A 60948-nucleotide genomic window follows, 5' to 3' on the forward strand; every position below is an offset into this window, starting at 1 on the left:
GTTTATTGTTCAACTCAGAAATGTATTCAATATTTATCACTTGTTTATTTTTATGACACTAAGATGTTTAGTATTTCTAACAGAGTCAGCACAGCAAGTGCACTAAGTGGAATTTATTCCCAGGTGAGGGTAGTGATGTTTTCTCTAGATATAGAAACAGGACTGTTATGTTACCACACAAGCTTAACTGGAGCTAGTTGCTTTTTCAAGCTTAAAGTGGGTGGCTTCCTAATGGCACATTGTGGGGTTACCTCAGCAGCTCTGCTCTGTTGTCAAAAGCAGAGTTTTTATGCTTCCTGCCTCAGGAACAATATCTCTGATGGCATTTCAGAAAAGCATGACAGAATGAGCAACCACAGGCGAAAAGAACAGGGCAATTTTTCAATCAAGTTAAAAAAGAAAGTGCTTAGGATCTGAGGCCATGCTACATAAAGCAAATGCAATGACACAACATACAACAAAGTGATTCTCCAGTGTTTTTCTGCTATTCACCAACTTTGTGGCCATAAGCTTCAAGTTCACTTAAGTTCAATAAGCATATCCAGGTAAGAATGTCTAGTTCATGTCCACCATATAGTCAGAATAATTCTTGTTTTTTTTTGTCTTATGCTTTGCATAAGTGTTACTGCTTGGAACAGGGTTCACTTCAGCTACAAACTGAAGCTCACATTCCAAAGGTAAATTAGGGTTTAATATCATGAAAATATTATGCAAGTAGGTTTACCTAAAGGTAATGAATGGCAAGGTTTTTCCTCAGAAGTTCTTTCTTTTATTCCTTTCGTTATTCAAAGGGATAGAATTGGTTTGAAACATAGAACATTTTGACTACACAAAACATTTTATCCATTTGAAGACCGACCAGATCAGAGGTTGGTTGGTTTGCATGGCCATAAGCTTGTCTGATTTTTTTCCCCTACTTTAGATTGGACTGATAAATGTAAATCTATGATTTCCATCTTCTTCCTGATAAGCTTTTGTTAATTCTAATGGGCTGGTCAAAATCCAGTGGGAACTAACATGTGCTCTTCACCTTGTTTTTCATTCTTTCTTCTGAAAACTTTTCATTTTTGTAAAGCAATCACCACTAAAAGCTAAATGAATAAATAAATAAAAGGGGAAGCTTTATTTAGAAATGGGATTATATGATTTCAATGTTCTGCAGTCTTACTTTTAGCTAATTAGTTCTTCAGTTTACTGAAATTGAGATTTACAGTGTTTCTCCCATGCAAGATTATACTTTCCCCCCACTGAATGGAAATGTATCTGTATATTTCAGTATGTAATCTCATGAAAGAAACAAAATCCTTAAAAATAGTATTTATTTGCTAATTGGCAGAGGACTTCCGTAGTAATCTGGCAGAAGACTGCCTCACTGTTGCATTTGGCTACACCTCTTTCTCTTTTTTAGCCTGTTCCTACTTTAGATTTTACTGGTCTGTACTACTTATTTGTAAAATTCACAGTGCATATGCCAAACATTATCACTCTATTTTCATTGAGTTGTTATTTTCCCCCTAACATTGCTGCCTAAGTAAAAACAGTTTTGTCTTTCCGGATTCTTGTCTCCAGTAAATTTTATTGGCAAATGTAGGCTACATTATGTTAATGTGAACTTAGATACATAATTTCCCTGGCTCTTTAAAGGGAATTTAACACCAAGTCTAAACATCCAGTTTCTGTTATTTAGTAGAGAATATATTTTCATCATTACCAGATTTTATCTTTATTTATTTATATTATGTATTTATTCTTTTTAGTCAGTATTTTATGATGGACATAATTTTCAAAAAGCATTTTAAGAGCAGTTAAAATTGGATGCTGTGGGACCATAAGAGTATTCAGTCAGTAGATACTGAGATGTATACATGAATAAAACCATAGGATTACATTTAAAAGTATGCTTGTATTCTTTCCTTTGCATGGTATTGCTGGCCTGAGCATATGAGATATCGATATACCTGGTTTAGGATTACATTATTCAGTAACACAAGGTGCAAGATCTTAGAGATTAATAGCTATCTTTTCTGTTAGATATGAGCTTATCTGTTGGAAATGATAGAACAAGCGGGCTGTTACAATCAATCAAAAGATGATTGTGAGAGATGGTGAGGAAAAAAAAAAAAAGTAGATCTATTATGTGTAAATCATGTTTTCTCAGTAGATCAAAAGAAATTAAAACTGTTGCTGGTGAAGCTTTTTTTCATCTGGTGTACTGTTCTGACAAACCATATTTTAGAAAGACAAATTCAAAACAAAAGAAGGTCTGGGCAGGCTAAAAAGATGGTAAATAATATTTAAGTTAGAAGCTGGAAGATGATTTCATACTTTCAAAACTTGAAAGTTCTGGTAGTGAATGCTTTAAAGAAGAGTTATGGGGCCAGTTCTTAAGTTATTGCTGTTAACTGGAGGATGTGCAGCTTGTGAGAAGGACAGTATGATGTAGAGGGCTTGTTGATTTCCCTGCCTGGGACTCAAAGATACTTTTCCAGCCTTGCCTTTCTTTTCCTACCAGTGGCTGTTTGGTACCTGTTGTTCAGAATGTCTACATATAAATAAAACACTTTTGCAATGTTAGAATGATATGTGTTGATTGGGTGCATGGCAAAAACATTTAAATATTCTGTTACATATGAACATTTTAGAAATATTAATGAGGGTGAGGGGGAGAGAGAAGGGTGGGAAAAAGGGAGAACAACAATAAAAAATAATATATGATTGTTTTACTTAAAGTTCCCCTGTAAGATACAGGCTTAGTTCTTCTGGATGTTAATTAGTAAACTGTGTCAGATATCCTTTTTTTTTTTTTTTTTTCCCCTTCTCATTCTGTTTCATTTCAGTTATTAGAGATGACATAAACATACTATGGGAGAAGTCTCATTACATGTTGTTTTGTTCATCTGTTATGGAGAACTACATAAAAACTTGAAGAGTTGTTGTATTCATTAATAAACATATTAGTCAAGGTAGCAATGGTCTAACAGATGGTGATGTAAACAAGGAGTTATATATAAAGCATATATATATGCATATAATACTCCCTGGGGAGAGAGTCTCAAAATCTAGTACAAGCCATCTACCTCACTGGCAAAATTCTAGCCTAGTTACAGCATTAAATAGAATTAACAACAAATTTGGAATGCACAGCTATGTGAAAGCACAACAGTCTTTGACCTACTTGATTCCATTGACAGACCACTACGGCAATTTTCCAGTATTAGAGGAATTTATTAAAAACGGGTTTGGTAAAACTACCATACTGCCCAGATGTACTGGGTCAGTTATAGAATAGTGGAAAATTAATTTTTTCCTCTTTTTTTTTTTTTTTTTTTTTGGTTTGTTTGTTTGTTTGTTTTTGGTTTTGTTTGTTTGTTTGTTTTCTCTCTTGGAGCCTGGTGGCTCCATGGCACTTCTGCCAGGCTCCATGGCACTTCTACCAAGCAAGCAGGCTGAAATCCTTGGGAACCTGTGATCTCTGGGCTGTGCCTGAGGACTAGGGAATGTATTAACCTGTCCTCCTCAAGGACCTTCCTGTCTTCTAGGATTTTGGCTCATGGGGCTGCAGTGAGCCATCTGGAAGTCCTGAATGGTCTTACAGGACAAGATGTATTGGGTTTCATAGTACAGGGCTTCCTTATTAGGGCATCTCCCTGGACAGGATTCTATAAAACATTTAAAATAAATTATTATTATTATTATTATTATTATTATTATTATTAATAACAATAATAACAATAATAACAATAATAACAATAATAACAATAATAACAATAATAATTTTTGTTCCAAACTGGATCATGTGAAATTGCAGAACACTGAAATAAACCCCGTGCAAACCAAAACCCATTTAATCCAATTCTAAGAATACTGTTTTTAAGTTTAGCAGGGTTACCCCACCTCTAGATTAAATTTAATTAAATTTATATTTTCCTACTGAGTTGTTAGAGGATGCAGATAGTGAAAGTAGTGCTCAGTTTAGCAGTGCTAGCCATTAACCCTGCAAAGTATCCTAAATCAGTTGTGAAAATTATATGCCAACACCACAGTCTGATTGGACAAAACTGAATTATGTAAATAATTCTGTAATTATTCTGATGACAGTAGTAGTATAGGTTTAAAATTATATAACATGAGGGCAAGATACACTGTTCTAAGAAAGCTTATGGAAACCAGCATTATTATAAAGGGAATAAACATATGTGCACTTAAATCTGATCTAGAAAAAATAATCTATATTTTCAGGCATTGGGCTGGGTTCCAAGTACAGTTTTAAAAAGTCTAAAAATGATTTTATTTTTTGTAAATGTTGTTCTCATCTCCATGGTGTGTCTTGCTCTGAATTCTGTGCTGAAAATAAACTATCCAACAGTCAAGAAGCATAAAAAGTAAAGCTTACAGGATGTGAGATCACTCTCCTTATGAAACCTCCACATGGATATATAAAAATAATGCACTCTTTTTAAGGGAAGTGGAGTGGCATAGGAAATGGAGATCAGAAAAACTATCAATGTGCTTTAATGAGGGCAAGATAGTGTATAATTTCCAGCATTGAATGGAGAAATTTTAAATTCAAAGCCCAAATAACCGCTTCTATGATTTATAGACTAAATCCAGGTTGTATGAGCCAGTCTGTGCAACTTGGAAGGGTACTGTTTCTACCTAAACCAAAGTAAGTACTCCATCTTAGACACCTAGGAGTATCAATCAAAGTTGTAACTGAACCTTCACTGCCCTGTTGTCTCAATCCTGCAGATGCCTTTGGGAGCACCATACTTCCTGGATGCTTGGTGAGCCAAGCTGTTGGGGTATCCTCAAAGCTTAGCTTAGTTGGCTTGCAAGAAGGAAATACTGAGATACCTGGATCTTAATGGTATACATCAGAGTATGCCTACAAGAAGCATAAAGCAATGCAAAATAATCCATATTTTCCAGAACAAGGCTGGAAAGAGCCAGCATGGGTTTATGAAGAGCACATTGTACCTGACCTATCCGACTGCCCTCCCTGATCAGTTAGTTAACTCCGTCAATGAATGGAGAGCAGCAAATGTTGTTTGACTTTAGCCGGTCTTTCAGCATAGTCTCTCATATCATTGGTCCTTGTAGCCAGGCTGGGGAGGTACAGATTGGACGAGTGGGCTACTAGGTGGGTTAAGAACTGGCTAGATTGTCATGCTCAGAGTGTGGTGCCAACAGTTGGAAGACAAGTGTTGGACAGTTACTCTAGCACTCATCGGGAATTGATTCATCAAGTTCATAAATGGCATTGAGTTGTGAGGAGCAGCTGATAAACCGGAAAGCAGTGCTGCCATTCAAAGGGAACTTAATAGTCTGAAGAAATGGGCTGATAAAAACCTCATGAAATTCAACAAGGCACATATAAACTCATGCCCATGGGATGGACAAAATCCATGCAGTACTGCGGGCTGGAAAGGACTACTAGAAAGGGGCTTTGCAGAAGTTGTGAGGGTCCTAGTGAACAATAAAATTAGTATGCGTCAACAATGTACCCTTGCAGTAACAAAGGTTAACTGCATACTGAGATGAACTGGCAAAGCGTAGGAAACAGGTTGAAGGAAGTTACTACTTTCTTCTATTCGACATTCATAAGCCCTCAGCTGGACTACTGTGCAGAGTTTCAGGCCCCTCAGTACAAAAACAAGTCATTAAAAACCTGGAAAATTGCCAGCAGAAGCTATGATGGCTGGGTAGCACAGGATAATTTCTGTGGTAGGAGGTGCTCAGCCTTAAGAAGAGAAAGGTGTTGGAAGGATATTATTAATATGTCCAACTACCATATGAGAGGGTGTAGAGCCACTCTTGCCCGGAGGTGTTGTTAGACAGGAACAGGTGAAAGGTTACAGATGAAACTACAGCAAGGGAATTTCCAATATACTAAGAAAAGAAATATATATCACAATATATGTCATTATCCACCGTGACAAGTGCCACTGGGGAACATCTACTATAAGAGAAATTAAGAATTTGACTGGGAAAGGTTCTGAGCAGCATCAGGCATCTTTGAATCTTTCCTTGTTTTGAACAGGTGTTGGGACTGGATAACCTTCAGAAGCCTCTTCCAACCTATATTTTCCATGTTTTTTCATTGCAGCACCTGTAAATCACACTCCTGCTGTTATAGTCAGTGGCTGCCTGGGTGGACCAAAATGTTAATATGTGAGATCACTAGCACAGTAGTTACATTACTTGGACAAATGCCCTTCCTCTGTTATAAATTTTCTGTGTTGTCTGGTTCTCCATCCTTCATCCTTCACTATCTGTGAGGAAGGGTAATACTACTCCTTTACTTTGTAGACATGCAGTAAAGAAAAATGTGGAAAACATTATGAGATAGATACTGTAGTAGCATGCAGCATGTATGCTTGATCACTACCTTTCTTGCTAAGAGATGTTTATTCAGATTGTGTTTTTTACAGCTGTACTGAGTTCTGTTTCAGCCTTTCCTGCAAAGTTCTTATTTTCTCTTCTCAGAATGGAATCAAAAACATATTTTTTTGTTTTGTTTTGTCTTGTTTTCCCACCACAGATTAATTCTCTGATCCCCTTTCTAGACAAAGTTAAAGATGACATACAACATGAGAAACATAAAAGAAAAAAAAAAATTAAACTCTCCCCCTCTTACCAGCAGCAACCACGACCCCATAAAACAGCAGTTTTAATCTGAAAAGGTTTGTGTTTCAAAATTCTTGTCTTACTTTATTATATTGCTAGCTTTTGTCTTAAATTGGTAACTTTAAAACAAAGCTTACCATCTCCTAGTGATTCAACACTAGAAGTCTACTTCTAATATTTTTACACACTTCCACATTCTATATCAAACTAATGGTTCTATATCATTCTATATCTTTACCTATGTTATCCGAAAAATCAACAGGATGAACAAGTTGTACTGTCACACATGCTAAAATATTTTAATCTCAAAGCCCTTTAAGAGGAAAAAATGAATCTGAAATATAAAAAAAAATGTGATTTTTAATATAAATGTAGCAGATATTTGATTTCAAAAATGAAACCTTACCATATAAACCTAAGCATATAAAAACAACTTATTTTGAAATATGACAAAAGTCTAACCTAAGCTGATTATTATGTGATTTTTTCACCATAGTGTTTACAATGTTTTTTTATAAAAGCACTCTGCAAAGTAAAGCAGTAAATCATCCATTTCATGTGTAAGAGTTTATTAGGTTGGCCATGGTACAATGGAAAAAGCAAAGCTTGTAAAATTAGAATCTTCTAAGGCTATCTTTCATAATCACTTTTTAGCCTATTTATCAGTATTACAGAATATTATTTTGAATAAGAAAATTATTCTCTAGTTTTCCTTTCACCTTCATTTTATGTAAACCTCTGCAGTCAGCAATCATCAGTAATCTGGGATTAGATCTTGTTGGATTATCCAACAAGAAACTAGGTATGGAAAATATTTTTTCTATTCAATTCTTACATCTCATTAAATGACATTGTTAATAAAAGCAGTTAGTATCACTGTGAGAATGGAAACTAAACTTGCCTTTAATTGAACAATAGCTTACATTTAAGGATTGAAAATTTAGAGTCAGATCCTTTAAAATAGCAAGAACACTGTACACCTGAGTAAATTTTTAATAAGTTGGCTCATTTTTAGATTGTAATACTCAAACATATCTGATTTTACTGCAAATAGATAGATTTTAACTAACTTCATTGTTATCTTGCTTTTGATTTCAAAGATTGGAATAAATAAAAAACATTAGCTGAGAAACAACAAACCAGTATAATATGTCTTTTGAAAACCAAATTGATCTTTTCTGTGGTAATCAAAATGTACTGTTGGCAGTTTTCAGACTTCTCAGATAACATGAACAAAATTAGGAAAATGAATGAAGATGCAACTCAGGTCCCCTCTCATCAGTGACATGATTTTTCAGACACCAAGTACAAGTGTTTCTAATATTTGTGTTCAATATTTTTTCTCCATACATGTGCTGAGGTTTCTACATATAATGTAATGTGTGAAGTTATTTTTGAAGTTAATCACAAAACTTTGTATCCCTGACAACCTGAATATGCAAGTACAATGAATGTAGAGTAAAAAATGCACCCATAATAACATATTAATATAACTTGAACAGTTATAAATTATATTTTACACTGTGTATCACCATGTTTTGTATTATTTTCTATCACCTTTATCTGTTTTAGTGTGCTTTTTATGTCAAAGGAAATATTTAAAGTGGCTGCTGTCTTTGCTACACACCAAACCTGAACAGCACAAACCACTGTGTGGCCTTGGAAATAGGAAACAAGGATGCAAATTAAATTGGCACTTTCATTGGTAATTGGTAAATTGTTGTTCCCTGTGATCACCTTAACCACCTAGAAACTGTTTCATGAAAATAAATCTATGAAATTAAACCTAGCTGTGTGGTAATAATTGTGTTCATATGGTTTACTTCCAAAGATGCTGGAATATTTAACTGGATGCCCTTAAGTGTTAATAATGGTATGTGTGTGTGTGTGTGTGTGTGTGTGATACAACAGATTTCAGATTTAGCTCATCTTCTTCCTGACATTTAGCATCATGCTTTGCTGACCACAACCTTCTGCAAATGTCATATATTGTCAGCTCTCCTCTTGATTTGATGGCATGTAATTGAATAGGACGTGACTTGAAGTGGTAGTATTTTTGAAGTGAAGTTATTATAAATATATGTAGTTATTTGTCAGTAACCAGGTTCTTAGAAAATAACTAGATGAAAATTTTTCATATAATGTGAATACCTTAAATCTGTCTTCTGAAGCAGCTTCCTCCCTTTGGCCTTTCCCCTTCTTTTCCTGAAGACATTATTATCCACAGCTCAGACTTGTGATAGTATCCCAGTTGAGAACCCCATAAAGCATCCTGTCTCGGTTACTTCCATACCATAGAAAGAACTTGCTGTCCTGGCAATTGCAGTAGACATCCCTCAACTTCTTGCCTTCCTCTGGCTGTGTTCTCAAGACCTCCTACATCCCATTAAAGACACCTGGATAGTAATTGGCTTATAGATTTTGCATTTTTGAAGAGCTGTGGTCTTTAATGTAAAAAGGAGAGGCACAGAATCATAGAATTATTCAGTGCATATTCTGTGACTGAGAATGACCCCATAGACTGTATTGCCTATTTTGGTTGTTTACCTCCCATAAAAGTGAAACGCATACATGGGGTGGGACATGTCAGCTATATACCATGCAAGACAGAAAGAAGAAACTAGATTTAAGGAAAAAAAAAAATAATTAAGGAAAACACAATTTTCCCAGCTATAATTCATCCCTAATAAATTCATTTTCTGTTAAGTATCATACTTGGTTTTGTTTTTTTGTTTCTGGCCTTTTTTTTTTTTTTTTTTTTTTTTTGTCTGTGTGTGTGTGGGGGGGGGGGGCTTGATTGCTCTTTTTTCCTGATTTTGTGAAAGATTTATTTTTGCATTTTATCTTGCATACAGCACTCAAGGCTACTGTGATGCACGAGAGCCAGTACATCAAACCCATAATAACTTAGGCAGAATATTACTACCTAAGCTTTCAGAATTGTTCTTGATTTTTAGTTAATGAATTTAACTAATGAAATATTTATAAAACAAACAAACAAACAAAAAACTCACATATTTTAAAAGATGTTACAGGTATTTTTATTTTCCTAAATGCTCAAAAATACTGCTTCTTGAAGAGTTGTATCTGGATATTGTATTACTCTGCAGTCTGAATCATTGACCAGAAAATCTGAATTAAATGGTAGGTTTGATTTTTGAAGATAACATCTCAAGCAGTAGTTATTTCAGCAAAATCAGATATTACCAAACCAGGGAAAAGCAATTTCCTTCTTCTCAGACACTCAAGTAGCAGTAAATAAGAAAGCAAGAACTTTTGAACTCTTTGAAACGGTTCTGCACATTCATCTTCCTGATCTTGAGTTCTGCAAATCTTTAAAGTTTGGAGGTTGTATACAAGTTTGGAGTATGATCGAACTACCTATCCTTTGGATAGGCAGAAAAGCCAACACGGTGGACGTTAGAAATCAGCTATAAATATTCCAAACAGAAGTCTTCATCTTTATGCAAAGAAATGAAATGAAAACTTAATGTAAATATTCTTCTGCCTCTATGAGTATTTAAAAATACACTGGCTAAATACGCAGGAGGTTGCCTGTGTTTCATGTATGTTGAGAGAATAATATACAACTTTAATTAAGTATTAAACAGTATGTTTAAATCTGACTATTACTATTTTATTAGAAATTAGCAATTAGTAATTAATTAGTAATTAGTAATTAATTAACTAATTACTAATAGTAATTAGTAATTACTATTTTATTAGAAATACATGTACTTCTTTGTCATGGTAAACTTACTTTTAAAGATGTTAGATAATTGCATTTAATAGCATGATAGTTAAATGTAGACCACAGAAAATTAATTTTAACAGGAATGGGTGACAAATTTATGTACTCAAGAATTTATCACTGTGCATAAAATAAAATAAAAATAATAATAATTAAAAAAAGGATTATAAAATTAACAGTCATTAATCTGAAATTAGTATGCTGCATTGTTAAAGTAGTCTCCAGTGGAGAAGTATACGTCTGAAAGTATCCCATTACATGTCTGAATGCACATGATAATAAAAACATTGATGACATGGTTAGTGCTGAACCAACACTGCATTTAAGACTTGCACTTTTCAAATCCCCCCCCCCCCCCCGCTTTTTTTTTCTTCTAGAAGATTACATCTTCTAGATAGACTGTCATTTTCTCTGCTTTTTTCTTTGTTTCGTTGTTAGTTTTAATAGATCTGTCATGATTAATCTCCCTTTGAGATTGCTTGCTATAGTAATCACATTGTCCATATGACTATGGTAATTTACAGAGTACTAAGTACTCAACGTTTCAGACTTCTCATAAAAAAAAAAAAAAAGAAAATTCCCAATCATTTTTGCTGGCAAACACTTTTGTGTTTCATAAAATTACCAAAGCCATCCTATTTTCCACATATCTAGAAATACAACAGTAAACAAAACAAAACAACAACAACAAAAAAAAAGATTAATAGAAACACACACACACAAAAAAAAATAAAATGCAATGAAACAAGGATCTCCCTGCCCACACTGCTGTCACCAGGGACGCTTTTCTTGACAAGTGGGTATTTTTCTCCTACATCATGTCTTCTGTCTATCTCCTACAGCATATCTTCTGTCTAAAGGGCAGAAGAATTCCTTAATCATTCTGAACTAGTATTTATTATGTGCTTTTAAAAAATAACTTTTTTTTTTTTTTTAAAGTACAACCCACAGAAAAGAATAATCAAACCCGAATATTGTATTGTTCAAATATTAATGTTTTGACTTTTTAGCACATGTTTTAATATCAAATTTAAATAAAAAGTGCAAAGATAAGCAATAATAAGCAATTGCTTACACTAATAATGATTGTAGTTTTTGTCATTGAACCAAATATGTTTAGCAGGATAAACTTAAGAAATTATACTTACAATGTTAGTCTTATTTCAGAAAACAAGCTTTTGATAACTCCTGTTGATTTCCTGAACAAGACAAAGGAATGTAGGATTTTTTCTAAATCAAAATCAAAAAGAAAAAATCAAACAGTTTAATTAAATTAGGAATTTGGAGTGTCTACAACTTGAGATAATGATAATTTTTTTCTGCCACTTCAAAATCAATAGTAACAGATGAATTATAAGAGCTAGAGATAGCAACCTTGTCTTTACTCATTTTTTCCCCAACACTTTTAGCCACAGGAATGACTGAACAAAGATTTAAAATAAATAAATAAATAAGTAAATACGAACTTCCCAGGTAAAATATGGTTTTCTTTTAAAATTAATGTAATCCAAAGAGCAAAATCTAAACAACATAAAAACAGGCGTAAGAGGAAAAAAAGCTTTTCTGTCTGTTTTGTCTTTAGCAGTGTCCAAATCCTACTGGATGAGAATGCCCTGACAGTTCAGACAGGCATTTTTTAAAGAATAAAAGAAGCTTATACCCAGTGTGCATCTCAAGCTCAATACTTAGATTGACTTTATTCCTCATAATGAATCAAAATAGTGTACATGATATATAAAGCCAATACCCATACCCTTTATTAAAAACAAACAAACAAAAACAAAAACAAAAACAAAAATAAACAAAAACATATCCTCAGAAACATTCTGAAACACAAACTCTGACTACAACACCTAGACACAACGTATCCTCCAGTCCTGGATCATACTGTTTGAACTGTTGAACTGTTTGAATACTGTTTGAAAGTCTGATAATCTTCCTGGTAGTGCCATTTGCTGTTTGATACACTTGCTAATCCTTTATGTTGTAACCACTTTCTACATAATGAATTACCATAGTATATGCATTCCAATGTGATCACTTTTCCTACTAGTCATAGTACTAGGAACAGTGTACTTATTGTAAAGCCATGCATTGGAGGGATGGAATTGTGCGTTCCAGGATGGCTATCATAGAATCATAGAATGGCTTGGGTTGGAAGGACTTTAAAGACCACCCAGTTCCAACCCCCTGCCATGGGCAGGGTCGCCATCCATTAGATCAGGTTGCCCAGGGCCTTGTCCAGCCTTCAGGGATGGGGCATCCACAGCCTCTATGGAGTGAAGAATTTCCTCCTAACCTCTAATCCTCCTAACCTACAATCTCACCTCTGTTAGTTTAAAGCCATTCCCCCTCATCATGACATTATCTGACAAAGCAATGAGTAGTTATCCATCTTTTTTATAAGTTCCCTTTAAGCACTGAAAGGTTGCAATAACGTCTCCCCAGAACAACTCCACCTCTCTTAGCCTTCCTGGAGAGGTGCTCCAGCCCCCTGATCATCTTTGTGGCCCTCCTCTGAAGCTGCTTTAACAGCTCCACATCCTTCTTGTGCTGGGGGCTCCAGAGCTTGATGCAGTACTCCAGGTGGGGCCACAGAAGGGAAGAGTAGAACAGGACAATCACCAGTGACTGTGATGGATCATAGAAGCAACAGAAAATGGTGACTTTCAGGCTCTGTCTGAGGTTATATATGCAATGTCATTATGTCATTAATAAGCATGTCTCTCCTGCCAGGAAATGTCTCCTCATGAGGACATTGCACACAATGGCACAGACGACCAGTTGCCCAGTTTGTCTCCTTGCTCAGTCTCCATTCTGGTGCTTCCATGCTCAGAGGACTGGGAAATTTGCAGCAGTGGATGTGGAGCAGACTTTACTCTCTTCTTCACTCACTAGTATAGATGAAGTCTACTACTGCTTTTACTACTTTTCTCTTCTCTGCTACCCCAACACTTTTTATTTATTTATTTATTTATTTATTTATTTATTTATTTATTTATTTATTTATTTATTTATTTATTTATTTATTTTCCAACTCTTCAGCATAGTTCAGGCTTCCTAGATGTCCTCTTGCTCCCTTTGATCTTCTCTAGACCTCTTCAACTCTTCTGCACGTTTCTTACTATGCACCCAAAGCTGAAGGTAATACTTTGAGGCTCTTCTAGGTGGTTGAACTCTCTTATATTGTTGTTTCCTCATCTACATTCCTATCACGTCACAGTCACTTTCACCCATACTGTCTTCTGCTAGCCTGCTCTCTATCATTTCTTCCCTATTGATTGACAATTACTACAGACTGGAATACACCTTTTGCTGTAGAAAAATCTCTACTTTCAGCATCTGAGAAGCAAGAAAATTTGCCACCACTCCTTTGTGAGACTTGCTGGACACATGTTTCTTGCTGAATTATTTTTCCAGCTACACTTTGGACTGCTAAGGTCTTCCACTTATCCTGTTTGTATAATAAGTATAATAATGCCAATTCCATTATTGTACTTTAGGTTCTAAAGACACTTTTCTCCTTACTCTTCTGTATCATTACCTGTCTGGGAAGGTCTAAATTCACTAAAATAATCTAAAAAGGGGTGTTGTTTTAATCCAATGTCTATTTAAAAATGCTCCCACATTTTTATTTTTTTACTATTCAGAGGTATCATTATAAACATGAAATTCACTCATACCAATTACAAAATTTTAGCATATGGAAAGAGGTTCAACAACACTGTTCAACACATTTCAGTTTGTGTGATAAATCTTTCAAGTATTGTTTGATTGGATTGAGTTTATGTGGCAAAGGCTTACTAACAGGATGTTGTAGGGTGGCCTCTGTGAGCAGAGCCCAGCAGTTGCCCCATGCCAGAGCAGAGCCAGCTCCAGTTGGCTCCAAAAGGGACCTGCTGCTGGCCAGAGCAGAGTCAGTGAGCAATGCTGATTGGGCCTCTGGGAGAGCAGATTGAAGAAATACTGTTGTGCAACAGCATCTGGGAGAGAGGAGTGAGAACCAACCCTACAGTCCCCAAGATCAATGCAGCAGGGGGGAGAGGAGGTGCACCAAGTGCCAGAGCTGAAGTACTCCTGTGGCGTGTGGTACCATGTGGGAGCAGTTCTTGAAGAGCTGCTACCTGTAGGCAGTCCCCGCAGGCTCAGTTCGGGAAGAATGGCATTCCATGGGAGGGACCCCACGTGAAGCAGGGGCAGGGAGTAACCGTGAAGGAGTGGTGGAGATGAAGCTTCTAGGTACTGACCACAGCCCCCATTCCAAGTTCCCTTTTGCCACTTGGGGGGAAGGAGGTGCAAGAGTTTGGATGGAGAGAAGGTGTTTTAAGTTTTAGTTTTCTGTGTTGTATTCTGTTATCAATAGGCAATAAATTATATTTATCTCCATAGGCTGTCTGTTTTGCCCATGATGATAATTGTTGAGTGATCTCCCTGTACTTATCTCAACCTATGAGCTTTTTCCATTGTATTTTCTCCCCTTCTTCCTTTTCAGGAGGGGGAATGAGAGAGCTGCATGGTTGTGCTGGTGTTACCTACTGGTACTGGAGCTACTCACAAGTGCTAAACCACCACATTGTTTTTGAAATAAAATATTCAGTTGCTAAGAGAACAGATTTCACAAGATATAAGTTGAAATTTTGTTCTATTTTTTTCTTTAACAGAATTTTTATTTTGCATCCCATCCTCAGACTATCCGAGAAATCCCTGATTATATACATATTTTTAAATTATTGTTACGGTAAAAAATAATAAACATGAGATAGATTATTATAAATAAACTCAATACCCCTGCATAAGCAGTATTTATTTTAAGAAGGATATAATTTCCTGGGATTTTCAAAAACTATGCTAAATGTTGAAGAGAATTAATAATATTAAAAAAGTCAGTGAAGATAACAGCTTTTGAAATATGGTCACCTTTTTGCTGTGAAATAGCACACTTCATCTCAGTCCATATAATCTGTTAAAAGTCAGTGGGTCTTAAGCAGCCATCAAATTCAGAGGACTTAAAAGTGAAGTTCCCCAAATTTACACCTGTTGTCCTTAACCAGCACTCAGTCATGCAAGATTAATTGCAAAATGTCGTATTCAGAAGATATCTATCTGTTTTAATTCATGATCCACAATTCAAATTCACAAAGTATTTCAATCTTTTTCCCATAATTCCATTAAATGTGAACAGTTTCACTTGACGCTAAATGCATTTCCACCTAAGAACTGTTACTTCTTCGGTCTCTAGTTTGCCCAAGTTTAACCTATGTAAATTCAGAATAGCGTCACTGATTTCAGCAAGAGATCATGACCTCATGACTTCTGCATCTCCCCTGTGTATGCCTCTAATGTGTTGTTAATCTCTGCGTGATTGTGTGTTTCCTGCCTGTGTAAAACATTTAATCACGCAATGCATTCTACCTTTATTTTACTGACATTTATTAAAGTATTCAAATATGCTGTTTCACAAAACCCTACCTCAAGGTGATATTCCTGGTTTGTGCACGTAATTCTTTTAACCTCGGGGAAATGAGCGTGGCTGAAAGCATTTGAGCTGGAACTGTGAGTGGTATGTTCCTTTCAGGCATTCATCAAATCCAAGCAAGCAGCAGTGGGTTCCAGAAACTCTCTTTGTTTGGTCAGGCAATTTGGAAAGACTGAAGGGCATTGTTTTCCTTTCACTCACTGCCAACCTTCCTTCTTTCTTATATAAGTAAATATTCTTTAAAATGAGTACATAAAAAGTAATTTACAAGAACTGGTTTCAAAAAAAAAAAAAAAAAAAAGCTACCACAAAACCACCAAAATCAAAAAACTATGCTGTTTAGGAAATTGAGCAGTGTAAATAAGGATTAAATAATATTTATCAGCTATCCCTGCAAGTTTACAAATTAAACATTTTTCTTTTTAACATGGAAATAATCACACATTAATGCAGTCTTCAGACCATCTCTGACTCCACTGCACAGAAAGCACTAGACTTGCAGTCATTAACTGAATTACGATTGTGATAGTTTACTAATTTGTAATGGTTAATCAAGGTTTTGTGTGAGATTTTGCCTGTGTGCCTAATACTGTTGTTTAACCCAGCAGACAACTAAACAGTACACAGCCATTTGCTCACTCTTCCTCTCAGTGGGATGGAGGAGAAAACTGAAAACAAAAGTATAAGAACTTGTGGATTGAGATAAGGACAGTTTAACAAGAAAAAAATAAAAATAAAGGACAGAAACTACAACAACAAATAAATAACAACAAATAAATGATACAAAATGTAGTTACTCACCACCAGCCAACCAATGTCCAGCCAGACTCGAAACACTGGCATTCCCCCAGCCAACTCCTCCAGTTTCATTGCTCAACATGACACCATACAGTATGGGGCATCCCTTAGGCCAGTTTGGGTCTGCTGTCCTGGTCTTGTCCCCCTCTTCTTGCACACCCCCAGCTGCATGGCAGCATAAGAAGCAGGAAAAGTCTTTGGCTCAGTGTAAGCACTGCTCTGCAACAACTAAAGTATCAGTGTGTAATTACCACTTTTTTCATCTTAAAGCTAAAACACAGCACCATACCACTCCTAGGAACAAAATTAACTCTGTCCTAGCCAAAATTTGGACTGCAGAATGGTACAAATTTTCTTGTTGGTCTTTTGATGTAAAGTGTAGTATAAAAGTATTATGCTATACTTTTATAATACTTTTATTATATATTATCTTTATTTATATATTTTATATAATATATGTTATATATCAATATATATCTATATTAATATATATTTATATTAATATATTAATATTATATTTATATATTTATTATATACTTTTATAATTATGCTTTCAATTATATCAACTATAAAAAGAAAATGTTTATATCTGATCCTGTTATTGCTTAAAAAAGTAGTAAATACCATGAAGAAGTTTTGAGTAGAACTCCCATGAAAGGTCATTGGTCATTCTTATTCTCAAGAACACCACCTATTCAGACTAATTCATTCTCTGTCTTTGAAAACTGTCCAAAAGTCTCAAACAGCACTGGAAATTTTCACAATAGATCTGGGAAATCCCACTTTTTCTAGTAGAAATATTGTATTCTAAGAATCAAACAATTTGAGCTGTCACCACCAAATTTAACAATTTCTGTTTCTAATACTGGTTGGTTACAGGAGCAATATTTATTAACTTATTGCAAAATAGCCAGCCTTCATAAAGGATCAGAAGTGTTACTTGTCACTCAGTATACACATCCAGTCAATGAACAAATCTAAGCCAAGGCCTACTGAACTTTACTGTTGTTGTTTTTCCCCCCTTCCCCCCATACAAAAATCTCTCATTGATTGAACATTCAAATATTGTAATGGAAATGCTGTCGCTTTTTCACACTATTGGAGATTAAAAGAAAAATCAATAGAACCACCACCATCCTCTGCAGATAACTTTTACTTTTCAGTTGGTTGCTCCACATCTTGCACCATGAGACAGTTAAGACCTTTTGTCACTTTAGCCTTACCCTCAGTAAACAAAACCATCTTGCTAGTCAAAGCAAAAGTCAATATTTTAATGTACTGAATTATTGCTTCTTTGGAGACTGAGACGAGGACTCAATTTACTTCACAGTAAAGTTGGCTTTAAAGGAATGCACAAGGATGCTGTCATCTAACAGGGTCTTTTCTCTTTAAATTTCAAAGATAAAACTAACCATTCAAGATGTTTTCTTTTAAAAAGAAAATCTCTTGTGAAGAAACATAAGTAATGTCGTATCTTACAGATTAAAAAACAAAAACAAACAAACAAACAAAAAACACTTGAAATCTTACGCAAGAAAACTTTTTATAATCTCTAGGTCTGTGTAGACTGCTAGAAAAGGTGATGAATCCCATTACCTTAGACCATTGAAAAGAAAGTTGTCTACAGCCTCCAAAACAGCATAAGGACTACAGAACGTGGTAGATGATACGGTGAAGACAACATCCAAAGGCATCTGCTAGCTGGAGTTGGAACATTCTCCATGCCAGCTCTGGTGCACGCAGCCTGAGAGCTGCCTACTAACTGCCTGTGCTTGTGCAGGAAGCCCAGCAAATATGACCTGCAAGCAACCAAGCTCAGAGGAACAGTGAAGGTACTGCAGGTTGCTTCTCAAGCAAATGCAGGGGCCTGGGAGTACAGTTCCTCCACACACAGCCTGCATCACTTCTGATTTCTCCATGGTGGTATCATCAGCGTGGTGGAGCAGCAGTCATTATCAACAGAAGGCGATCTTAGCAAGTGAAGCTGGAGGGAGAAAACTATGTTGTTTTCACTCTGGAATATTTTGAAATGAAAGCATGAGACTCAATAGGGTAAACTCTGAGCTGTCTACAAGGAAGAGATTTTTACATTGTGTTGTGAATTTAAAAAAGATGATAGGTTTTGAACAATTGTCAGATATATTACAAGACAGCATTGAAATCAAACAAACAAACAAAACAAAACAAAATGAAAACTAGAGAACTGAGATTTTCATATCATATGTTCCATAAGTATTCTTTGTTTTCCAGAAGAAAAAAAAAAGTTGTTATTCCATTTTTATACATAAGAAATTTGGTCACATAGATATTAGTCACTTTGCTAAAAGCCAACATTGGAGTTAGAAAAAGCAACAGAATTCCTAAATGTCCCTGTTTGTACCTTACGTACAAGTTTATCTTTAGTTTTTAAAGTCCGAAAACCTGTTGTATGTTACCATACCAAGTCCCAAATACAGCATCCTTAACAACAAGCTGGAAAATATGGAAACAAATTTATTCCTAACTAAACCAAGAAAGAATTTGGTCTCTGGCATTCAGAAGAAAAAAAAATAAAATAAATTGAACTTGCATGTACTTCCATTTATTTGAAAGTTAAAATACAAGAAGCTCAAGCTGTTCCTATTCAAGCTTCTGCTTTGTGTTCTAAAATACCCATTTTAGTGACATTTCAAACCATAAAACATATTTGTGTGGGAAATAGATGACTAATACTGTCTCTACAAATGACTGTTAAATTTTCTGTTGAACTTCAAAATCTAATTGCCATTGAATGCACTTTAAAAATCTCTGACTGAAAGTAATCCTAATATGGAAGTTTCTTTCCTAAACTAACTTAACTTACAAGACCAAGTCGAATAGCACTAATTTCAAGTTTCTAAAGAAACAAAGCTGGCAGACTAAAGACATCACAACAATAAAGGTAATACAGTTGTAGCTACTAGCTTACATTAAAAAATATGTAATCTTATACACCTGTATAGTGTAAAATAATGTGCTTTCTTGTCTGCAGTGCAACATTGATTTTGTAATCTAACTTGTATGAAAAGTTGATAGTGTTGTGTCACCTAAATGACCCAACAATGTAAACATAGCATAAATGCCATCTTAACTTGACAGGCAGAGCTATCTGAGAACATAGCCACTGGAGGCTGTGTGGTAAAGCTTAAGTGTGTGATATTCAGGTCACATCTTTTTTGAATTTCCTCACATCACCATAATAGCCAACAGTATATAAATATCAATTTATACTGCTAGAGTGAAATACCAATGTATTGGGTCTACATGACAAGGTTTTGGTAGCGGGGACTACAGAGACGGCTTCTGTGAGATGATTCCAGAAGCTGCCTCCTGTCAGATGAGAGCCAGTTTCAGCTAACTCCAAAGGGGACCCGCCGCTGGCCAGAGCCAAGCCACGAGCAACAGTGTTTCTGCCTCAGTGAGAGCATATTTAAGGAAAGGAGTATAAAATATTTTTTTCCTAAACTCTTAACTTCCAAGATTAAATAGAATAGCACAGCTGGCAGAGAGGTGTGAGAACCAGCCCTGCAGCCCCCAGCTGAGTGCAGCAGGAGGGCAGGAGGTGCTGCAGGCAGGCAGCAGCAGTTCCCCTGCGGGCTGTGCAGGGAGAGGCCCCTGGTGGAGCAGGCTGTCCCCCTGCAGCCCATGGGTCCCACATGGAGCAGATCTCCACGCTGCAGCCCCCCCATGGGTGGAGGAGCCCCCAGTGGAGCAGGTGGATGTGGCATGGAGGAGACTGCAGCCCATGGAGAGCTCACACAGGAGCAGGGGCTCTGGGGGGAGCTGCTGCCCGCCCGTGGGGGACCCGTGCTGGAGCAGTTTGCTCCTGGGGGATGGATGGATGGACCCCGTGGGATGGACGGAGCCGTGTGGGAGCAGTGTTTGGAGAGCTGCTGCCTGTGGGCAGCCCCCGCAGGCTCATTTTGGGAAGGACGGCATCCATGGGAGGGGCCCCACGGTGAGCAGGGGCAGAGAGGGACCCTGAGGGAGCGGCGGAGACAAAGTGCTATAGACTGACCGAAGCCCGCATTCCCTGTTCCCCTGCACGGCTTGGGGGGAGGAGGTAAGAAGAGTATGTATGGGGGAAAGGTCTTTTTTTTTGTTTGTTTTTTTGTTTTTAGCTTCTCATTTCTTTAGCTTGTTAGTAATCAGTTAAAAATGACATAAATCTCCCTGTGCTGAGTCTGTTTTGCCTGTGATGATAATTGTCGAGTGATCTGCCTGTCCATATCTCAATCCTTGAGCCCTTTGCATCATATTTTCCTCCCCCTCTCCCTTTGAGGAAGGGGAGTAAGAGCTGTTGTGGTGGAGCTCAGCTGCCGAGTTGAGTAAAACCACCACAATCTCTTTCACCATCCTCCTCCCTGCTGCTTTCTGCTCAGTTTAGGTAACTGCCTCTTCACTTTCCTGATTTTTGCAGATCCTTTCCATGGGCACCTACCTGCACTTCGTAGAAGGGGAGAAGGGCTGGATGCTGTTAGTGAACATCCACTAGAAGTCTCCGCTTCTGAAGAACTGAGACCCTTCCTGGACTCATACGCAGGTGGATAAATTAGCCATTCGATTGACCATTATTTTTATAATGAGTTATGGATTTGACTAGATCACTGAGTGAGCAGCAACTGTTCTCCATGGGCAACTAACAGTTGTAATGTCCATAACAGCAGTGCTCATTAGCACAACTCAGCATGATGACTGAATATTGATTTTTCCTTTGAAAATATACTTGGGAGTCTTGGGAGAATTTCCTGGAAAATAGAGAGATCCCGTAAAATCTTCAGCTACTTCTGACATTTCCATTGCTTTCCCCCAAATTATATTCCTCTGAACTATTTATTACAGTGATTCAGTTGTGCAGTGGACAGGTGGGCCACAGGTAATTCCCACAGGTAAAATCTGGAATTAAATTCATATGCCTAACAATACAGTGCCATTGTATTGTTATTTTAAGACTGTCTGACCTTGACTAAGTTATTAAGTAGGTCCATGATCTGTATGTTTTAAGGACCACACTGACCAGCACCAGGAACTGTACCAAATAAGGAAGGGAAGAACTGAAGATGAAGGATCTTTACAATATCACTGAGCAAAAGCCTCTGTAAAGTAAGTATGGATTAGAGTGATTGGCACCTTGGTGCTCTCCAGATCTCTGTCTAAAAATGAATGAAAATTATTTTTGTCCTCTTACACATTGAAAAAAAAAAATGATTTGCCATAAACTTCTTGGGGAAAAACACCTGCTGCTTTATTTCCTGCTTTTTCTACTGAAAGTAATAAAAATACAATGGCAGCTTCCACGTGACAGACACTATCATCCACAGCTTTCAGGGCATCAGGATAAAACTGCACATGTAGGATTCATTTTAGGCCATTTCTTAATATCTAAATGAGGTATAAGTACATCTGATTGAACAATAAATGCTCCTCTGTGCTTTAGTTCCATTATGACTTCTCAATAGGTCCACTATGACTCATTATAAAAAGCAGCACTCAACCAAAGAAAACTACATGAAACAGATGAGGCTTAATGTTTTCTATAAACCTTGTATTACTCTGGTTAAATTAGAGTGGAGTCTGTGTCCTTCCAAAGAGGTACCCAGGTCCATGCTTTCAAAGGTGCTAAATTTCTGCACTCTCATTCCAGCTTTAGTGGGGTTGGACTTTAGGTACCATTGACTAAATAAAATAAACATTTGGATTAATTAGAAAACATGCATAGAAGGTGAGTGGGACATAGCTAATAAGCCAGTGAACTACATGTGACTTAAGTTGTATTCATAACTTTGAATGAGGACATATGCTAACTAGGAATATATCTTTCACTGGGAAACAAGAGTTGTAACCAAAGGAAAAAAAAAAAAAAAAAAGAGACAAGCAAGTTTTGCAATGCTTGTAGTGTTTATGTGGACAAATACATGGACAATTACAGATGGAAAATAAAATAATTACTATGTTGTGCAAACCTCTGGACTGCAAATCCACTACTCCAGGACAGGTTGTGTCAGAATCAGGACAATGCATAGTAAATTAGGATGTATTAGAAGAAAAACAAGCTAACAAACAAACAAAAAACAGGTTCAGAGGAATTATAAGGAATTCCTTGTAAGGAATATAAATATAGGGGCACTGTTTTCAAAAAATGAAAAGCTTTGTTTACTGCTATTTCACATTACTTCACAGTTATATGAAATTTGCACTCAATACTCAATATTTCAGCATTTCAAATGCTCGCCAAAGTACCTAAGTATTCATGCTTGCTTTTTGATCCCTCCCTCTGAGGAGAAAAAAATTAAGGAATACTTACAGAAAATAATAATTTAAGGAAAAACTTCTGAATTACAAAATGTGTTAAATTATTATATTTTAATTTTTTTTCAGGTGCAATAATATACCATAGTAGGAAATTTTGTGAAAACATCAGGCATTTGGTAGGGAAGAGGAGGAATAGCAGGATCTGTACAATAAGTTTCAATTTTTGCACAAGCACTAAGTTCATATCTGTCATTATTTAAAACTAAATAATAGAATACCGACTTGCTTCCAAAAATATTTTGCTTTTGATAGATAAAATATACATCTACTGATAACCTGTGTTTTATGAAGAAGGTAATTTGTTTTGAAAGTGTAGGTGTTTGTCTCACTCTAATAAAGGAAAATGTTAAATAGAACAAACTCTTTCACCCCTCTGAGGTCTTTGCAGAAATCTGTTTGTATAGTCACAGATTTTAGGACACTGCCTCACGTCTGAATCTGTTTTGATCTAGGGAATCGCCTTCTCCACTATTAAAAATGATATGCTTAATATATTTAGGAAATAAACACAATGCAGGCACCAACAAGGCTTTTTGCCAAAACAAGTCTCCATTTAAAACTTTATTTTGTATGTTTGGAACACCACAGGAAACATAGAAACTTATAGGCACAAATGACTTAATATCCAATTTTTGAATAAAATATTTGCTAACGAAATCGCAATGACACATTTTTTGTGATATCTATATAACTTAATACATACGATATACATACAAAAGTCATGCGTTGTAAAGAGTCGTTTTCTCTATATGTTTGAGTGCTAAAGTTCACTGTAGATTTTATATGTTAAATATGTCATATTTTTTCCATACACTTTAAAGAGTTTATTAGACTAATATCACATCCCCAAAGAAAACACAAAATGTAATAAAGCTGTGTATTTTCTTTGTATTTTTTCCTGTATTAAAAGGATAAGTAATAGCAAAACAAATGTTTTAAAACAGCTGACATATATGTAAGATATGCATAAACTAGTAGTATAAACCAGAATGACAATGCAAGGGTATAAAATATGTTCTGTTTTGAATCTGTGGTCCATGAGTAATATTGCTTCTGTACCGGCCTTGCTTTGATACATGCAAGTCCATGAAATAATTCATGGCTCATTATGTAGCAGGAGAGGAATGAACTGGGAATTAAAGGAAATGGTTCTTAAGACTAACATTTGGCAGCTACTTGTTTAATTTCCAGCTTTGACACATAATTACTCTTTTCTTTCTATGAGGCACATTCAACAAAAGCCAGGGGCCAAATTTCAGCCCATAATGTCCTTGCCATCATAACCTTTTTGGTCTAATTCTGATCCCCTACTCTGTATTACCACAAGATTCTTCACCATGCAAATAATTCTTTCAGCTAAAATAATAATTCTAAAAGGATGATTTCTCTATATGGCCTTCTTTGTTTTGGTTTCTATTGTAATTCCATGCTGGTCTCCTAGAAGTGCACTATGCCTAATGACCTTTTGGCACCAGCCTGTTAGCATCAGTGGGACATCCCTGTCCTGCTGACCTCAGTATATGACTCATTGTTCCCCAAGTGTAGTCCTGCTTTGGATTTTGCAGTTCTGTTAGTGGAATCCAGTGCTGTAAAGATAAGTATCTTGAACCATTTGCTTACAAACAGAGTAAATGTATAAAAATGTAGAAAAGTCATACTAAACATAGTGCTTTTGAATGTTTTGCATCCCTGATCTGGAAATACGGTTTGACTTATTGACACACTGAGAAAGAAAAGATGCACTTAGCTGTGTAAACTATACCAGGCTTCTTTATATGTTTTAGGAAGTATGTAAGAGTCTGAAGAGTCAGTCTGACCAAAGGCAGACAGAGCACTGGATGGGGACCGGGGAGATCTGTTTTTCTACCTTGGTCTGTCACTAACCTGATGGGTACCCTTGTGCAGTTGCTTTCTCTCTTTGTGCCTCAGTTTCACCACCTGCAAAGTTAAGGTAATGATGCTATCCTTTGTGTAAAGCGTTTTGAGATTTATGGAGAAAAAACAATGCTTAAGAGTCAGGAAATTATTGCTAAGGAAGAGTCTTAGCTTTTTTTCCTGCTCTCTCCAGTTTTCTAGCATCATAAACACCAAAACTTTTTCTTCTTTAAAATCAGTAGGAGTTTGACACTTGATGTTAATGCTGCCAGGACTTCTTCTGAGTGAATGATATAAATTGTGCTCCTTTCTCGATAGTGCTAACAGCAGATTTTGCTCGAAGACATATACTATCACATGACCTATGAAATATCTGCACTTTTGTTTGGAAAGGTAGAAGGTAAACAAGCAATAGCTTTAAGAGCAACAAGGTAACAATTCTTAATACTGCATTTGAACATCTATTAGAAGACATTTATAATGCAACAGCATGCATACTACTAATAATAATACTTGATGGCATTTTCTCATAGTATGGTTTTGATGTAAAAGTTTCCCTAAAATATGATGTTGGTTTTATTATTTCAAAGCAGTTCTTAATGTGCAAACTGTAGCTTATACAATTTTGATGTGTCTTTAAAAAAAAAAAAAAAGTATGTGCTTCTTTTATCTTTGATGATCTTTGTTATGAGTCGGATACATACTTTATTCATTCATATATTTAAAAAAAAAAAAAAAAAGTTTTAAGAGAAATCCAGAAAAGCTCACATTTTTAGCATTTATCCCCTTTAGAAGATTTTGAGAATAACAGTTTCCCCTGACAGAGTGGTTCAAACCAGTTTTTTTTTATTATTATTATTATTATTTCTATTCTGAGCCTTGTATTGCTCTGTAACACAGTACTGATTGTAACTCTTAATATGCCAAATCCTGTAGTACTTACCCAGCAAGTCTTCTGTTAGAGACTCTTGTGGGTCCTAACAAGAGATGTAGGATTTGGCTATATAAATAGTCACAGCAGTTCAAATTGTGTGTTTAAACAGTGAATATAAAACCCTTTAGGCATTATAAAGGCAATAAACCTAGCAATGTATGAATGCAAAACCATTTTAACTGGAATACAGTGATGGAAAGAAGTTTTACTCAACTAACATGGTAATTTGAATGAAACCTTTCTGTACTACACTGACCTCTCTCCAACAGCATCAACAAGTTCAACAAACTTCCAGTCCGTTTGCAGATCACACTATCTGTTCATTCATCCATCAGCAGTTCTTAAACTGAATCTTTTCCATAGAGGTTTTGTACGGAACTCCGCAGCCAGTCCTCCGTGGAAAGTACACTGTTTGTACGTACACACAGTTTTTATGATCTGACATTCTCCAATGGCAAACATCTGTTCTTCTGAAATATCATGGGGTCAAAAGTACACGTCATTCCTGGAGTGATAGGTGCAGAAAAGATGATCTCCATCTCTGGCTTTTCCTCATCTTCCAGTTCAAACTTTGTGCCATACAAGAAAGACATCTCATGCTGGGGGTGGTAGAGAAAATCTCCATTCCTTCTAACTGTGCTAGCTCCATACTTCCCTTTAGTGAGAATTAGTTTATTTGACAGATCTGAGATTACTTTACGCACACTGCCCCAGCAGTCAGTACTGAAAATTGCACAGAACCATTTGTCCACAGCACTCTTAAAAGAGTAAGATAACTTCATCCAACATGCAGTTGTATGTCCTAGGCTTCTTTGTTGACATTGTTTTTTCTTTTAGCATTATACATTGCCTTCCAGTGCAGTTACGTGCAAATATAAATGATGTTATGATGCTGACTTCCCAAATCTTCCACAGTATGCTAAACATGAATTTTCTTGTGTAAATTATTAAATTAGGTATCCTAGCCAATCTTTTTTTTTTTTTTTTTTTCCAGTTTCTGATCTTTTTTTTCTCTGATATCTAGAACACACAATTTTTGACTTTTTTATAGTAACCACAATAACTCATTTTTTTCAAATAACAAATATTTCTTTCAAAACAGATACCAATCAATAAGGTCTTGTATAGTTGTTTGCTGTCTGTAGGTAATATCAGGCAGGTGAGACAGCATTACTCCTGGCAGTGCAATATCACATGACCACGCATTTGCCTTTCAGCTTCTCTTTCCTTTTCTGTTGCTTACTTTTTTTGCCATCAATTTGTAAACTCACAGTCCTGCGTTTCTCCAGGTTTAACAGCTCTTGGAATAACTCCTTCACATTGTGGTTCAGCTTGGCAGAGGTCTCCATGAAGGCACACTTCCACTTCTTGGCCATGGCTTCTCCTTCGCTGCTGTCCACTTCTCGATTTTGATTCTCGTCATTTTTGTTCCCCACCAGCATTATGGGAATGCTTTCTACATCTCCCTTAATCTGACATATTTGTTCATAGATTGGTTTGAGTTCCTCCAAAGACTGTCTGCTGGTGATAGAGTAAACCAAAATGAAAGCGTGTCCCTTAGAAATAGAAAGACGTTGCATGGCTGGAAATTGATGGCTTCCAGTAGTGTCAGTTATCTGCAAAGTGCATATACTTTTATCACAGCTGATCACCTGCCGATAGGTGTCTTCTATGGTAGGGATGTAGCTCTCTCTGAAAGTACCTTTCACAAATCTCAAGACCAGAGAACTTTTGCCAACTCCTCCTGCCCCAAACACAACAACCCTGTAATCATTGCTTTGCTCTGGCATGTTTCTTGGTGTGCCTGTTGCTCAGCTAGAGAGAAAAATCTAGGAAAGAAAATAAAAAGAAGAAGAACAACAATGACATTAATGCAGGTAAATTCAGGGGTTATACTTATCTTTTCCCAGAAGAGAAATGAATGTGGTGGAAGTGATGACATAATCTGCAATAGTTAAGAAGACTTGCAGTGGGTCATAGAATTATTTATTTCAGTAGTAGCTTTAGGACTTGCAGGCCAGCCTGGAATGGTAACAAAAGATCATCTTCATCACTTCATGACTTATTTGAAATGAACATTGTGATTCTACGTATTATTCTTACTGGACTAACATCACTAGAATAAAAAAGCTACATCCAGGAACTGATATTTTGGCAAGGCCAGGGCCTGATAAATTATATAAACTGAGCTACTCCTTTGTCTCTAAACAAAGTGTCTTCAAATCATCATTAAAACTGTGGAAGACACATGTACAACAGTCAATTACTCTAAATATCTTATCTCTTTATAGTTAGGGAATTTATCTGCAGTGCCACTAGACAACATGCATTCATGGCATGTTAAAAATATTTGAAGATTATTCAGCAATAGCACCAGATTCACTTTGTTTCTAACTCTTAGAGAGTGTGTAGCCCAGTTTTGTACATTTTTCCACTTTCATTTCATGACAAAGAGTACAACTTGATAAACCTAGATAGTTTATGTTCAGTTTGACTTTTCATTCTAATGTTTATTTCACAGCAGATGATATTTGATTGGAGATATGCTATACTTATCCAAAAGGTTGTGCAGGCATCTTCACAACATTTTTAAGTGGTCCATATTGCCAGGCTTGGCAAATTCATATGTTAGCTGTCACTCTGATCTCTGAAGTTAGTGACATTTGACAAAAAGTATCTGTAAACATTGTGACCACAAATATTGTCATCATTATTAAATAATAAAAATGGTAGAGCTCTCACAGAAGCTCTCACAGGATTGAAAGCTATGGTTGTTTTTGAATACATTGAAATAAAAATGAAGATGAATTGGTCCTCCTATCAGTAGCAGCTCATTAGGTACACAGCATGTACAAGTCTCATTTTTGTTTAGTGAGATTTAAGTAAATGAACACTAAACAACTGAACCCTAGGAGGTGAAGAGAGTCTAGGATATACTTGTTTTTCAGGCCAAAGAAAGATAAAGTGTAATATAAATACATGGGACAAACTGCAAAATGTGGTACACACTTATTTGTTCTGAGGAAATTGGGATGATTTAAGAGGGAATATTGTAAGTGAAATACCAGTCTCTTGTCCAAGTGCCCCAGTGGTGGTTGAAGTTGCCTGTTGCAATGTTGCCTAGGTAGCAGCTGATCCAGAACAACCCACAGGGCTTCCTTACTGAGTCAGGAAAGCCTTCAAGCTATTTCTTCACTACAGCTGAAAGAGAGGTTGTGTTGTGGAGCAGAATTTTAGGTTACCATTTATCTGTGCAGCATGGGGAGAATAGCAGTAATGTTGTAGAGGTACGAATATGAGTAGAGCCCCAATGGCCTTTCCCCAGTTTCCAGCCGACACTGAATTCTGTATTTCTCCGTCTTCAATGCTATTGCTGCCTGTGCCAGTTAGATCAAAATTGTGCCTGCCCATGCTGCACTAATGTTTTCATTTTGCTGTTCAAGCATACCCTGATTTTGTTATCCTTCATGTCCAGGGCATCCCTAGTCTTTCCTAATTCTTATGTCTGAGTAAGCTGAAAACATCTGTCTTTACATAATGTGTTGGATGAAGGAATTGTATTTCCTCATCTGCCACACTGTAGGCGGAATAACCAGTGCAACTGGGGATGCTGATCCTGAGGCATAACGCAGAGCTGTCACAGCTCTGCCTACCCAGCCTAGCTTCAGGCAGAAGGCAGCTTCACCCCCTTCCATCTCTCTATGCTGCAGTCACTGTCACTCTCGGAGACCTGTTTAAATATAGGAAGGAAAGACTGATAAATAAGGGTGTTTATCCTGAGGCACTGAAGCAAAATTGTTTCTCTCTGCCAGTAGAATTCAAGGAATTGAATAGTCACAGAAAACTCCGGTGTAAATGTTTATATAAGAGGAAAACCCTCTGAGGAACAAGAAAATTGTGCAAACAGCTCATGCTGTTGAGAAAACAAACAAAATCAAAGTAGGTAGCAAGAAATAAGAGATGAGGAAGCTAGCAGGAACCTATTCCACTGGGAATAAACCTATGCATAAGACAGTTGCAAAAAGGCAAACTGAGAAAAGTTGTAGAGCTTAGAGTTGTAGGTGTCTGCAGAGAATAAGCTACCATGAGAATTACAAGTTAATTTCTATGAGCAAGAAGGCAAGAGAGAAAAGCATGGCTACTTCACCTCTGAAGCAGCTTAAGTGTTGCACAATCAGATAATACGTAGCCTAGAAACAATAGGATAATGAGGAGGAAAAAAAAAGAAAAAAAAAAAAAAGAAGAAGAAAAAAAAAAAGCATTTGACTGTAAAAAACAGTGAAGCATTGTGAGTAAAAATTAAAATTAAAATTAAAAAGCTGCCTTGTGTATTCCTTTTGTATTAAACTGCTTGCTTTAAGTATACTCAGAAATCTCCAAGAAAGCTGGCACATACGATTGCCCAAAAGTTAGAACAAATTGAAATGTGACATTTATGGCATAAAGTATTAAGCATTTGAAAAGCTTCTAAGGGAACCTGAAATGACATGGTAACAGTATTCAAATACATAATAAGTTGTTGCAAAGAGGGAGAGTGTGTACCTGTAGTGCAGAAAATTAGATAGATAGATAGACAGACAGACAGATGAAACAGAATTAAAGGGATTAAAAGGTCTAAATTGCAGAAGAAAAGTTCATATTAGACAATAGACACTGATGGCCCATGCTTAGCCTGCTGCCTACTATGGTCCCAGGGCGTTTTGCTGCAGAGCCGCTCCCCACCTTTTGGGCAGCCCTCAACCTGGGCCATTGCAAAGAGTTAGTCTGTCCCACATACAGGTCTGTTAATCCTAAAGTCCATCATTTATACCAACATAACAAATAAAGATTAATATTTTTTTGTGCTGTTCAGGAGCTTGGAGCAAACAGCATAGAAGGCCTTTTAATAGCACAGCAGAAAGGCTTCCATGGATAATTATGACTATGTAGTTGTATCTCTTGTGTATCTCTGGTCAGAGATTCTCCTGCAGTGAAATTCATCCTGTGTGACTGCAGTGCACTTGCACCTGGTAGTGCATTTATTAATGTGTTTTATACTGCCCTATTAGGGTATTGACTTTTTTTCATCTTGAAGTACATTGATTAAAACACACAACAAGACAAAGTAAAGTCCACATTGTTTCACCAATTCTTTTTCACCAATGTGGGTATTAAAAAAATGAAGTTGAAAAAAGTTTCAATTTTCAGATGCACAATATCTTCTTCCTTTATCCATACTTCGCAAACCTGACCATTTCATATTTTGCATATACAAAGCAGCAGTTGTTTTTTACACTAAACGACTGACTTATCCATGAGTTTGTGTCTAATAGACTCGCTGCTTTTGCTATGTGTACAAATTTCATAATCAAATGTAGCATCCACTAAAGAGTCAGGTTTAATGAAACTATCCTCACTTAAGAAGACAAAACACTTTTCATCACATGTATTCATACCTTTCCTGTTTTAATTGGTCATTTGCAGAGTTCAGAAAGTTACTGCATCTCCATGTACCTTTGCTGACTTAGCTCTGTTGTCTTCAGTTATTCTGCTAGCACGAAGACTCAGCTGCTTATCTCAGTGGGCTGTTGAATGGGACAAGGTCTGCCTCCAGTTCAGGCTGAGCTATAGACCTTTACTAGCTGCACTGGAATGCATTCTTTTACTAGCTGTTTCTGACATGCCAGGTAAAAGAACCAAATCTTTATGAGAGTAAGATACAGTTTAGGGACTGAGTCTTTTGGATATAAAACTGACCAGCTAATTAGATAAAAAATATCAAAAATGTGCATTTAAATGTTTGAAGGTACCTCGCATTACAGATTATGCACTCAATAATTTAAACTCTTAATATTCTTTGGGTGACTAATTATATGTGGGTATGCTATCATCTACTGAATCAGTGCTGCCAATCCTGTATTTAGTCACTGTATCTTCATAGTTATCTTCTGCCTCTAAATAGTTTTTGTTGTTTTTGTTTAATCTCACTTGTCTATCCATTATATTTATGATATGCCTGTTATGTTTGTATTTGAGCCATTAATAATATCTTAATTCCCTTTCACAGAAAAAAAAATAATAAATAGGAGGGCTAAATTCCTACACATCAAATATTTGGGTTTAGAGTAGAGAATATTGTAGATTAGAATATTGTGTAGGTTTATGGTGCTAGTAAAACCTTTCTCCTTTGTAAGCAGGTAAGAAAAAAAGTGTTCATTCTCCAGCCACAGTTTTGGTTTTGTTGTAAAAGATTTTAACCATGTTGCATTGTCAGAATTCCATGAAATGTCACATGTTGCAAATTTCTATGAAATTGTTAGGCTAGATGGTATGTTTTAGGCTGGCATTCATTTTATGAAAACAAACGAACACAAGCAAACAAGAACTGATACTACATTTATTACCTGGAGTCAGAGGCTTTAATTTTGTCTTAGGTGATCCAGTTCTTGAGCTTTTATTGCATCCTCCTGAGAAGTCTGTCTGATATGCAATACAGCTATTGTTAGACACTATGTATTAATTTTTAAAACCTCTTTTTCCTAACGTTAAATCATCTCATGGTAGTCACTGATTATTAATTAATCAAATAAATAATTTATTAAGCCTAAGGACATGTCTTTGTTTGCATTCTCATTGTTCAGAAGAAAATCCAGTTAAGTATGAGCAATACATTTAGTTTAAAATCTTACATTGATATAAAATAGCAAACCATCTGACTATCTAGTCATGACATTACTATACAAAGATACGTGGTGCAAGGTGAAGAATAATAGAAAATGCAGGAATAAGATAAACTTCAGTGTGGTTGCAAGGATGGTGGCTGTTTCATCATGTTGAAGATGGAAAAAACTTACGCACTATATACAGAGGGTTTCCACACAATTTTTACTTGTCTGTAAAAAGGCATTTCTGTGGGAATACTTTCAATATATTTGCCAATGAACATAGACATAAATATAGACATAAAGAATGGGGATTTTTCTACTTCTGGTATTTCCATCTATTACAACTAGACTCTTTTATTCTTTCCCTTCCTTTTCTTTGCTTGCTTTGCTTTGTTCTTTTCTTCTCAATAGAAATTATGACATGTTTGAAGACAAAGCAGCTTCAAACATAAGGTTCTAACGTGTGTGGAAAGCACTTTTTTATTCTTATGCTGAACAAAATGTTCTCTGAAAGCCTGCTTCTTGATGATCAGCTAATGTAAACTGTGATTTCTTCTCTGCAGGAATGTTGTAACACTTAATTTATGTCAGCTCTAGCTTTTATGCAGGTGTTGTTCTTGCTATCTTTGTTAGCAGAGAATAATATTTTCATACTGTTAATGCCTGTGTCAGTGATATTTGAGAAAAGCCTTGGTCACAGATAAATATCTGTTGAAAACATCTCATCTTTTAACATGATATTTATGTAAAATCGGAGGACAGCTGGCCAAGTCACATCTACATAATCTGTCCATGCATGGATTAACGGTACTAATAAGGGTAATTAAAATCATTTGATGCATTCAGAGCAAAAATGCTTCCTGAGTTGGCTTTACCATGTCAAAATTTCAGTATATTTATACATTGATGAATTCCTTGCATTTGAATTTCAGTCTCTGATACAGTCTCTGTTAACAGCTACTATCTGGAGGTTGGTGAATATTAGATTAAATAAATAAATACAGGTTAAATGTTACTTATCCATACTTTTTGCAACTTTTTAGATACCTTCACAAGACAAAATTACAGGTGGGCATTTTGGACCATAGCTTCTTCCATACAAATTGAAATTGAAATGCAAAAATGTCAGATAGCAATTGACTACATTTTGCTTAAGGTATTTATGCAGTGCCAGAAACCTTTAATCCAACTGACCAAAGATTTCTCTGGGGTTTCTTGTCTCTAGTGCAATTTGAGCAAAGTGACTTGCTTTAGTCCAAAAAAAGTAATTTTTGCCTACAGCTGTTCCACCTAATGATAACTCTTGGAAGAGCAACTAATTCCTAGGAAAGGTAGTTTTGCTGCTGATGATGACTAATGACTTAAATTAGTTGCTTCCTGGGTCTCCAGCACCAGTTTTGTTGTTGTTTCACAGTAATAGTTTTTTGTTTGTTTTGGTTTGTTTTGGTTGCTAATTAGCCTAAAATATCATGACAGGAGTCCCTCCAAGACCAAAGTTTATGCAGTTCACTGACTCCTGATGAAAATAAACATTGATCTCAATCAGCTCTGCATGATGGTGAAAAATAATGCTTCAAAATAAAAGCCAGCTTCAAAAACAGTGAAGAATGATGTGCTTCAAGATTCCCAGCACTGAGTGGCCAAGAGCTAATGTACTGATTTACCAAAAGAAAGCTGCATAAATGTTATGTATAGTGTTGGCATCATGAAGAGGAAATGGATTCTGCTCATGTGGCCTGTAGGTCCCAGGATCCAATTGAACATCATTTCTAAAGTCTGCATATACAACATTCACGTAGTATAAGAGCTCTTGACAGTGAAAGGAACATTAAGAAGATCAGTAATTTTGGCAGTTCAGTAGATGTAGCAGTTACACTTGATGTGAAAATTTGCGGGTAAAAACAAGTCATAGTGAGCAAAGAGAATTCAACTTCTGGTCACTGAAAGCAGCTTAATAATCTAAGATCTGTGGAGAAATTACTGAGTGTGACCCACAAAAAGATCTCACTGAACGGGGCTTTTGGAATTCCTAATTTATTTTCAAAATCAATAAAAATATTGGGTGTTGTAACAGGCAGACAGTGACATCCAGATGTTCTCAAGTATAGTTTGAAAGAAAAGCAGTGACAATTTAGTAGTTTGTACCGTCAGCCAGAAGGAAGGAGACCAGACAGAGCTGCAGACAAAATAATGTCCTCTTTGAAAATAATAAACAAGGTTGCATGTCATAAACCTATGTTTTTTCTCTGACACACTGGCTTTGTTATAGTATTTGCTTGATATTACTTCTGAAAGTAAGAGGCTTAATCAGACATTCTTCTTATTCAACATACTCATAGGAAGCACAAATTCAATCTACAAATTCAGTTTGTTTGAATGAAAGCATACAGTTTTAGAGATGAACTCTCTACCATAATTGATTTTTTTGAATTTGAATAGAAAATTTAGAAATTTTATATATAATAGAAAATTTGATAATGAAAACATAAACATTTTATCATGAAGACATGATAATAGAAAATAGAAAATTTATTGTTAAAAATTTACTAATTGAAATGAAAACAGTGTCTCAGTCTGTACAATACTGGATGGGACTGAAAGGACTGAAAGAGCAGCAAAATAAAATTGCTCTGTACAATCAGAAAGGAATCAAACAAAGTGGGTGCTCTGGAGGAGTTTGGACTAAGTGATCATAGCATGTGCTTTCAAGTATCTAAAAAAGAGAAATGAAAGAAATGAAATATATATATATATATATATATATATATATATATATATATATATATATATAAGTATTTCAATGTTAGCTAAATTGTTCTTTGCGTTTGGGGCCAGATTGTCCATTACACTGCAAATGTGTGTGCATTTACAGTCTAGTTATTAAGCTAGTAACTAGAATTCACACAGAATCACAGAGGATGGCTGGGATGGTTGGGGACCTCTGGAGGTCGTCTGGTCCAGTGCCTCTTCCTAAGCAGGGATACCTAGGGCAGGCTGCCTAGGTTCATGTCCAGGTGTCTTTTGAAGATCTCCAAGGAGAGAGAGTCCACAGACTCTGGGCAACCTGTGCCAGTGCACTGCCACCTGCACAGTAAATAAGTGCTTCCTGATGTTCAGAGGGAACCTCTTGCATTTCAGTTTGTGCCCACTGCACCTTGTCCCTGGGCAGCACTGGAAAAAGCCTGCCTCTGACCTCTATTCACGTTCCCTATTCATTGTAAATGTATACTTCTTTCAGGGAGGTTCTCTTGAGAGCTTTAGTAGATTCTATATATACTGCTGCCTTAACATAGAGTATGTAGAGTAGTAGAAAAGATAACAGGCTTTCAGAATAATTTGTCAGTTTTTTCCTGTATTTCCAGAAGTGGCATATTGTCTTAAGAACACCTGTTTAATGACAAATGTGCATTTAAAGGAGGTAGAATCCTATTTACTGTTCTGTGGTCAGATATGTCATGTTCTCCTCTAGCAAATTGTCATGTTTTTATCATGCCCATGTTGAACTTCTTATTTCCCAAAACAATGCCTTTTCAAAACTGTTTGAGCCCCTATAAATTATATCCCCTATATTATAGCCTATATCCCCTATATTATAGACCCTATAAATTATATCAAATGGATCTAGATTTTTTTTCCCTTGCTAAAACAAAGAATCAAAACCTATAGTTGTAAGAAAATCTTCACAAGCTCTTTTGACTAATATGTGTCCAGCTGAAACTGTTGCAGTAGTTTCACTAGGCAAGAAAGAACTGGAAAGAGAAAGAGGAGAGAATTAGATACGTTTTCTGTATGGCCAATATAGAGCATTGATGTCTAAAACTGAAGTTTTAGAAGTATTGTTTCATGTTGAAGAAGGCAGGACTGAAGACAGAAAAAGAAATTATGTGGAAGTGTCTGTTGATTTCCTTTTCTGCTGTGGGTTTATTTGCACAAAATGCTGAAGATGCTAGGCCTCACCCAACATTGAGCTTTGGAGTCAAGAGTATACTTTTTTTGTCTGTTGTGGTCCAAGACCTTTCAGAAGAAGCCCTTTAGTAATGTATATATACTAATGAATTGGTACCATAAAAACAGATTTACCATATTTGAACCTACTTACCACATGAAAAATCTTTCCCACTTTCACAAACAGAAATGATATCAAATGCCAAGTTTACCCAGGGTGGACTTGTATCCTACTGGTTGTCACTTTCCAGTAAGTGGACTGGGTAATCTTAAAAAAAAAAAAAAAAAAAAAAAAAAAAAGAGAGAGAGAGAGAATTTGTTGACTCAGTTACTGTTTAAATTCAGCTTTACTTTAGACATGTTAGATACTTCATTGACTTAACTGGTACTGCTTTCAAATTTATAATTCCATGTATTGTGAGATTCATGATAAAAATCCCAGCATAGACAACAAGACAGTTGCATATAAATGTATGCATTTACACAGAAGAATGCACGTGTCCATGGAAAACCGGTTTCTGTTCAGTAGAGAAAACTGTACAAAACCAGTGGCCCTTTTGCCTTTGCTCCATAGTCCTCAATTCTTTAGAGTAAATTTGATAATATTTGTCTTGTATAGAAGGAGAATCATCAAGAATCAAGGCTTGCTGACTTGTTCAAATGAATATAGATCCCATTGTTGCCTTTCTTTGCCATACACATAGCGATTGCTATCTTGACCACTGAGATACTTCTGGTATTCTTACACAGCCCAAATAATACCCAATTCAAAACAATGTGGATTAGGTCTAACTGAGAATATCATTATCTGTCTTGCTGTCTGTGTCGTGCACGGCTAGTCCTCCAAAAACACTACCACACAATTTAATACACTTTGCAATTGCTTGTTAGGCAAGAACTTGTGAATTGGTTAATGCAGTTGGATTCAGGACCCAGGATGGTCTCTAGTGAGTGATTAAGCAATGTAGTTCCATTGTAAATAAGCTTCCAGGCACTTGGAAGAAGCCTGTGCTTCCACCAGAAATTGATGCAAATCAAAAAGGTCAAAAAACAGCAAATAAAGTATAACTCTGTGGTGTGATACAGGAATGACAGATCTCTGATATGTATTTCTAAATTTTCACAAGAAAATATTTGCTATTTAGGGGAAAAATATTTATTTTTTTCTGCTGAATTTTTCTTTAACAATTAATTTGCAAATCTGCATCTCAGAACTTTCACAAAAATGATTAATTTTCTTACTGAAATTTTGTCTATTCTGAAGAGAAAAGTAATTTCTCTTTTTTTAAAAAATAAATAAATAAATAAATAAATAGAGGGTTTGCAGCAATATTTTAGCTATTAGTGGTAGCCAAAATTTCATTATGTAAATTACTAACAATTTCAGAACAGATAAAAGCTGTTAGTCTATATTTTCAAGCAAGAATATAAAAATAAATAAAAGAGGGTGCTTCTCCTATTCTTAACTTCACATTAACTTTAAGGCTGAACTACTGAACACTTAAAAGGTAGGAAACACCTGGAGGCCAGGAATGGATTTGCTCTTTTCATATGACTGCTTTCCGAAACACAGATTTTAAGGAGTAAAGTTAAAAGACAGTTATGACTTCATTGACGCCTATCCTGATTTACCTGAAACCAATTCTATTACCTCCAATCAGGGTGAGGGAGATCGTATTTCACTGCCAACAGAGAAATCAGAGAATTGTTTTCATCTCCTATGCCAAAGTCTAACATTTAATTCAAATTGCTTGAGAAGAGGTGTTCCTGAACTCAGTGTCAGTGGAAAAGTGTCTGTGAGTGGCTGTCTGTCACAACCTTGATACCCCCTTTTTGACATTTTTCTTGTCTTCCTTTGTTACTCATCTCAAGGATACAATAATCATACTCATATTCATACAATTCATAAAATAATAAATATTTTTTGGCATTTTCTCAAAAAGGAAAAAAAAAAAGTATGTTCTGTTTCAATTTATGCATACAGTTGCATTGGCATTTAGTCTTTGATCACTGCTTTTGCAGCAATAAGATAATACAATTTTTTACATCTTTTCATTTTACTGCAACATAAAGAGTGTAGTGAAAGGATCCTTTTGCTGACATAAAAAATCTTTGGGTGGAAACTAAAAATAACAATCAGAATAAACATGGTTTTTTTGTTTGTTTTTTGTGTTTTTTTTTTTTTTTGTAACGTCTCTATGAACATTTTTAATTTGAAAGGGAAAGCAATATTTTTAATATCTATTTATGTTTCATAAAATTTCATTTTTGTTCTAGTAGGTAAGACTGATAATTCTTCAATTAAGTCTAGTAGCACAAAATATTAAGGGGAAAGAAACAAATATTTGGAAGGAGCCATACACACTGAACTAAATCTTCCATGTCAGATGATGTTTCAGTTTCTGTATATGAATGGCCTGATACTCAAGCTGCCTAGAAGCTGGAAAGTTCAAACGTAGCTCATTATTTTTTGGTTACCGTGGTTCACTGCAAATTGAGAACAATCCAAAGTAATCAAGTCTTCTTAAAAAAATAAGAAAAGAAAAGAAAAAAAGGAAGTAAAGTATTAGGTTAAAAAGAAAATAAGTGGAAGAAGAGGGTGTATAATATAATATAGAGTTGAATGGGGTCATTCTGCAAGGGCACATTTAAGCCAGAATATTTTTTATTGCAATTTTTCTAAAGTAAGCTAAGCCTGGGGGAATAGGGCATACTCCATCACAATGAAAAGGTGTCTGATTTTAACACATGATGAGATCTTCACATGGGCAGATCTGTTGGTTAGCACAAAAGTTAAGTTATCTGGTGAAACTCAAAGGAAAGTAAAATCAGCACTAGTAACAAACCAGAATAAGCACAATCTGTTTATATTTTGTCCTTTTTTTTTTTTTTTTTTTTTTTTTTTTAATATATATATATATTACAGACATATTACAGACTGCAGTGCTGTTGTAGGATAGTATGATCTTGATCTTTTGGGATGAAATAGGAAGGAGTCTTGCCTCTGAACTCCAATCATTTTCTGAATAACTGCTCTGCACTATGAGAAGAGGATATTATCCAACCTGATGACCACCAAGGCTTATGCATCTGCTGTCGGGCCACAGTTGTGTAAACATAAGTGCAGCACAACCTAGAAAAAAAATATGCTTGCATTTGGCTTTCTTATGGGACATGTGGAAAACTGTGTTTCCAAAGATGTTGACCCGTTTGCAAAGAGATTTTTCAGTGCAGGCAACATCCAGTGAATAGTTATGTAGCACTGGAAGAGACCTTCTGGAGTATCAAATCCAATTCTTTGCTATTGCAGGCAACCATTTAACATAATCCTTCCCATTGAGTTCCAACCAAACCGAAAAAAAAAAACAAACAGAACCTTTTCTTTCTATTAGAGGAACAAGAAAGTAATTTCAGTACCTTGCTGCTCTAATGGTTTGAAAACATCTAGCCTAAGTGTATTCGCATCCCATTTATACCCATTTGTCCTTTGCTTTACCAGAGAAGAAGATAAATAATCGTACATTGCAGTCATTCTACCGGACTTTCAGTTCCATGAGACCACTGATTAGCAGCTGTGCATTTGAACCTATTCTGTGTTTGGATAGCTCCTCATGCATGAGCCTCACAAACATTGTGTGCAATGTAAGAGAGAGCACGAAACCTGGATGGGTACCCATCTCACAGTCCCTGAACAATGGCACAGATGCCATTCCATGAGAAATGGGCACTACTGCATTTAGTCACCACAGCTGGATCCCCTGGGGGCAGCTCCTGAAACACGAGTGAAGTCCATCAGTCAGAAAAGTAAAGGGGGGGAGGGAAGGCGAGGGGGGAAGCAGACAAAATAACCATCTGACACAGAATTAACAACTGTGGGATCTGCAAAACATTCCCTGTACAATAAGTGTAAACACTGGCAAAGATAAAACAGCAATCAGTTGTAACAGCTTCATTTATAAGGAAAGGCATCTGGACGCACATCACATACCTGTAAATGTGTGCATTTTTAAGCAGGCATATATATATCCATGTACAATCAGGCACCCGTAAAAGCAAAAGATTTGGAAAATGCTTCAAATATGAAATACATCAAATCTTGTTGCTCCACTCTGAGCTCACCCAGCTGTGACTGAGTGCTGCAGCATGCAGTACATCCCACATTTTATGGGAAAGACAGCAAGGAATTCGTACTAACTCTGAATTCATGTCACTCACAGACACTTGAGAATAACCCCTCATGAATTATTTTTGTTTATTCAATTGTGAATTGCAAAATATTCCAAGCAAATAAAATATTTTCTACCTATGAGAGGAATGCTGCAAAGTTGTATTTGTTTCAAAGAAACACCTGGTGTTATTTTATTCCAGCTCAACATTTTTGAGTTCTTTCATTACATAGGGTAAAATGTAGCTTTCAGATAAAAATAAAAACAAACAAATAAATAAAATCTCTCTTTAAATCACTGCAATGGCAGCAGTATAAAGTAGGACAAAATTCAGCACATTGAATTTTAATGAAGAAAAAAAAAAAATGTTATGAAACCATTACTAGCATCCCAACACACAGAAAAATAATGTTATTTGGCTGCATGTGACCAGCTCCTGCCTTCCTTATCAGCCCCAGCTGATAGCATGCCATGTTCCCTACACACGATAACAACTTGTATCAGATCTTTCAGTCGTAACTCATGCAAAACTCTACTGACTTCAGTGTAATTTTTTCCTGAGTGAAGACTGTGAATGTTGGTCAGAGTAGGTAAAAAGACCTCTAATTTACTTGCAAAGCTATGTTTTTGAACAAGGTAATGCAAAAAAGCAACAGAAAAAAAAAAAAAATACCTGTGAAAGAACAGAATGCTCCAAAAACTCTTCAATTTCTGCCTGTCATCACACCAACTGTTCGCCCTTTCTGCTGTGGGTTTTCTCCACCAGAAAGGAGTCCGCGTCTTAATCAAGGGAGCCGTAGCTTTGTTGTCTGCCTCACGTCCTGTGCTGGCTGCTGCCTGCTGCCTGTGCTGGGGCTTGTGCTCCTGCAGCTCCACTCCTCTCCCGCTCTCTCCTCGAGCGCCTGGGCCGGGGCTGATGCTTTTGTTGGCTCAGCTGCAGCCTCGCTCTTTCTTTCCGCTGTTACAGATGGACTGACTCCAGCCTCCGCTGGTGCTCCTGTCTAAATGGCGACTGCACAGCTCATCTAGGCTTTTAACTGCCACCTACTGAATAATTGTGGAATATGTGTATGCATGTATATGTATATCGGCTGTGAAATTCTGGGTTCCTCTCCAGATGCAGTACATTGTCACAATTAAACTTTAAGCCTGCCAAATATTTAGTAGCTTATCACTAAAAGCTGTAGTTTATATTAATCTGTGCTTATATTTTTTTTTCTTCTTTCCCTTTCTTTTTTTTTCTTCTTTTCCTTTTTTTTTTTTTTCTTCTTTTCTTCCTAGAAGCTAAATATGGAACAAGCCTGTTCCTTTAACTTTAAAAGCTTACAAAGCCTTTGGTTAGGCTAATCCCCGGTGGGCATAAATCATCATAGCCCCATTCAAATCAACAGAACTCTGCTGATTTTTATATCGGCTGAGAAATTCATCACTTAGTTCCAATATTTATTTGCAAAAGTACAATAGAAATCAAGTACTAAAAACATTCCGTAAAAACAGAATTCATCCAACAGAGCTCCACTGGAAGCAGATCAGAAAAATTTTTGGTGTGTGGTTTTAGAGACCAGTGTAAAATAGTTTTCATGGGTTTTATGGTCAAATGAAAAGTAAACAAGTACATTGTTTTTCCAACTCTAATTGTATTTTTTTAATGAAAAATCCAAATACAAGATCTAATGCTTCCTTCAGCTGTTTACTTCTAAATCAGGTCCTAGAAATGCTCAGAAAGGGTTTTTCTCTCCAAAGCAGAAGTGGGGTCCAGCAGGAGATGTATGATCTCCCCCTCCAAAGGGAAGCTCATGCAGTGGGTCTCTCTGCAAACTCTCAGGGGAAGGTGTGGGGAGATGGCACTTTATAACCCTGCTGCAGGGATGTGTAATGCTATGGTTGCTCTAAGCCTGCAACATGTAGCTGGGCTGAGCCATGAAATAAAGGGGGCATGAGGAGCACTGCCCAGTGAAGGACAGGTGGCATCCAGCACCCCAGCACAGTGGTACTGAAAGTGTTCAATTTTTAGGCTTGCTGTGGCTGCTTAGAGAAACAAGGGTCAAGCAGTTATCTCACAACAGCTGCTACGGTTTGTTAAATGCCACCCCCAGTAACAGGTAGCTTTGTTTTGCTTGTTTTCATGAAACATTCATTCATTGCCTTAATGCTTTTGCTAGACACAGAAATGAAAAGGTTTTTCCTTTACATGTGCATTGTACAGACCTATAAGCATATTAGGATACAGGATGACCTGGGCAATAAGCCCTGAGGAAGTGATCTGTGCTAGGTGCAGGTCTGGTGCAGATTAATCCTCACCCCTGCCTGCACAGGCTCCCAGACAGCAAGTCCTGGATCCAACCACGTGCTGCTCCAAGCCACAAGCCTGCTTGAGCAGCCTGCTGGCAAAGCCCTGCCAAGGGTTTTGTCACAAGTCTCAGCAATAATTTAATCCTGTGTGCTCAGAGAATTGGTTAATTAGTATCCTGAAAGCAAAAAGTCAAGGTATTATAAAACCATAATTACTGCAACAAAGCAAAGCTTAATCTATAAACTGTATAATATTACACAGGGATTCAGCTTTTTCCTGGTCCTGCCTCATGATAGCATGAGTGTAGGATATGGCCCCGCTTATTCCAGAGTCTACAAAGTGCTTCTGTAGTTACAAACAATGCAGATTCCAGTGATTTCCAAAAGTAACAGATCTCAGACCTCAGCAAGAGTGCGCTTATTGCAAAAGTTTCTTTCAACTTGCCTTAAAAAGTGGTAAAAGTACCTGATGAGCATTACAGTCACGGTCTGTGACAACTTTTATTCACTCAATTTATTCTACAAGTCTGGGATATTTTAATTCTTGAACCCTATTCCAACAGGAAGCATGTTCAAACTTTCAAGAACGTGTCTTACAAACTCCTGATACTTTCTGAAATGCAGTTTACTTCAATTACAAGGACCATTGGTATGGCCTGCTTCCAAAGAAAAGAGATCTCTCACCTGCAGATCACAGGCACCTGTCTGCACTTGCAGACACAAACTCTAGTTCTACAGCAGTCACCCCTTCATTCCTCCCATGGCAATCACAGTGAGATCTTTCTGAGCAGGAGTACAGAGCTACACCACTGCACTGTAATACACTATAAGGTATATTTGTATGGGATTTCCCTTTGAGGAAACCTGTCATGGCAGCTTCTGCCCTCAGCGATGGCTTTGTAATGCTGCTGCATTTAACAGGCTTGTCCAGGTGTGCAAGGCTATGCAGGCTTCCAAATTCCAGGCATGCCTCACCTTGCCATAAATACAGAGGATTCACAGCCAATTCCACAGGCCTCATCCAGGATGGCACCATACATGCCAGCAGCTGCACATGAGAGTAATTTCCCACCCCAGTCTGACAGTGAAATTGCTCCGAATGCTGGGTGTCAGCACTGGGACACAGCCCCAGAGGGAGCCTATGCAACGAGGATTGCACCCCAATGCCTCACGAGAGTCTGTGTTTCATTTGCAGAGCAACCAGGATCATAGAGTCCTTTTGAGTCCTTCACACCTGAGTCCTTCAGCCTAGCGTTCAGTCCTGCTCTGTTAGTGTTTCACATAACCCTGGCCTTGCTGTGCTGTTCACGCTGAAGAATTGCACCTCTCTCAGGGGCAGCAAGGACCTCTGCTGTGAAACCCTGAAATACATGTACATACCAGTGTGCCCCATGCATTGCTGAGCAGAAGGGATGGTGGAGAGGGCAAAAGTACAAAGCCCCATGAGACTATTTCTATTAAAAGCTTCCATCACAAGGAAAAGCCTGATGCAAGCTACACAATTGTTGTGTCTCTGTACTGCTTAGGAACAAGAGACCTCCTTAGTTAGCAAAATATGAGCTGTCTTAAGCTTCAATGCACATTTATCACAAAACTGCATGTGTGCTCTGAAGTACAGCTTCTGAGTCAAAATTCAACCCATGGCCTATGTACAGCTTGCAAAAATGAGAAAAGCTTCTTCAGTTTCCCTGTAGGTTTAAGATGAAGAAAGCTTGCTCAGTTGTAAAGATTTTTTTTTTTTTTTTTTTCCTCTGCAAGGCAGGACAAAATCTTGACAAAAAGCTGCCAGCAGAGGTCAAGGGCTAGGCTCAGTTTTGTCTTTTCTGCTGTGTTTTTCTCCTGCTAATCTTTCTGCTCCCTGGAACGCTCTCACTAAACTACATCCCACCTAAAATACATACGCCTTCTCCTCCATACTTGGAAAACTACTGTTTTGGCTATGCAATGTCATAAAGAAATCTAGTTCTTCCCTGCAACTATCCTTAAAAAAAGGCTAATAATTACCCTTGATCTTCCCACTGTATTTCTGAGTTATGTTCAAAAATGAGTTAATGATTTGGCTTCATCAGCAGTGTGTAGGAGTACATCAACTTTACAAAAGGTCTTAGCATTATTATATTTTTATAAAGGTTTACTGGTGTTTTCTTCCAACAGGAAGAAATTAATCTTAAAAAGAGGTTATTAGGAGTGTTTGTCCAGGATGGCTGATGGTCAGCAGTGGATCTGTTAATGTCTTGTACTTGGTGCAGTAATTAGATTCCTACTCTGCAAAATATGAATTGTATTTGCAAATACAGTATGACTGTGGCTACAGGACAGGTTATCATAAAAGCTGTATTTTGGATTTGTGCACTATATTTAAATGGTACTGTCCACCACTTTGTAAAATAAACATACAATTTGTGTGGTCTTTTTAATGTCTACACATTGCTTTGAACTTGAGAAGCTTTAAAAAAAATAATAAAATAAAAATAAAATAAAAATTAGTAAGTCTACTGCATATCATTCGGAAAATATAAGAATCAAATTATTCACTGCATCTTTACAATTTGGCTAACATGCACCATAGCCTACTTACAATGCACTGCAGGATGTGACTGTCACTGGTAAAATTGCATCTTATGTGTTAAGTGTACTTTATCAAAACTCATACAGAGTGTTATCAGAGAGTAGAAGCTATACTACTGGTCTACAACACTAGTTGGAGTGTGTTACTCTACTATTTTCAAGCTTTCTTGGTGGATAGATGAGATACTGGTGCTACTGACTGTGGTCTTTTAATTCATCACTTTGCAAGGCAATATCTTATTGCACCCAAAGGTTAAAGCATTAAAATAAATAAATTATTGCTATAATGAAATCTTAACTGCTCCTGGCTTGCAGTAATAGACAGTGGCTACTCCAGCGAAATGAGACAAGACATTTTCCCTATAGAGAAGACATATGTTTCTATAGACTGTAGAGGGAATTAGCAGTTTGGAGAAAATATATTCAGATCCCATACAATGTTGTTTTTTGTTTGTTTGTTTGTTTTTTTCTCCTTTAGATTTCATTGGATTTTAGCCCAGGCTTTCCTACTGTTAATCAAAGCTGCAATATGATGAACACAGTTGCCTTTAGATATGCTCTTGACTTGCAATTTGCATTACTGGCTGTATTACTCTGAACCACAATTTCCACGTTTTGATCTGGTTCCTAGAGAAGGGAATAACACAAGGAATCATTTTTTCCCTTATTGCCTGTGTGAGGGTTGTAACTCCAGGGTCTGCTTCTGAATAACTGATAACAAGTAGGGTTTTGCTGATGATTTCCATAGGAAGCAAGACATAGCTTAATCCCCGTTAACTTATTTGATATCAGATACTATAAGGGTGGTTGAAGGAGATTGACTATTGATTCTAATACCTGTCAAGGTACACAGGGGAGAGTGTTATTATTACTGAAAATTTGTAGTTAACTGCAGTTAATCTGATTTTCTGTGAAATGGGAAAAGAACACAGCACTGCTCTGTATTTAACATGATCACTTCTGAAAAGTATAATGATGACATTCATAATAATCAAAGAAGAACGGGAGTAAAATATATCTTTGTTGTGGAGAGCAAGAAAAGCTCACAGTTAACTGTCTAGTTTTCCCTTCTCCCCAGAAGCAGGCATTAAGTGATGTACAAACACATGCACACAGAAAGCAGTGAATTGACATCAATAAATCATACAGAGTAAATCATATAGTAAATCTATATGAAAAAAATGACCATGCTATGTTACAAAATGCATAAGCTATATTTAATATTGTTAATAAGGTTTTGTGAAATTTCTAAACAATTAAAAATACTTTGTAGCAAAAAAAAATATTTCTGTCTTCATTAATTTATTTAAGCACCTGTCACATTAGTTTGGTATCAGTTATATGTAAAACAGTCTTCTCAATTGCTGATAAATATTCACCCTAAAACCTGCACTGTCCTTGACCCAAAATCACCCAGGGAGACTGAGGAACACCTCTGCAGAAAAAGAAGGTTAAGATACATGTAACTCGATAAGCGTGGATGAATGACCTTGACCAGATGAGAGTTGTTCATTGATCTTAACTGTGCTGCTCATGGGTGCCAATATATTACTGAGCATATATGCTTTTTTGTACCAAGCATTTAGACACAACTGAAAACAAAGAAGAAGCAAATTTTCAGAGCTGGGATTACCCTTTTCTTCAATATTTACCTAGGACTGAGAATCAGAAAAGACAACTAAGCTACTACAAATGTAATTACAGCTTACAGAACAATGAATGGTATTTTATGTAGTTGAAGACTTAAATCCGCAAGTGTAATGCCTTAAAAAATCAAAAAAAAAAAAAGCTACTTGCATCACACCTGAAAATAGATATGTTGATAAATGATTTAAACAAAAAAAAAAAAAAAAAAAAAAACCATAACTGTGCAAGTCTTCATTTTATAATCCATTTATCTTGTACCCCTAAAAAGGAGGACATCACCATTCCAGTTTTAGATCAGCTATTAGGTGTAATTGATTACAGAGCACACAAAGACTGAGTGGCCAGTGAAAGAATTATAATTACTGTACTCAATATCATTGAAAAAATATTTTATTTACTGTTATCAGCCAGAAAATAGGTGATTCTCTATAAGAAAATAATATTATTTAGCATTAATGTATAATTATTTGTTACCTTAAATGTAGATAACATAAATATAAATAATTAACATCTGCTTAGATTTCATATCAATTATAACAATATATGTGCACAATCATATTACTTTTGCACTTCTAATAGTTCATAAGATAGCCATTCATTAGGTGCTCCTTTATTGATACAGAGCAGTCTGAAACTTGATTTCTTCATTTAAGACTAATTGGTTGAAACTGAGTATTCTCTATTAATGCCTTGGAGTGCAGCATACAAAATTTTAACTATTGACAGAAGAATACACCCTTTGCAAATAACATTAGTTTTATTTATGCAAAGTCACAGTTCCCAATTTTCTCTTCAGTCCTTATAGTTGTCTGTTCTAAACTGGAACTTTCATCATAGGGTGTCTCGACATCACTGAGTTAATTGGTACAATTGCAATTGCAGTGACAATCAGATGTGAGCAGTGAAGGGAAAAGAGCGCTCTATTATTTGCCAGATTGCCACTTCCAATTGCTTTTGGACTTCTTTATGTATAAAGAGTAAGATCAGAGCATTGGTACTTGTCTCCTTGTTTGTATCCAGAGGTATGCATTGATGTTGTTCATCTCTTCCTTCAGGACATACATGGAGGACAGCAGAACTGTGCAACTGCTGATGGTATCTGTTTAGTTGGGTCTTATTATCTTTAAGTACCTGATTATCAACTGTTTTACTCTCCTAACCTTCTCATTAAATGTTAAATATTACAACAGTATTTGACCCAGTGTACAAGCCTATTGGTAGCAATATTGACAAGAGTCTACTTTTAAGTAAAACATGTGTTGTGAATGTGAAGCAAGGTGAAGAACATGTCTATTTCTTTTTGTTTGTCATGTATTACAGTGATGAACTGATCTGCTTCCCTTTCCCTGTCCCACTCTGTCAGCCCTTTACTCCATTGATTCAATTCTCTCATCAGCATTTCTGCCTTTATAGAGATCTTATGTGTCTCTGGCAATTTTTAACAAGCAGTGCTCCATCACCTTGCCAAGAAAAGCTGGGGATTTAACAGGCTTCACCCTCTCAGCTGGGAAGAGTTCTGTCTTTTACACTGAAATTCATCTTTACCTGTCAAGGTTAAAGAAGGAACACAGAATGCCACAGCCACCTGACTGTTTTTCAGCAATGCTGGCTGAGTCTGCTAAAATCTCCCCAGGGTGATGGGGGCATGCAGACTAGGATGGCAGTTCTGACAACATTATGCAAAAATCAGGCTGTGTTCTCTGCTGCTGTACAGCAGCTTGCTTAGCTGACAATGCTTGTCAGAGTGAAAGCTGATCAGACTGCCCCTTCTACACATCCTGTTCCTGGCATTGATCAGGGAGGCTTGTACCAGCAATGGCAGCTGCCTTCTGCCACCTCACACTACTTTGCCCCACCCCACCCCACCCCAACGATACCCCACACTGACAAAGGCAAAAAGTTACATGTTTTTCCAATATGAAAACTAAGTAGTTAATGAAAATGAGAAAGACAGTTGATAATATCTCTGGTAGATTTCTCCTTGTCACTGCCTAATGCTGTGCCAAATTTTCATTGAAGTTCCATGTAAAAGACAGGAATATCCCTATCTCCCCTTATGTCATGGTGATGTTTCAGTTTCCTTTACAGTTCTAGCTATATGTTTGCCTATTAAATGTCTTAATATTTAAAGAGCTTTTCTGGGATCTGTACAACTAATATCTGCAGAGATATGTAAAACATCCTGGCATCAATGCCACCTGATCCTTCTCACCAATTCTTCTTGCTCAATGTTGATACCATTACTGTGGATTCACTGCAGAAGCCAATAGGTCAGACATATTTATCTTCTTTACGAGGGCAGCCTCTCTGCCCAGTGGGTCTGCATATCCTTTAAAATAAATGATTGGGGATGAAACTTGTTAGCCACACAATGTGGAATTGTGTGACACAATTGGTCACAACAGAAATGAACAACATGATGGACATAATTCCTTTGTCTTGAATTATATTAAATAGCTTGAACAAGGAAACAAATAAATAAAACCTTTACTTTTTTTTTTTTTTTTTTTTCTTTACTAGCTATTAATTGCTTTTGAGAACGAAAAGTGCGGAGTGTTTTGTGGACATTACAAAGTTCGAAGCCACTTTGGAACCAATGTTAGCTGATGTTAACAATGAGGAAGCATATTTCAAGACACAGTTTTGGGTAGGCAAAATTTCTTGGCAGAAATTCATCATTCTTATATGATTTGTGGAAAATGATTTACCCTTCTAAATATTATTCCAAGTAAGTAATCTTATAGTTCTTTAAATCTTTCCCAAGCACATGCTAGATGATAATCCAAGGGCAGATGACTACCACGATCCTTCTGTGAGTAGAGTTGAGGCCTAGAGAGGTGAATTCATGTGTCCAAGGTCATCTACTCTACAGAGACATGGCTAAGAATAGATCCTGTTGAGCCTTAGCAGAGCTTTTGGGACACTAGCACCTCCTGATAATTTCTTATGTTCATTATGAGCAGGCAGCTGTGGCCTCATGGACCAGGGTATTTAAAAGTATTTATTAGATTATTCGTAACCATAAAGTTAAGTGATTTCCACTGGATTTTGATGATACATCTTCACTGTTATTTGAGGGGGTAGAAGCAGTTTTACTGTGGTTGCACAGATGACAGTAAATTTGCTTGCATGGAATTGTGCGTCCCTTTGGTTAGACTGTTTTCAGAATCAAGTTATCAGTAGAACTTTTGGATATCTGTATGATTCACAACAGTAATCAATAAAGACATAATATGAGTCACATATAAAGATTAACAAAAATGCTTAAGACCCTGTTTTATTGTCTAGACACCTATACTCTTTTAGTTTTCACAGCACTCTTTAAAATGTGTGCATTTTTATGAATCCCCAAATGTGGTGTTCTTTTTGTTTTTGTTTTTTCATTTTAAGGTGATAAAGAACTTGCAAAACTGCCATTTGAACACTGCAGAAATCCTGTCTTTTAATAAGTATTTTAGCTTATTTTATTTCAGTGACAGTTCTTCAGTGAATAATTTCCAGAATTGTACAGCTAGGAGAACATCACTAATGAACTACAGCTTCTGTAGCCTTGGAACTGAAAGAGGCAGTGAGGATGAGGAAGGAGGAAGTTAATGAGGTGAGAAAACATACATAGACTAAATATGTAGGGTAGAGCTACCAGCTGTTGAAGTCCTAGGATAACTACAGGAAAAATTGCCAGACTCATTGCAAAGCAAGACAGAAACAGCCAACACTGCATCAAGGTCCAAGGTATGTTTAAAGGTCAAATGCAAACAGAAAAAACTGTGCTGCTGCCTCCCTTCACTGCTGTGATAATACTTTTGGGAAGACTAGTACACAAATCCCTGCTTGCTGGGCTGGGTAATGTCATTAGTAGCTGTCTGCTCCAAATGGAACTGTGAATCACTGATTGTATATGATGAGGCTTCCCGCATGCAGTTCATGCTACTGTTCTTGAGTACAAAATACAGTTCTTCCTCTGTACAAAATATTCCAGCATCAAAAAGGTGAGGTACCTGTATTCATAAACCGTTCATGGGCATCTCAGAGATGCCCACTTATCGCAGCTGGTTCCCTGTTGATCTAAGATCAAGAAAGAAGAAAAAAAGCGTATGCATCACGTAGGATGTCAGGAATGTGACTGTAATAAAAATGTTCCCTGCTTGAAATATAACAGCCCTTTCAGTGTAATTTGAATGCCTGCTGTTCATTTAAATTACCCACTGTGTAGGCTGTGTGCTATTATACTGTGCAAATATAAAAGGAATATATAGTATTTGCTTTCCCTAAGAAGAAATAAGGAATGGTAACTTAGCACATTTTCATAAAAGCATAATCATATTTATTTAAGAAAATTTGTTCTTAAAATGAAGAAAAAATTAAGAAATCATACTGCTTATGCACGGTAGGTATACCCTTCTCTTTGCTATTGTTACTGTACTTTAAGCTTTTAATATGCAAGAACTCGGCTTTGTGTAGAGCATTATAGGACTCCAAAGACCTGGACTGATTGTGATCATGAAATTCTTTGTGTAGACAACCCATTAGGCACCTACTAGATCAAAACTCAAGTTCTCTGATCATTTCTCTTGAGTAAACATGCTATAATTGGATGCAAGAAAGTGGTACAACTTCTGTTTGTAAGCTCTGGGTCACTTGGAATATGACTAAAGAACACAATGTAGACTATGCAGAGATACCTGAGTCTGTGCCAAATAAGCTAGCTTCAAAATCAAAAACAGCACAGTCATCTCAGCTCAGCAGTTCTCAGAATAATTGGCTCTACCAAAAAGTGTAGTGTGATGACTTCAGGGACATGATGACTGTATTTCTGGGACCTCTGCTAGTTATTGGCTCCTGTTCTACATGTCTGTTTGCTGCATTTAGACATTTCCAAAAAGCCCAGCAGCTGCACAGTGGTCAAGATTAAAGGTTTGCACTCAGAGCATTGGGACTTCACATTTACTGTGAAGTAATGCAATAATTTACACTCATGTTAATCTAGCACTACTGCATACTGAGTCACTCAGAATAAGCTGATAGTCACTCAGGGACATAAATGGTGTATCTTACAACACAATTTGTCCTGAAATGCAACATATCTGTATAGATAGCGATGACATGGTCATAATAGTAACACTCATGGCATAACATTCTAATTGTTTTTACACTGGGGCTTTCTGGACTTTGTCTTGAGACAGAAAATTTAGCTAGTAGACTTTTGTAACACCTACTGATAAAAATGAGATTTCTCAGAATAAACTGAATTTTTCTACAGGATATTCCTGTATAAGACAGCAAAACTTGCATGCTTAACAAGAGTTCTCTTGACAGTTTTATAAAATATCCCAGGGCTAGCTTTGAGAAGTCTGTTTGTTTCTTCTGCCCTTTCTAGGGGACACTTTTTTAAGAAGTAAGCAATCTTAGGCCAAATATTCAGTGGGTGAACCTTCATTGAAATTACGCTTCAAGATGTGCCAGTTTACAGAGCTGAGAACTGGGACCTACCTTCTAAGTGGGTTCTACATAAATGAGCTCTTTCCTTTCTGTAACACTGCTGCAGTCCTGGAACAAGGATGAATGCAGCTATATTCTGATCAAATCAATCATGCTGGCACAGACACAGAGAATACACTTGTGTTAGCTGCTACCACTTCATCATTCTGTGAGTAACACGATCTCTTAAAACCTAGCAAATGTTCTTTCCCTGCTAAATTTGCTGACTTTTCACAGATAAACCTGATCATTCTAATTCACTGCTCTATGGATTTTGAATATTTTGTTTACAAAATATTCTCAATATAATTTCAGGGACAACTATGTTGATGCATACAAATTGTAAATAGACAGGCAGTTTATTAAAAAAAAAAAAAAAAAGTTTTGGATGGGAATGTAACGTCTTGAAAAGATTTGCTTAGAAATGACTTGCTAGACTGTCTTGCTTAACCACAATGGAATCTCCCTAGAGAAGGGAGTTGTCAGAAAAACCAAGAGTGAGAGGAATAATTTGAAAGATTTTGATGAACTCCTTGTAAGTAATAGAGGAGCTCTTTGATTCTTTCTGTAGCTTGTATTTCATTGGAAGAATCCTCTTTGTTGAGATTTGAGAGGTTCTTTAAAAAAAATTTTGATTTCAGTGAACTTTATAAGGATTACCAATGAGCATGACAACCATGCCATTTCCTTTGGGGAGAGATTGGTTCTTACAATAACCAGGCAAAGCTGCAAAGTCTAGTTAAAGGCTGGAGGTTCATTTGTGAAAGTGACACTTAATATAGGTGTGCAGTCTGACACTTCAGTTAAGCCAAAATTTTACATCTACATGCCTGTTAGGTTTGGGGAGCTTGTCTGAATGCAGTACCCCAATATCTTTTTGTTGTTGGTTGTGGAGGTTTTCTGTGTTTTATTATTACTTTGCAAAGCACCAGCGTGACCTGATGATCTTTGCTAACTTACAAAATAAATAAAAATACAAGAGTTGAGTCCCTCACTAAGTCTACATGTATATTGACAAAAGATTATTTGGATACTGTATGAGTTTTTCCTTTCTACTGATTTCATTAATCTTATACTTACATATTATATTAATATGTAATCTATATATATTTTTTTAATTGCTCTTGTCCAACATAGCAAGATCTAAAATTCAGTTCAGGGGTGCATGACTAGGTGTTGTGGTTATATTCTGCTGCACAGCAGAGCTCCACCACAAAAGGTTTCTCGCTCCCCCTCCTCAAAGGGAAAAGGGGAGAAAAATACAATGCAAAGGGCTCAAGGATTGAGATATGGACAGAGACACCACTCAACAATTATAGTAACAGACAAAACAGACTCAGCACAGGGAGATTAATTAAATTTATTACCTATTACTACAAAGCTCAAGCAGTAAGAGACCAAAAGAAAAAAAAAAAGGGGGGGGGGGGGAGGGGGAGGGGGGAGGAATGGGGTATCGGGACTGCGGTCAGTCCCTGACACTTCATTGCCACCGCTCCCTTACGGTCACTCCCTGCCCCTGCTCACCGTGGGGTCCCTCCCATGGATGCCGTCCTTCCCCAGCTGAGCCTGCGGGGGCTGCCCACAGGCAGCAGCTCCTCAAGCACTGCTCCCACACGGCTCCGTCCCACGGGGTCCATCCATCCATCCCCCAGGAGCAAACTGCTCCAGCACGGGTCCCCCACGGGTGGGGGCAGCTCCCCCCAGACCCCCTGCTCCTGCGTGGGCTCCTCTCCACGGGCTGCAGCTCCGGCCCGGGGCCTGCTCCTGCGGGGGCTCTCCATGGGCCGCAGCCTCCTCCAGGCCACATCCACCTGCTCTACTGGGGGCTCCTCCACCCATGGGGGGGCTGCAGCGTGGAGATCTGCTCCATGTGGGACCCATGGGCTGCAGGGGGACAGCCTGCTCCACCAGGGGCCTCTCCCTGCACAGCCCGCAGGGGAACTGCTGCTGCCCTGTGCCTGCAGCACCTCCTGCCCTCCTGCTGCACCCACCTGGGGGCTGCAGGGCTGGCTCTTGCTACTCTCTGTCAGTGTCATATGCCAAATTTTGTAATTGGTATGAGTGAATTTCATGTTTATAATGATACCTCTGAATAGTAAAAAAATAAAAATGTGGGAGCATTTTTAAATAGACATTGGATTAAAACAACACCCCTTTTTAGATTATTTTAGTGAATTTAGACCTTCCCAGACAGGTAATGATACAGAAGAGTAAGGAGAAAAGTGTCTTTAGAACCTAAAGTACAATAATGGAATTGGCATTATTATACTTATTATACAAACAGGATAAGTGGAAGACCTTAGCAGTCCAAAGTGTAGCTGGAAAAATAATTCAGCAAGAAACATGTGTCCAGCAAGTCTCACAAAGGAGTGGTGGCAAATTTTCTTGCTTCTCAGATGCTGAAAGTAGAGATTTTTCTACAGCAAAAGGTGTATTCCAGTCTGTAGTAATTGTCAATCAATAGGGAAGAAATGATAGAGAGCAGGCTAGCAGAAGACAGTATGGGTGAAAGTGACTGTGACGTGATAGGAATGTAGATGAGGAAACAACAATATAAGAGAGTTCAACCACCTAGAAGAGCCTCAAAGTATTACCTTCAGCTTTGGGTGCATAGTAAGAAACGTGCAGAAGAGTTGAAGAGGTCTAGAGAAGATCAAAGGGAGCAAGAGGACATCTAGGAAGCCTAAACTATGCTGAAGAGTTGGAAAATAAATAAATAAATAAATACATACATACATACATACATACATACATAAACTGTTGGAGTAGCAGAGACAGGTAGTAAAAGCAGTAGTAGACTTCATCTATACTAGTGAGTGAAGAAGAGAGTAAAGTCTGCTCCACATCCACTGCTGCAAATTTCCCAGTCCTCTGAGCATGGAAGCACCAGAAAGGAGACTGAGCAGGGAGACGAACTGGGCATCTGTGTCATTGTGTGCAATGTCCTCATCATAGGATAAAATACTTACTGTCAGGAGAGACATGCATAGTAATGACATTGCATGTATAACCTCAGCCAGAGCCTGAAAGTCCTCATTTTCTGTTGCTTCTGTGGTTCATCACAGTCACTGGTGATTGTCCCCCACTACTCTGCCCTTGTGAGGCATTCGTTCTGCACTGCTGCACTGATCTGGGTGTCTGCAGGGCTGTTTTTCTGTCAATTTCTCATCCCTCTCTCCAAGCACACAGCAGGTGGGTTTTTTTTGTTTGTTTGCTTGTTTTTTGTTTGTTTGTTTGTTTGTTTTTCTTCTTAAATCTGTTCTCACAGATGCACAAACAACATTGCTTATTGGCTTAGCTCTGGCCAGTAGTGGGTCCCTTTGGAACCATGTGAATCAGGCCCTTATCTAACAATTCTCTTATGGTAAGCACTGGAGTGCCATCCTCACTGATGAGGCAGCAACCCTAAAAGAATCAGCACATGAGCCAGTACAAAGAAATGTGATTTTAACTGTCCTTTTATAAGGTGATCAAAAACTAAGAGGTAACATTTTTCAAACGAAGCTTACAATGATGAAAACAAGTTGCAAATTACACCAGTTTTTAAGCCGCTAGTATCTTTCACCAGATATACATGTCCATGTTGTGGCCTCACATTATTGACAGTTGCCTCCCCTGTGCTCAGTACCCTTGTCTTCATTGCTCATTTCTGGATATTACTGTGCACGCCACACCAGTCACTTGACCCCATTAGTACACATAACTCTGCAAAACACTTGCTTGTTTGAAGTACAGTTCCTAAAAATCCTACATTAATTAGCACTTCACTGAAGCCTTTCTGTGATCAATGTTCTGGTGAGTTCCACAGTCAACCTTGTTCGACTACAAAGCAGATAATTCTGAAGTCCTGTTGCTTTCAGGAGTGTTGCCTGTGGCCTAATCGTCAAAGCTGCCTCACTTTGCTAATTATTTCAATCCTTTAGACAGGCTTGACTGAATATCTTGTCTCAGCACAAGTTATTTTAAGTCTTCTGTTAATCTTTTCCTTAGACACTACTTACACACCAAGTAATTTCCAGAAATACTATGTCTAGGAATCAGAAAGCTTCTCAGTGAGATTCCCAATGTCTTTTTATAGTTGTTCTCTTGAAGTTTATCAGTGTCTAGAAATTCAGTACAGAAAGCTATCCTGAGACAGGACAGAGTCACCAGAATAGATTTACCTCTCATCAGGTCACAAAGAAAGCTGAGAAGGAAGGCTTATGCCATATTTTATATTATGCCTTTTTTAGGAGTTCAAAAACTCAATGTTTGCTGTCTGTTGCATTTTCTACAGTTCTGTGGTACCTGACTAGCAAATAACAGAAACCTCTGCATCCTCTGACATTGCTGCTATGAAGAAGAAGAAAAAAAATAAATATATATATATACATATATATATATTTAAAAGTATCCCACCCTGAAGCAGAATAAATCCAGGGGATAATAAACTAATATAATGAAACAAATAGTGAAAAAAAAAAAAAAAGTTAATAGATATTTTTTCTCCTTCTGCTTGTTGTTGTTGTAAATTCATCTGCAACTTCTGCAATAGTAGTTGACCAGTCAGAAACAAAGCTAAGAAAAATAGAAGTCAGAATACTACATGCAACAAATTACTATCTCTCTGCTCTGCCTCAAAGTTTCTTGGCATTTAAGTGTGCATCCACACACTGTAGTAATCTGTTTGAATCCTGTCTTACAAATATCTCCTTTCAAGTCAATATAGTTGTACAGGGCTTGATTCTGCAGATGCTTCTTTCAGGGAATTTGTCTGAAACAGCTGAATAGCCTGAGTACAAAGGTCAAGAGTAAGATTTCTTGTCACATGTCTAGTATATGGACAGCCAACACTTGAGATGAAAAAGACCCACTTGTCTGCTGTTTGAAAAAGTGAAGATGGGTCAATTTCTCTGCAACGTGGGGTTAGACTCTTTCACAGCACCTTCCTGTCCCAGGTCAGCACCATGTGAAGGACCCTATAGCAGTAGGTTGTGGCTCTTCAAGACTTAAAATGTGCACAGTAGTAAAAATCTTTGTATTTGGAGCATAAGCAGTCTTATATGAAGTCTCACGTGAAACCACTGCTTTGTGGTGCCCAACTTCAGACAGGGAATTTCAGTGTTATGTTTGCTGATGTTACACCTTGTTTCTGACCAATCCTTCTGGCAACCAGATATGGCCATCCATCTGTTAGCATAGTAGATAAATTAGCATTTATTTGCTCATTTTTCCCTGCTTAGGCCCTTTATGATGTCTATGATGGATCTGTGGGCCACTAAGGGGTACATTGTGGACTTTATTGCCCAGTTTTTAACCATCATTTGGATGTTTTTGTCACCAAACCTACAAGAGATTGTTCAAGTTGGCACTATGGCTTTCTCTTTGCACCACATGGACACAGAAGATCTGGGCCAAGGCCACATATATGAGTGACCTCTGAGTCTGCAGTTATTTTTTTAACATTTTTTTTTTTTTTGTAAATATTCTTTATCTAATTATTACTTAGCCTCTATTTTGTCAAGTACTGAGGCTAATCATTTCTGTCCACTGAAATTGGATACATCAAAAGATTTTTTTCTGCTCCTCACTAGGTTCAAGATTTGGATTCATTTCTCATTTGTTTGAGCTCAAGATTACTATCGTCCTTGTGACATCCATAACATTGCTCCCAGAAAATTTGCCTTTTGTGGGTTAAGAAATAGTGTGACATTTCCACTGTTGGTGTGGTATATATTCATCTTTGAGCTAAAAACAATTATCCAGAATATAAGATTTTTTCCTGTTCTATTCAAGTGTCATATAATCATAGGAAGGTTTGGATTGGAAGCGACCTTAAAGATCATACAGTTCCAACGCCCTTGCCATGAGCAAGGACACCTTCTATTAGACTGTTTTCCATGGATAGGGTGAATTATTGTCTGTGTGAAGTCCAAGATGCGACTCTATCTAATATCAGATTATGCTTTAAGCAACCCTGGTAATTTAAATTAAAGTATCCAGTGTTTGGTGCTCTGATCTGTATTTTCTCAGGTAATTTAAAGCAAAAGCAATGTAAGGAATAGTTAAAAGTACAAAAAGGAACAGATAATTTATTGCATATTCTACTTGATAATGTGAAAATGGTTGGCCTAAGGGTTAGATTCTGGAAGTGGGTGCATGTTGTACAAGAAGAAAGACTGTCAGCCTTGCCATCAATTTCTTGTTGTTAATATAAGAGGTGTGGTCTATCTTAAAGCAGTAATCTCCCATCTGTGTTTTTTGTTTATCTTTTGCATTTCCTTCCCCAAAACAATTAATTTAAGCTAATGCTGTCCTCATTTGGTCTCTCAGTGATCCTTTCACCCTTTGCCCTATTGTCACAGTTCTGGCCTTTCAAGCCAGGACAAAACAATTCCAAGCAAATAAATTAGCTCTGTAATTTCTTAGAGTGCAATTTTCATTACAAATATCTTTCAACTGCCTTTACACAGAATAAAGGGTCTTAGATTGGAGCAAGTCATAGCTACAACCATTTCAGAGCCGTTTTCATTGACGTAATAGTGCAAAAAGGGGTTCTGCAAATATTAATCACACCTATTACCAGTTTTAATGGATAGATCTTAAGCACAAAAATATTTTCATGTTATTCATAAAAATTATTTTTACAAGAAAATTCTTTACTGACTTCCTTTGAATGCATGCAAATTTTTAGCAGATATGAACAGAAGTTTGTAGTCAGGAATCTGTTAAATACAACTAGTTGGACAGACAAAATTACTTTTTTTGGGGGGGAAAAAAAAAAAAAAAAAAAGTGGTAGGATTTCAGGGTCCAGTTACCAGAAAGTTCAGCCTAATGAACTGAACAGAAAAACATGAGAAGGTCAATCAGAAGATGGAGTAGAAATAATAAATAAACACTATTGTGTCTTTAGCCCTTTTGAGGACAAAGAGAAACAGAGAAAAAGTTAAAATTATATCTTTAAATGATGCTGTGACATCCTGTCTCCAACAGGCACAGCAAAAACTGAAGAAAATCAGAGATGACTATAATATGACCAATAATCAGAGATAACCAATGGATAATATAGAAAAGCCACAAAGGAAAAGTATAAAAACTTCTCTGGTTACTCCACAGTGTGAATACAGGTTAAAATATTGGGTATCCATTTTTCGGTAGAGTTTCTTCTGAAGTTCTCTGAACTACAGAGCTTAAATGACTGTAGTATGTCATCTAGAGGGTTGTATTTTACGTTCTACTGATTTCTATATTTTCTATATTTTTCAAAACAGTTACATTCATGCGCTGTAACAGTTAGATAGATCAAAAACATTAACAAATTTTCCCCCAAACTGTGAAATTTCATAGTTTTAACTAGACTGTGTTTTAAATCATGTATCTTTTGTGTTCCATGCATTTCTGTGTATTTATAAACAAATTAAAAAAAAAAAAAAAACCTTTGAAATTTGTATCTTGAGAGATTTCATTTAGTTAAGATTACCTATAACAGAAATCAATGTATCTCTCAGATAATTATCCATTATTTCCAAAATATGATGACATGGTATATTCAGATATTGAACAGAACTCTTTTGCTCAAGATATTGTACAAAACAAACACATAACAACAGCCTATTTTTCCCTTCATGGCTTCTTTGTTGATTCTCTTCCTCCATGACAAAAGTCAGGGGAAACAGACATTTCAGTTAAAGTATCTGGTTGAAATTCTCAATGTTTTGTTCATTCATTGAATATTTGCTTTTTTGAGAATCTCAGTTATGATGATCAACTGACTCTGTGCTGATTACTGGTGACATGGTAGTGCTTGCAGTTACTTATGTAGTATGTTGTTATATTTTCAATTTCCATAGTCCAACCAATAAGCCAACATTTTGAAGGGATGTTTCATGCAACTTCTAAAGTTTGTCCAGAAAATATAAGTAACACATACCTTGCATTTTGTTCATTCTTTGAGAGGATGATGACAAAGCAAAAATAAATAAATAAATAAATAAATAAATAAATAAATAAATAGTGCAGTGTTAAGTCTTTTTTGTTTCAAGGAGCAGAACATAACTAATATAATTGAATTTGAAACCAGTGGGCTGCTGCCAACCATATGTTTCCGAAGATTGGTCACATGTGAACACTTTTAGGAACTGAAACACACATAAACTAACATTTCTTGAGGGTTTGCAAATTTGGAAATGTTTATGATACATCAGAAAAAACATGCCTACATTTTTAGGATTATATGGCACTGGAGACCTGCACCATCTTCTTCTTATACAAACCAGACCTGTAAATAATGAATCCCAGACACCTCTGAAGAAGAATGGAGTTTCAGAATTAATGCTAGTGCTAATGAAGAACAGTTCAACCAGTTGCTTTGCATGGGATATTTTCATATGAAACAGCTATGTGTGTGTCAAAACTCCCCAACACTTGTCACTCTTTG

At 36.8% G+C, this 60948-nt stretch overlaps 1 protein-coding gene across 1 annotated transcript; it reads right to left on the reverse strand.

Annotated features, from left to right (window-relative positions):
* Positions 1–25409: 25409 nt before the first annotated feature.
* DIRAS2 (DIRAS family GTPase 2) lies at positions 25410–41748 on the reverse strand. The gene is made up of 3 exons (XM_082784304.1): positions 41220–41748; positions 36535–36648; positions 25410–27620 (listed from the first exon to the last, which is right to left on the reverse strand). The coding sequence occupies exon 3, from the start codon at positions 27579–27581 to the stop codon at positions 26982–26984; it is 600 nt and encodes a 199-aa protein (XP_082640430.1). The 5' UTR covers positions 27582–27620; positions 36535–36648; positions 41220–41748; the 3' UTR covers positions 25410–26981.
* Between the last annotated feature and the right edge of the window lie 19200 nt (positions 41749–60948).

Source organism: Aythya marila (genome assembly GCF_965140915.1).
Source record: "Aythya marila genome assembly, chromosome: Z".
NCBI lineage: Eukaryota > Metazoa > Chordata > Aves > Anseriformes > Anatidae > Aythya > Aythya marila.

Bases quoted from the DNA above. Each gene is read 5' to 3' on its own strand.
- DIRAS2 (XM_082784304.1), bottom strand. From the start codon at position 27,581: ATGCCAGAGCAAAGCAATGATTACAGGGTTGTTGTGTTTGGGGCAGGA.